The sequence below is a fragment of the Varanus komodoensis genome, unplaced genomic scaffold (assembly GCF_004798865.1).
Source record: "Varanus komodoensis strain SLA01 unplaced genomic scaffold, ASM479886v1 scaffold19, whole genome shotgun sequence".
In the NCBI taxonomy this organism is placed as follows: Eukaryota; Metazoa; Chordata; class Lepidosauria; order Squamata; family Varanidae; genus Varanus; species Varanus komodoensis.
Genome location: NW_025335550.1, coordinates 9,447,726 through 9,518,635, shown reverse-complemented (window position 1 = coordinate 9,518,635; position 70,910 = coordinate 9,447,726). Strand labels below are relative to the sequence as shown.

The following is a 70,910-nucleotide window of genomic DNA, read 5'->3' as shown; positions in this document are numbered from 1 at the left end:
GGAAGGGAAGGGAAGGGAAGGGAAGGGAAGGGAAGGGAAGGGAAGGGAAGGGAAGATCATTGTTAGGATAGCCCATGGAAGCATCTGATGTTCTGTCGTTTGTTTTATTGTGGGTTATAAGATTTCTGTGAAGAAAGCTGACTGGAAGAAAGTTTATGGGCTCAAAACATGGTGCTGAAGGGGGGTTTTGCAAATATTCTGGAGCCACAGAAAGATGAACAAGTGATTTCTGGATCTAATCAAGCCAGAGCTTTCCCTAGAAGCAAAAGAAATGACGAATTGGAGGCTGCCATGCTTCAGACACATCATGAGGCTCCTTGAGGAAGACAAACATACCGGAGAAAGTGGAAGGCAGAAGAAGACAAGGAAGACCATAAATGAGATGGATGGACGCCATCAACGAAGCCACAGCATTGACTTTAGGACAACTGTGCGGGGATGTCATTTTGGAGGGCTTTCATTCATAGGGTCACCACAAGTCACAGATGAATTGGCAGCACATCACAACAACAAGCATACAAGTCCACCCTCTGGGCCCTGTGAGCAAAGGGCAGATGGGGATTAGCTCTCTCACAACTGCCGGTGCAATGCAAGCTTCACAAAACGCCTCCGTCCCCTGGATACCAGAACATCTGTTTGTCAGGATTAATCAAATCCCGCTTTGATTATGTCCATTCCCTCACTGCCTCAGGGCTGTGTTGGTCCAGGCAAGAGGAACACTGCAAAGGCCTCCAGGTGCTACATTTAGAAAAAACAAGATTTCTGGATGATTGCAGAGTGAGCCCCTAATGCTCCCACACTGTCAGCAGCTGTGGGGTGGCACGAAGCAGCTGGAGGAAATTGTGAGCGACAGCTGTAGCAAGAAGCTCTGTGACTCAGCACCGCACAAGGAAGGGATTCATCTTGCAGAAATAATACAACTGACCTCAAGGCATATCTAAGAATTTATTTCTGCCATGTGAGACCAGATTTTGGTGACCTTGCAAAAGCCTAACTCTGCCTGAAGCGGAAACAAACCCAACTAACTCTGGCCTGTTGTAAGTATTCAGGCGAGGAGCAGTGGGCCAACAAAGTGGAAAACCTGAGTAGCTGGCTGATCTAGATAAACTAAGGCAGGTGTTTGTTTCCTGAAGTGTATTTATGCCTCAGGCTGGCACCCCACAGATGTAAACTGTAAATTGGGAAGTCCTAAACTTGAATTTAGCCCAAGGCAAGCCTTGCTGCTCTCACCTCCGTTTCCCCACCATCTCCAACATAGGGGATAATGATACTTGCTTACATCACAGGGAGGTTGCTGTCCCAGGTGGTCTCAAGTTTCCCTGGTCTGTACTGGCAGCACAAACTAGACTGACAACATCACAGACAGCAGTGCAGGGTCACGATAGTCCAGACCAAGTAAGGGCAGCTCTCAGTTGGTTGGGAGTTACACAAGAACTGTTGCTTCAGTAACATACAGAGGCCTTAAGTCGTGACACCTGATCGTAACTAAACCAGGTAGCTATAACTGAAATAATATGTTCTTCCCCTGCCTACCCACGCCTCCATTGCCTCACCTCCCAGTCATTTCTCTACTCCTATTTAAAATTGTAAGTTTCTTGGGGCAGGAACCAGTCGTTCTAGTCTCATGTAAAATGCACGTAAATAATTCTCACTGCATTAATAAACAACCTCCTCTTCATCTCACCCAACAGAAGGAAAAGTCCAATAAATATTTGTTACTGTTATGTGCCATCAAGTTGCCTCTGAGTTATGGAAATCCTTTGACTGGAAGCCCTCCAAAATGTCCCATCCAGGCGGTGGCTTTCTTTACGAAGTCCATTCATCTCTCTTTTTGGCCTTCCTTTTCTTCTGCCTTCAGCTTCAGTCTTGCAAGGTTGCCTTCTCCAGGGAGTCTTGCCTTCTCATGATGTGTCCAAGGTATGACTGCCTCCGTGTTGTTATCCTTGCTTCTAGAGAAAACCATGCCATATCTGTCACCTTATTAATTAAAAAAGATGCTTTTCAAAAACAGCAACATTGTTCCAGGGATTCTGGGAAGTTTCTTCTCGACAACATCTGAGGAGACAGTCAATCTGATATACATTGCAGTTTGGTCTTCAAACTTGCATAGCTTGGATTGGCCAATGGTTTTCCCAGGGCTCCACTCTCGAGCAAAAACATATGCTGAGGGATGGACCACAGCTATAAATTAATGCATCTGTCTTCACCCAGATGCATGATAGAGACAGCTTCAAAATGAGGCTGATGATCACTTCTTCCACGGTAGTCCAACTGTCTGACCACTGGTCTGCGCACCAGAAACAGTTTGCTGATGCGCTGTTGCCAAGCTACTGCAATCCATCTAGCATCACTACAATCTCTCTTGCCAAAAGACATGCAAAAGAAAAAGCATAAGCGGCAAAAAAATAAACTAGAGGGAAAGTTGCTACCTCTTCAGTGGAGGTAATCCATCAATGTCATGTGACTCACTGGTGCGGGAGGGGTCCTCATTAAATTGGAAAACACAACCAGAAAGGGTGATACTTGAAATATTAAAAAGAAAAAGTAACAAGAAAAATACACAAGTAAAGGACTGCCAAATTGTACGTCACCTTACAGGACATTTCATGCTTTGTCAAGTATGCAAAAATATAGAGTGGATGAATTTCTGCCGAACACCAAAAAAAGAAATAAATAAACCTACCCTCCATTTCACTTGCTAATGAAGCTTTAAAAGGGGTGGGGTGGGGAGCTGTTACCGAACTGTTGTACAGTTGAAAAGGTAGCTTATTTGGATGAAGTGGAAACAGAACTTCCATAAACTTCATCCGAAATTCATGCTGGAAGGATGCTATCATGGAAAAAGAATTAATTATTACCTGTGAACCCAGAAAAAATGATTTATGACCTCTCAAACCAGAACAAATAATTTATGATGTACCCTGTGTTTTTGTTGTGCATATATATTTGTTTGCTGGTTTTGTGAGCCATTTTGAGAAGAATTTGGAAACGGGGCTTAGAAATGTTCTCCCAGTGTGCTTACAGGAATCAATGATCCTGAAAGGCAAATAAATGGTAAAACCCCTCATTTCTCCCTGGAAGTCTTAAAATCTGTTTCTAGGATAGCTTCATACTGTGGCAAACACACAACACAAACTTCTTGAGATGTGAAAAGAAGATACATCCCCCTTGATTCTGAAAGTCTTGTTTGACTGCCAAATTGCTACATGTAAGCTGGCCCCCAAAAGCCATATGTTCATTGGTGAAATCTTTTAGAGTTCACACACTACCACGTACCCTGGTCTGCTACATTATTATACATCCAGAAAATCTGCATGAATGACCAGAACAGGTATTTTTGTTCAGCCTTCCCTGTGGTCTTTTCTAAAAAATGCAAAATCACTCAGCAGAACCAGCTGTTCCTCAGGAACAAAAGAGGAGGAGATGTCGTCTGCTGAGGCACAGATGCCTAAAACACTCCTCCATGTGCAGATGGAGGCGGATCCAAGTTTAGTTACATGTTGAGTAGGCCCATTGAAACCAACGGGACTTTACTTGATCACGACTATAACTTCTCTAAACATGAAACAGCCTGGATGACAGCAATGTACACCATGTGAAGACCTCTTTATTAGTCATCCTCTGTGCAAAGGCCCAAGCTACGCGATGCCTGGAGCCACTCTGCCAAAAATCTCCTCAGTCTTGTGTTTTGAAAGTTCTATGACTTGCAAAACGGTTTCCTCTGTGATGCATCCAAGCATCTCCTAGTCCCCCATCCTGTAAATCACATTCTCTCATCACATCGAAGGCCTCTTCCTGCTGCCAAATGGACACGATCCATTTCACCTGGCCTCCACTGGCTTGTGGGGATGATGTCAACACTGTTTCCTGATGTGGGTTCTCCCGGATGTTAGAGGACATCTGCTGGAACAAGCAGATGTCCTCCAGCAGTCTCCAAATTTGATCACACCCTGCTTTATGTCTCCGTGTATGTTGGCTTAGAGGGAGATCTGAAACCATAACAGCTTCATGGAAAACTGCAGGGACGGATGGTGGGGGAAAACAGAGAATGAAATGCAATGCTGGATTTCATGCATCAGCCCACCATGATATTTTCACCTCCTTCTGGGACTTTGGTAAAGTGAGAAGGACTAGAGTTCCAGGGCCAAGTACATTACAGTGGTTATTGATATCTTGTCATCCACTCATATTTTTGCAATCCTGGCCATTCCTCTGGGACAGAGCGAGCCAGAAGAAGTGATTGCCCATGCTTAGCTGGACAAGAATTTGCATGGCGCATCATGTATCTGGGGTTTAGAATAGTGTTCTAAAAGGAGAAATCCTTGCTCGAAAAGGCATTTTGCCTGGATATTGTTTCCAGTAATGTAAAAATTCATCTTTGTGCTGGTCTAGGGAAGTATTGAAACACACAGATCTGTCATGTTTGAGCTTACAGATTGCCTCCTGCTTCCAATCTCATATTCAGAAGTGAAACAAGTCAGTTTTTTCCTCCTTTTTCCTGGAAGACCCACATTTCCAAGATGGACCACAATTTGAACATGTTGAATGCTAAAGAAATCGGAGCAAATAGACACATGAAATCCACCTGGCTCAAATGTGGTTTGCGCAGAATCAGCAGGCTTGTGCAAATCTGAATTTGTGCAGATTATGGTTCTGCACAACTTGTACCTACAGCCATGTGATTCTGGGATGTTGATTTGCACAAACACCATAAGCAGTTAAAAAATGCAGACCATGGGGGCAGATCATGAAAATTTGTTGAATTTTCACCCCTTTATTGGATTGCTCATGCATACCTAGTTGCAACCTCTATGTCATAGATACTGATCAACTAATAAAGCAAAGAAGTTAAAACTAGACTAACGGAGAAGGAGAAGGAGAAAAGAAGCACGATTACTTATGAGATCATCTTAACCTTCAGATGTTGCAGGTCTATAACTCCTGACAGTGTCACAGGTGATGAGCCTTAACACAGACCTGAACCAAGGAGGATCCTGGCCATCTTTTGTGGTTTCTCTGTTGCCATCCTTCTAGGATGCCTGGACTAGCTCTAGGCACCTCAGGGCTGTGCGGCTGCTCTTTCACAAGGGCCGTGCAGGTCCAAGGTCTTTTCTTTTGGGAGAAGCTTGTTTTTACCTTTGGTACTCAGAAGATGTAGATTTCATTCCACCATGAAGCCTGTGCTAGCCAACTCAGAGGTGTATAATCTCCCTGTAAGTCAAGCCTATAAATGACTGAGCAGGCAAAAGTCCCATCACAGGCCAGCCGTACACCTAGCCGTGGGTATCCTCCATAATCCCCAGCAAATCACACCAGCGTGCCAAGGGCAGCAAGCGAGCATGCGGTGGAAAGCGGCTCGCATGGGTTCAAGATGCCTCTCATGAGAAGGATGCATCAGGCTGCATTCCAAGCTATTTCAAACTGGCCAAACAGGAGAGGGGCTTGTGAGGACAAAGCCACTGTTGGCAGGATTACCTGAATCATATTTCAGAGTTAGAAATCAGAAACACATATTGCAGGAGGGCAGCCAATTAGCACTGGAAAGAGGTTCTTTATAAACAAAGGATAATGCAAGCCATATTCCCTTATTGCTCTGCAGCCTGTCCGTTCACCTCAGGCCCACAGGTGACTCAAAGAGATGAACATCAAGAGGAGGATTTTAAGAACGATCCAGCAAATTAAAAAACAAAACAGAAACAAAAAACAGGAAAAGGGGAATGTAGCCCTATTCCTCGGAGGGTCCCCACACCCTAACAGCTATGCCATATTGTTTTTAAAGTCTGATCTGGCTTAGGATCAGTCTATCTGCAAGACCACAGACAAGCTTGTCCAAATCTGAAGACCTTTGGAAGAGAGCTTCCTTTTGGCACCAGCACCTCGTGACACTAGATGATGCTCTTTCAAGGATGGTGTGGCATCCAGAAGAGGCCATTCTTCCAGGACTAGGAAGGGAAAACTTCTGTCCCAGCTTTCCAGCTTAAAATAAGATCCTTCAGGTAGGCTAAATTCTAACTGATTTGTTCTGTTTTCTTGAATTCTGGAGCATAGTGTCTTCTATTAATCTGAAAGTTGACCGACTGTTGCTGGAAAGATGCGCTAGGAGAATCAGTGCAGCATCCCAAAAAGGCAGAAAAAGAGGACAACAATACCAATGTCTGTCTGTCTGTCTCTTCATCCTTCCAGCCTCCAATTTCAGTGCAATGTCCCTGGACACAGCAGCTGCCAGTGAACCTGGGCAGGTTCACACTCAGCTCCTGAGTTCTCCCCGGATATCTGGTTGACCATTCTGGGAACAAATTGCTGAGCTAGAGTGACATGTACTCTCATCCAGCCCAGCTCCTTTCAGAAGCTACTCCAGAAAATGACCATCATAGGTTGCGACATGGAGAGCACCGCCTCCTCCTTATTTCAGAACCTCTCGGCTAAAGAAAAAGAAGAATGCTTTGCCAGCCCTTTCTTATAAAACACATAATCCAAAGACAAATGGAGTTATTTTTTAATCAGCAAACATCTGCCCAACAGCTGTTCCTTCTCTGTGCGTTATCCAGCCCTGTGTAGATCTTATTTCTGGAGTTTATGCAATTTGCACAGAGCTCATGAAAACAAAGCAAAAATCAAGAAAACAATTAGGCCTATTCTTGGCGTAATTGTAGGGAGGAGAAGGGAATGAACGTGACGCTTCTTTGCTTCTCATCTTGACTTGGCCCACTGCATCTTACGGCATTCTGGCTGTAGCCGGCACACACAAGGAGACAGTTGCAAGCTCACTCGTCCAACGGAAACAGGAAAGCATCCACCTAAACTCACAGGACACAGGTCCTCTCCCTCCACACACGTGCTTGGGTTTGGCTGCTTTGGTGCAGCCTTCCAAACTTGCCTTCTGCCTCCCCAGCAGCAAGAAAAGTTTGCCAGTTTTGGGCAGTGGCAAATGGTGTCTGTTCTCCTTATGCCTCAGTGGAAACAAATTGCTCTTTGCAAGAGAAATGCCCTTCAAAGTGCATTATAGCAGCAGCTTTGCTCTCTCTTGTCCAGGGACTTGATTTAAAACCAGCCTTAGCCCTTTTCTGTCTTAAGGGGTTTTGACATCAACATCAACCTGAAATAATCAGAAGCAGGTTTTCGGACAGTCATCCTGAATTGCATGACCTGCCATTCTGAAGTGCCTTTGGGAAATGGAAGAGGGGAAAGAGCAGGTGGGTCATGACAAAAATGATGAGCTCTACCTTAGGCACAGTATCGGAAGCAGCAAAAGAGGGTCCATTCATGCAGGTCGGGAATTTGCAGTGCAGCCTAGAAACCAAGCAGTTCAGTTATCATCCAAGTCATGCCATGAACAAGGAGGTCAACACTTCCTTGTTCTAGCAAGCGCTGAGTAGGTTAATTCCAGCCTCTCACTCTGGTGACAAAAGCCTGTACTGGGACCATTCATTTATAACAATTAAGGGGGGAATGGTCTGCCTCCTCACTAGTGAGTGCCGTGGCATCAAGCCTGTGAAACCCAGACACCTGAAACTTAGCGTGCATTCTAAGGTTGCTCTAGTTGTCTATGGCCTGAGTTTTTGTTTGTTTGTCAGATGCAACGAATAACTTGAATCAAGGTGTCCATCTGGTTGAAACCTGTGGTAATGATTTCAGCCATGGGCCAGACTTGTCTAATCAGCACAAAGCGTTGGTGTCCTACAGTTTAAAAGCAGGGGAGAGGCGGATGCACCTTATTTCTCCCACTCCCCCTACAGGTACAGCAGACAGGTACCATTCTTTCCTGAAAGGGCTGTGGGGTACTTCATGGCAATGGAAGTTTTTAGGGGTGCTGAAGGGAGACAGAAGAATCATGGTGTCTCCCACTGACAGCTGATAGCTGCATATGATTGTTGACCTTGGATCTTCAAGGTCTCCTCCTCCTTGTCCTTCTTTCTCCTTCTCCTTCTCCTTCTCCTTCTCCTTCTCCTTCTCCTTCTCCTTCTCCTTTCTCTGTGCAGCATTGACTTAGTGTGCATTGCATAGAATATATGCTGTGTCACATGTAAAATCTGGTATTCCTGCTGATCAAACTACTGTCATTTGGGTGCAATGCCTGGCCAGGAAGGACCAGATTAAAGTTGCAACCTGTCTGACAGGGCTACTACTGACTGCATTCTAAGATCTGAAATTCAAGAGAGACTCTTTAAGAATGTGCATGTCCGTTTTGTTTATAAGTCCAGCCCAGGGCATGTCAAGGGTCACATATCCCTCCTCCCTCATGGATAGCAACGGGAAGCTGAAGTTCCTTCAAACACACAGGCTTCCTATTCAGGCAGGAGTGATGAACGTAACACTCTGGGTGGAAAATGTGCTGTTCGATCATCTGAAAGGGTATCGCTTAATTTGCAACATTAATGCAAAGGCACTGGTAGAAAATTGACTCATTTGCAGGACGTGTTGAGCATCTCCTGGGCTTGCAGCATGAGATTATTAAGCGTGCTGAAGACACGTGGGGGCTAAATTAAGCAAGGAGGCTCCCTGGTTGTTTCTCATTAGAGGAAGACATTCACCCTCACCCACCCAAGAAAAAGAAAGAGAGATGGGATGGCAAACACAATATCTGGAAGGAGGGGGGAGAATCACTCCTGCCTAGTGATAAAGAACAGATGCACTTTCTCGTGGCCAGGGATCCAGGCTTGGCATCCATTGCTGTCTCTCCTTTGGACCGCACAATTATGTAAGCAACCCTAAACTAATCCTGTTGTGGATTTTTGTTTTTAAAAATAAATGTTGTTGTTGTGATTACTAACTAACGATGGCGCCAAAGTTCAGAATTGGGGAAGGTTTCAACAAGCACATTATGAGCTGAGGCTAACTAAGCCCTGAAGTTTGGGCTTGGCTCATAATGGGACCGACCTGGCAAAAGCTCTCCTAGGTACAGCTGGCCCTTCCTTTCCGGTCTAGACTTGCCATGGAGCTACAGCTGGGCGGGGGCTTGCTATGAGGCCTGCATTAAAACTTCAGCACCACCTCCACAATGTGCCAGGCAGACGGGTTCATGGGGGATGGTGTTCTCGTGGATACCTAGGCCCCAGCAGGGTCACTGGGATCCATGAGAAATACATTTCTGGGCTGGTGCTTTGAGTCGTGCACAGTGTCTTAGATGCTCCAGGTGACCCGACTGGATTCATGCATCAGTCATGGATTCTTGTGCTGATGGTCAAAGCTGAGGGTCTAATGGAGTCCCCATCATGTGAGTTGGCCACTAGGACTGGGCAAAGTTGTGGGGTAGGTATGAAAGTTGGGACCAGGTGTCCTCCAAGCACAGCATCATCAGGGTCATCAGGGTCTTAACTTCAAATACAGTTGAATTTTTAAAAGCTTAATTTGGGTCTGTGTGTAACTGTGCCCAAATTAACTTGTTTGAAATAGCTCCTGTCCAAAGAGACAGAAAAAAGGTCTTACAACTCCCACCATCCTTCTGGGGAACACTGGAAGAGCTCTTTCTTTCTACACATGCATAGATTGTGCCCTAAACTATTAAAGATAGTAATTAAGCTTCAGGTGCAACATTTCAACTGTTAGGATGGTAGGTAAAGCTGAGAAATGTCCAAACAATTGGAGAATGGAGATGCAGCTAGAGAAAGCAGCATCGCTCTCCGGGGAACCCCAGGAGGTCCGATTGGTGGTCCACATGAACTGGATTTGGCACATGGACTTGATGTTGGGTGCACCTGCTGTACCCAGCGCTAGGCAAGATAGACCCCTGCTCTGCATTTTCTTGGGCTCCCTTCTTAAGTCCTCTTAAAGATGAGAGGAGTCTTTGCACGGTGCTTCGTAGAGATCGGCTGACTGTGAGAGATACAAAGTGCCCATCATCCAGTTTTCCACCCCAGACAGACTCTCAAAGCCAACTATCCTGTTGGTTACAGAGTGTTCTTTCCCTCCCGGCTGGAAAGAATCCACAGTGTAAAAAAAGAACTCTATTAATGGAAAGCTGGGTCTTGGAAGGAGAGAGGTCTTCAACTCAAAATTCCCTTCTGATTTTTAATAAAAGAGGGTGGGAGGGGTAGGGGGACTTACTTAAAATTAAAAAGAACCCTCAAAGATTCTAAACTTGCTCATTCATTCCAAACTGAGAAGCTTGTGCATCCCCCAGGCATAATCTAAATTCAGAGCTCATTTCAGTAGGACCAGGAATTATGGTCCAAAATGTTGTGTTGGACATAATGAAAGAGTGCAAGAGTTTAAAGGAGGAGAAGGAAGAGGAGGAGATATTGTGACCCCTTTCTTTCATACATTCCAGTTTTAAAGTCTGCTCTATTACTCCTGTTTAGACTCCTGATTTATGAATTGCTAATATTTGGCTTTGGGAAAGCACACCTTTTCTTAGAGATGCTATTTTGGATCCATTTTGACCGGTCCTTCCCCTGACAGCGCTGAAGAAAGCTCTTTCTGCACCATCCACCACAGGGTCTGTCTAAACTTCAGTGGCTGGATCACAGGGGCTCAGCTGCAAAGGGCGGCATCCCTTGCAGCCTTCGTGCTAATTAACTCACCGTGCTAATTTTAAAAATCTGGGCCACAGAGCAAAAAGGGAGGGGGAGGAGGCCAGTGGCTTTGCCACTTGTCCAGCCATAGCTGAATGCCACCTTCTGAAAGGTGACCACAGAAAAACTGATTTATTGAAATCACTTGTGCTGGATAGGTCTGGGGCAAGTTTGCACTGGCATAAAGAAGGTATTCTGTTAACCTGTACATTGGAGGAACTTCGGTTGGTGTACACACGGGCTACACCTTGCTATTCCTTTTTATTTATTTTATTTTATTTTATTTTATTTTATTTTATTTTATTTTATTTTGGTGAGGGGATATCTCTTTTGTTCCCTTGTGAGCAGGCAATGTTCAAATAGCATAGGACTCCTTGGTCAAGAGGAACTTAAAGTGGAATTGAAAGTAATAGCACACACTGCTACAACAACAGTGCCCAGTGGGTTATTTATTCAGTTTTCAAAAGTATTTCGCCTAGTCAAGGGTGGGCGACTTTAAGGTAAGGGGTCAGGGGGTCTGTTTCAGCCCCAGGGCCCCTCCCCCACAACCCACTCCCTTGATAAGTCCTAGTTATCCAAACTTATAGCTGCCCAATCTGGTTAATCTTAGTAGCACTGGCAGATTCTGCATGTCCTTGAGAAGAAACTCTCCTTGGAACCTGAACCACAACTCCTGATGATGTTCTAAAGCTTGAAGTGATGGCAAATGAATGTGATGCAGCCTCACATGGACTGTTCCATTCTGCTCTGGAAGGCACCAACCCTTATGTTCTCCCCTGGACTTCCACGATGGTCAGAAGATCGGTTGGCATGAGGTTATGCCATCTTACAGAGATGTGTGCCCCCACAAGCAAAGAGGAGTGTTGCTAGGAATCCTTGGGGTTCCCCAGGAATCCTTGGGGTTCTCAACCCTTTTGAGACATGGGTTCAGAAAGGGCGGTCCAAATGATTCGGGGGCCGGAGAGACTCCACTGCGAGGAAAGGCTACGACGTGAGGGATTGCTCGGCTTCAGAAATGGGTGGATGAAGGGAGATGTGTACAAAATGGAGCACATGGTGGAGAAAATGGAGAGGGAGAGATTTTTCTCGCTTTATCATCATACTCATCCATTGAGTGGGTTGGTAGGAAATTCAGAACGGGGAAAAGAAAGGCTTGCTTCACACTGTGCCTAGTCAAACTATGGAATTTGCTACCACAAGATGGAGTCCTGGACTACAGAGAGCTACTCCAGATGAATACAGGCTCTCAGGTGTCAGCGGCAATGTGCCTAGGCACACCAGCTGCAGGCGGACATGGGTCGGAGGGTACTGTCACCCTTTACCCCATTTGTGGGTTTCCCATGTGACCCGGCTGGATGCTTCTTACATTTGTATGCCTACATCAGAGAAGAAACAACAAGCAAACAAATCACATGCAGAATGCCTGATTGAATTCGCAACGATTTTATTTTCACAAATGTCATAAACCAAAATAGCAAGGAATTGGGCTATTTTGCGGAGCAGATTCTTTTGCTGAGGGAAAGCCAGAAACCCAAAGAGGTCCAAAAATCGGAAAGCGAGCCCTTTTAAAAGATTGTACAAAGCCCAAACAAAGCCATTTACAGTCACTTTTTTTACAGAGGAAATAGTAAAAAATACATCTTTTTTCATAGAAAAAAAGCAATGTACAAAAAACCGCAGGCTGTTGCTGCCTACAGATGAGATCTATGCAGACATGTATGCATCAAAAACAGATAGCATGGGACCCATCCTTGGTTCTCTATTTATTGATGTTTGATTGTACACACCAGCGCTATTTTAATAAAAATGGCCATGCCTATATATACTATTCCCTGCTTTTCTTCCTTTCCCACCATCACGGAAGAAACTAAGCAATGGGATCTCACAGCAATGAACTAGTTCCATCCCAGATGTCCAGGGCTCATGAACTCTGCCCAAGCCACAGGCACCAGTGCTTGGAGGAGTCCACCCCACTGCACGGATCCGTCCTTCCAGACGACCCGCGTTCCAGTCCGAACATTGAGCCCTGAGTGAGCCTGAAAGCTCAGCTCAGTCGGGGTGTGTTGTGAACGTAGTGGCTTGTGCCCCACTGCACAGCTGCTGAAAGCACTTTGGTGGCCAACACACACACGCCTTGATTTATTGCCGTTTCAGCAAGTTTAGTGGTGTCTGGGGAAGAGTGGCGCAGGGAGGGAGAGGACCCTGGCCAAGGGTTTGGTTGACCACTGGTGTATGGTGAAGGCATCGGCACCACGAACCAAAGCAAGAGATGTGGCCCCTTGCTGAAGGCTTCACTCTCTCCTCCCTATGCCACTACCGAAATGAAATGGGAACAAAATCCATACATGATCGGGATTGCATGCGTGCCCTGGTTTGAAAGCCTCCATGGGACCGAGCCTTCCCAGCTGAGGCCTGTGGTGATGGCATCATAGCCTCCCAGCAGGACTTAGCGCTCCGAAGACACGGAGCAGATCGATCCGTTTGGAAGGGGCCTGCCCATCCCTGAGTAGCACCAATTTAGCACCATGGCTCCCAAGCCGTCTCTGAAGTCCAGAATTCCACATGTGGGCAACAGTTCTCCGAGGAGCACTTTATCTGCCTGCTTTAGAGGACCAGGAGAGGACATTCTGGAGAGCTTTCATGGATAGGGCCAGCAAGCTGGAGACGATGTGATGGCACCGAACAGCAACAGTAGAAGACCAAGGAGGATGAACGTGAAGTTGCTGTCCACTGCAAAAGACTACTTGCAATAAATAGAACCTTCATAATAGTTCTCTGCTCATGAGACGGGTGAGATTGTGAGTCTCGTTGTCCAATCGAAGTACATCCAAAAAGCCACCAGGGACAAGCAAGCAAAACAGGGGGATCTTGGCTATGGAGAGATGCAAAGGTTGATCAATTCAACCTTAATTAATTGATGATGAATTCGTAACCTCTAACCCATGGAATACCTGGTTGAAATTTGAACACTATGCTCTATAGACACAGTTAAGATCAGCATGTGATATATATATAAATATAAATATATATATATATATATGAAAAAGACCTGCTCTAATAGTATTGCATAATGTATGTGTTGTGGATAACTCCCAACATCCCTTTGTTTCACATATAGTATGAAACAAAGCTCTGAATCTGTACAAACAAAATGAAAAGCAAACACTGCTTACGCTTCTAACAAAATAACAACCAACTCTTAGAGATCACTACTTAATGAGGATATAACCAGCTCTGCTGAATAAAATAAATTGCATTTAATTACATAAAATAACGCGGCTTAACATACTGTTGATCAGCATGTGCCTGGACAGGAGTCCTAATTCCGTGACTTCTTGCTAACGACCACCTGCTCAAGGTCCTACAATTGTTTGGCCAGCAAACCCAGCTATCTTACCTTGATCTTTGGGCTGGGGAGGAAACTCTGGTTTCCAGAGCCAGTATTCTTTGCACAAGGTGGCTTGCTTTTGGACAGCTTCATCAGCCTTTCCAATATCCACAGAAATGCCTGACCGCATTGCTTCAACACTGCACCTAACAGACCAAACTCATCCCTTGACCCAAATCGAGTGTTTCCAGAGCGACTTGGATGCATGATCCCAAGAAGCACATTGAGGTGGTTTGCCCAGGTCTAAAGAGTGACTTTGAAGAGGGCAACCATTTTAGTTTCGGGGAAGGATCGGGAAGGCTGGGAAAAGGGGCACGGCCAACTAAGGAATGCTGATGGACTGGATTTGGCCTGCTGGCTTGAGGTTCAACACCACAGGTGTGTATTTTAAAAAAACAAACATTCACCTCCATAAAATACCACCCATTTGTTGAAAATATGCTCTTTCCCACTTTGAGAGCAGTGGGTTCTACCAAGTCTGAACTCTTTGGATCTTGAGTAATCAAAGCTGTGCATGGGAACAGAGAGGGCAAGGTGGGGCATCCAACACCCTTCTCTCAAAATCAGAACCCGCAATGCTTGCTGAATGACCAAAACTTCTGCAAGTAAAAATAGTAACACAACACTGATCCAATGCTGATGAGCCGCAGATAGTTAAGTCAGAATGCAATTGTCATGGCCGTCCATTCCTTCTGTGAAAGAGTTTTGACTAAGAGGACTTCGTCATGCTGCATGCCGGGACGAAACCCCTCATGTATGAGCTTCCCGTCGCTTAGGTACAGTGCCGTCCCCACTTCCCAGTGGAAGAGCTCTGCTTTCTTGAATGTTTATTGCTTCACCGCAAAGATGCGGAAGGCTTTCCCTTCTCTTGGAGTCTTTAAGCTGGAAAGGAAGAATGGAAAATAAAGGGAAGGACTTAAAGGGTGACTTAAACCGGGAGACATTCTCACATTAAAGAACAAGACAGCTCTTGGTTTGGTTTGGTTTGGTTTGGTTTGGTTTGGTTTGGGTTGGGTTGGGTTGGGTTGGGTTGGGTTGGGTTGGGTTGGGTTGTGTTGGCCATGTGATGCTGGACATCGGTTGCCTGCACTTATAGACACTAGAATTCAACAAAACAAATCATTCCTGTTAAACCCCAGACTCTCTTTCTCCATGACACTCATAAAGGCACAAGGCATGCAAGTAATAATTACTTATTCCCACTATTGTCCCCTATTTCATATTTACTGATTGAGATTTACATTTATAAATTAAAACCAAATTTTACCATCCTGTATCCCCACACTGAGATCTGTGCTAGCAAGCCTCAGATTTTGAATTTTTGAGTATTGTTGGACTCTTTAGAGGGAATTTTAATTTTAGGGCTTTTTTGTGTGCTTGGTCAATAATATGAGCATGTGTGGTTGGTTTTTTTGCTCTGTAAAACTGCATGTGTGTTTCATTCAGCTTTTGTCGGCATTTTCTTAACGTTCTTGTCGATTCCTGGGCTTTTCTGATTTTTTCCCCCCTTTCTTCATCGTGAATAAGCACATGCTTTGTTAAGCAGCACCTTTTTCAAAAGTTTGTACATTTACTCGACATACTTAATGTTTGTTTATGGCTAACATGAAGAATAAGACTACGTAATTCTTTTATCTATCCATTCATTTATTTAAAGCTTTTCTGTCCCTTCCTATTACAAAAAGTCTCAGAACGGCCGTACCATGAAAAATATTAATAAATAAATAAGCACGACGGCACGTCCTCTATAAAACCCCAATTAAAATAGCAATTAAACCTTAAAATAATTTATGGTTTAATTTATGTTTGGTGATATTTGTGTTTTATCTTTGTAAGCTGTCCTGAGGCTTTTGCAAAGGACGGCATATAAATATCCTAAATAAATAAATAAATAAAATATTGGGAAAAGAAAAAGAAAAGAGAAAGAGCACACACACACATAATAAGCAGCTGAACAAAATTACCCTCCTGAGCAAGGCAAAAATCCTCCTGTTCTTCATGCACCAAACTAACCTCTGGCAAGCACAGGGTGCACTTATCAAATTTCTGCTCCAGGGAAGCATTTGTGGTTCCTCCTGCCAGCATTTGCTTGCTGGCAATCAAAGCTGATGCCGTTAGCCATGAAAGGCACCGAGGAGAGGCGGGTGGCAATTCTGCTGGTTTGCTTATCTGTGGGAATTTTATTCAGGATGTGGAGAGGGGAGAAAAATTCAGAGCAGGAGCATAAACCTCCCTCTTTCTTCCGTGACATGAACACCCGGATCTCCTCTTTAGGGTGACTACAGCATTTTTTTTTCTGAAGGCATCCGGCATCCTTCCAAGCCAGATAATAAACAGGCTCAGTGGTATGGAGTGAATCTTGTATCGTATTCTAAGCTCTGCCATTTTGCTAAGAGTGGTTGGCAGATTTTTAAAATCTGTAGTGGAATCGATCCACTGAGGCAGTCCCTTTGATCTTTATTTGCTCAACAATGTAATCTGAAATACCAGCAGTGTACAGCCGGGCCTGAGAGCTCATTTGGCACAGGAAACAAAACCCCTCCTCTGTGAGATGGATCCCAGCTTTCCCTCACTTAAAAGCAAATTGCAGAAGCCGTGCTCTAATGACTGCAAAGATAAGCCAATTCAATGCCCGGTAAAAATTCCGAAACCCAGAGGAAGGCCGAGAAAAGCTTCCAGCTGGGTATGAATGAGGCGCCAAGTGGAAATTGCCTTTTTAATTCTCTGCCTCCAGCATCTGGTAATCCGAAATCTACTGTGTCTAATGGTGGATGTTCCAATCTTATTTATTAGGACCAATACATGATCGCTAGACTTGTCCATGAATTTGTCTAATTCTCTGCAAAGACAACTGGAATCCTGTATTCATCTCTGCCCTCCAAAAAGAAAAGATAAGTTGGCATTGTCCTATGATGACTGTGAGGCAGCAGATAAGGTTTATTTGTTTATTTCGTTTTTATACTCTTTGGGTAGTTAACAATTAAAAAAGCCATACGCACACATGCATTGAAGATAAGATTAAATTAAAACAATAACAATACAATAGCGATCGTAATTGAATCAGCATGGAAGCATGACACGGGTACAAAGAAAAATCGAGTTAAAAGTGAAACAGTTAAAAAGCTGGGAGATTAAAAAGTCCTTTACTGGCACTGAAAAGAATACAAAGAAGATGCTAGGTACACCTCTGGGTGCCACAACCAAAGAGGCCTGATCCTGGTAGCCGCCTGCCTCACTTCCTTTGGAAGGGGCTCCTGGAGAAGACCTCAAGGTCCAGGCGGGACTAGGACGAGCTGAGCAAGAGACTGCAAGCGAGGGCATGCCTTCTTACCTTTCAGATCTGATCCCATTCCTCAACGTTCCAGTGTAGTATTTCTTCTTGTCCACCGGCATCACGTCCACGTAACCGCCAGAACTGTCCCCGATGACCCCTGCATGTACGGCCGTTTTGCAGATACTGGAACTCTGCAAGATTGGAGGGAAAGCTCCGTTAGAAAGAGACCCAGGGCTCAGCAGCATCACATGGACCGACAGAGCCACCCCTTTGGCTCCGGGAGCCGTATCTGGCCCTCCGTGGCGGCCTTCCCACGGGGCCAGGGAGTTGGCTGCAGATTCCCAGCACGTGTGCTCCATTCACACCAGAATGCACTCCTCAGAGCTTCTCCAAAATACAATCCAGTCCCTGCGCTGTCACAATTGAAACAGACCCCTTTTCTCGCTTGCTGGGGATCCAGGGAAGTGAATGCAAAGGCACTCTTCACCTGCCCATAGAGGCAAGTCATAGCACTTGCTCTTGGTGGCCGTGTGCCAGGGTTAAGGCCTGGCGGTCCAAGCCAGTGCCATGGTCGCTCAGCCCTGGTGCAAAAGAAACGTCTCTGTCAGTTTGCATCAGCAATTACCCAACTTTTTGTAATGCCGGCAACACCCTGTGTCCGAGCATATTTCTAAAAGATACGCGGATGACAAGAGCAATAAAGAGGAGGCCCGCAGGTGCTGGAAGCCCAGTTCATGCTAGACTGGCTGGAACGTCACATCTGACTTTAAAAGAACGGATGGATGACTGCATCTCCGAACTATTCAGGAAATACCATCATGGCAGGGTTCGCCAGGGCTGCGGAGAGACACCGTCTGGGAACTCTGGGTGATCGGGAGTGCAGACAAACAGACAGAAGTTACGCATTCACTCCTCTGCAGTGCCTGCAAGCCATCAAGAGGAGAGCTCTGTTTGCCCTCCTCAGCCATTAGAGCTGCCGCGGGAACGCAGGTACCCGGGAGTCACACACTGCTAGCGGGCAACCTGTGTGGATCTCACACTACGCATCACGTCTTCCTCCCTCTCCTGCCGAAGCCATAAAAGGCTCTGGCCCTCTTTGGCCCTTTTTACATCCATCACTGTCTCCGGGTTGGCAGCTTTCGCCTTTCCAGTTGCCAGATTGATTTGGAGCAGTCTATATATGGTCAAGGAGAACGACGGAATGCGGCGGAAGCAGCTTTCCTCGGAATTGACCTGAGTGTGTGATTGCAAAGCAGCTAGTGCTGGCTCGCAAAAGTCGCCCTGCCCTCCAGGATAGCAGGAGGACGGTTCCATAGCTCTCCGTCTTTCCTGCCCATTCCAGTGTTCTTTCTGGAACATGCGTTCCCAGGATGCGCTGCCTGCTGAAATCCCTTACTGGTGCGACCAACGTGTCCTGCCTCTTGGCTTGCTGCCATCTGTCAGAAGTCCCCCATCCTCCTTAGCAATTTTCAAGGCTGTTTGAAGATGATAATCCCAGGAAAAGAGTAGGGTGGAATTTCCTCTCTCCATTAAACAAAGCAACACTTCCAAGGAACCTACAGAAGGACCGCCAAGCTGCCCACCTTGTTTGTCACAACCAGGACCACCACACCGTGCCTCTCTTAATGCCGGGGATGATGGCCTTCTGGTCTCTGGGCCTTCCCTCTCCCCAGTCCCACCGCTTCTCCCCACCAGCTTTCCTTTACTGATTTCCCAGGATACAGTCTCTTCTCCATCCTAAGCCAGAAAAATGGTTCCCGGCTGGAAGAACTCTAAGCTAAAGTGGGCTGATCGTTTCGGAGTTTAGCCATGACCCTTCTGCCCTTCCTGGCACTGGAATGCAGCCTCCAAGAACTTCTCCAAAGGTGTTCTCCTTGGGCGGAAGAGTGCCTGAAATTCTTTGACTCGGGACAACCTATTGACAGTGTTGGGAAGGAGTTGCTGTGGTTTTGTGGTGAACCCATTCCAGCCCTGGCTTGGCCACAGATTGACAGTCTGTCTGTACTGAGGCCTGCGGCTTCTCTGGGCTCCGTGCTTCAGTGCAGTCCCGGAGCCACTTTTGCTTCTCCCATCGCCCCAGGACTGAGGACGACCCACTGGGCTGGTTTCTGTCACTCGTCTTTCGCTTTCCCAGCAATAGTGAGAGGAGTGACCTCCCTTGAAGTGGCACTGGAAGGAAGACAAGCCGAGAGAAGCAGGGACTCCAGCTACACCATTTCCCAGAGAGACGGCAGGAGAGAACAAATGAGATTGAGAGCCAGGGAGCGTGTAGAAACTGGAAAGGGATGCAACAGATGCTAGAAAGTAGCCCAGATCGAGAGTGGGACCGCTACTGGGTTGTGAGCCATAGCCAATGCCCAAAGATGCCAACTCTTGGCACCAGCCCTGGGGTGCCCAGTTGCGCCCTGCTTTGGAGTCCACCTTTGAAGGTCTCCGTTCGAAGGAGTGTCAGTTTGAAGAGATCAGGGTCTAACAAGAGAGAGTCAAAGATGCCTCAGCGGCAGGCGACGTTCCCTGCAGGGCTGTAAGTTGACATTTCTACTCCGGAAATCAGTTTTATGCTGTCCATCTGGCTCTGATGATAAGCTTCTGATGCTTTCAACTGTTTGCTCCCTCATTTTGCCTGGCACTTTGCAAACGCCTGAAGCGCAGCTCTGGCGTGTTTTCAGTCTCATTATTTTGCCATTGATTACAAGCACCTTGGCACTTCGGGCTCCTCAGAGTGCTTCCAAAACTAATGTGATCTCCTTCTTGCAAACATACCTTTCCCAAGGCCTCAGTTGGAGCAAGCTAAAATAGCAGTCTGATTGCTATGGGAAAAAAGCAAGCTATTTTTCATAGCAGAATTAATAGTTCTCAGTCCCTATGGACAAAAGCGCACAGATCCAGGCTGAGGGGGAAATATCTCTACTGTTTATATCTCCCCCAGGCTGAGGGGGAAATATCTCTACTGGTGGAGAGATGTCAGACGCAACAGGACCAAAGTCCTCTACAAAGACTGGCTTCTAATTCTAATTCTAATTCTAATTCAAATTCCTCTAGAGCTCCGCTTTACGCACAGTATGCCAATACGCTGTAGCCATGACGTATTCAAGAAAAGATGCCACTATGTGCAAAGACCAACAGGCTGACAATCAAACTGACCAGCTGAGCAGGAGAAAATTCACCCAAGGCCTTTGCGAGAGCAACTAAGACTTAATCCTGAACGTAGGAGCTTAGGAATCATTGTACTGGACGCAGGTCCATCTAGGCCAGCATTCCGTTCATGCGGAAGAGCAGAAATATCTCCATCAAAGGAGACATAAGCTCCTCTATGTGTGAAGCCCAGATGGGGAAAGTCAACCAGTAACTCTGCAGTCCCTTCCAGCTTCCCCTGTCTGATTTCAGAGGTTCATTGAATTAGTTTCTTCAGTTGAATAAACACTTTAATTTTTTATATATTGGAATTTAGGCTGTTTTTTGTTATTTGCATTTTAATTGTCATCGATTTGCATTCTTGTACCTGTGTTTATGAATTGTTGAGAACTGCCCAGCAAGCTTTGGCTATTGGGCAGTATAGACATAAAATTAATTATACTATAATGATAATGACCTAGCCCAGTTCTCAGGCACAGTCTGCAGAAGATGCATCCTCCCGCCATTCACAAAACTCTTAGGAAAAGCACACAGCACCTCCAATATTTGCACGGGGCCCACTTTGCCAGAAAGGAAGGGAAAGGGGGATTACTCACATCTGCGTAAACATTGGTGCCATACACCGGTGCCCAGTAGGATGGCTCATCTTTGCAGTAAGCTGGACAGTATGACCTAAAACACAACACATTGAGCAGAGATCTTATACCAGGGAGCATGTTCAAGGTTCTGTCCCCACCCTGGTCCAAAAATAGCAGAATGACCTGGCTGGATAAAACAGGACCTGGAGTCAGCCAGTGATGGGAATCGGGAGACTGTAGCTCCCGGGGCTCTGTGCAAGAACCGTGTTTGCCGACTGGCTGTCCGCCCCGCTGGCATTAACACCTCGGGAGCTGCTAGCTTACCAGCAATCCTGCATCTGCATGGTGTTGACTGACCTACTCCCTGGCTCTGTATTTGCCTCCCAGTGGAGCCAGAAAGGGCCAGTGTGCACCTCTCCAATTGGTATCCCTCCACAGGTTGCTCCCACCAGAGAATCATAGAATGGAAGGGGCCAGAGGGCCATCGGATCGGCGCAGGACTCCAAGTGAGACTGTCCTTCTCAGATGGCTCTCCAGTTGCCTCTTGAATGTCTCCTGTGTGGGAAAGCCCACCACCTCCCAGGGTCATGAATTCCACTGATCCATCAGTCCCAGGTGCTGCAACAGCCTGATCCTGCTGCTTGCCAGGCAGTCCCGTTTTCATGCACGCTTTCATCGGGGCTCCTGAAGGAGCAACTGGTTCCCACCCAGGATACGCAGTGGTGTAGTGGAACTGGGGCTCACAGGGATGAAACACCAGGATGTTCTAAAGATGTCTTCCACCACACCCACTCCAGCTTCCTCGTTCAGTTTGAGCTCAGCACCAGTGGCTGGGTGCACTTTCCCAGCAAGAATACACAGCAATGCGCTGTCCCTCTTGTAACACAAAGGAGCTGGGGCTACCTGGTCTTGTGAAGACACTTAAGGCCCGTTTGCTTAGCAACAGACCTGCTCCTGCTAGAGCGGAAAACTACTTGGACTGGGTAATTCATAGGGTTCAGCATAGGTGCCTGCAAGTTGGGACTCCTGAGGACATGGCTTTGGGGGCTCCCACAAACCGCAAGCGCACTTCAGAATTTCCCGCTGCATCATTGCATGTATGTTTGCAGGACTCCTCAGTTTACCTTGGGCAGTGAGTGGCCGGCTTCTTGAACGGACAGAGCTCTGCCACCGTGGTGTAACAATCCAGGGTCTGCACTGTAGAAATGAATGCAGGGATGAATGGTGAGTCCACAATTTGGAACAGGAGAGAGGGTACAATTCCCCTCTTCACACAACCATTGCATGCAGCAGAGTGCCGAGTTCAAGGTTGGGGAAGTTTCCTAGCAAAGCCAGGGTCCCTGGTTACACAGACAGTGCTCAGAATAACACCTGGGAGTTAGATCTTGAGACCTTTTAGACTCCCCACAGTGCTGCAAATTAAGGATAGCTTGGCCTTGCCGTGTGCATTTATCAATCTCTCATTTTTCCAGGCTTAACTCTGGCTCATTTCAAACTCGGAGGAGCATTTCTATGCTCATTTTCTCCTACCAGACACATTTTCATATAGGTCTTCTTAACTAATATCCAATTTTGCTGCAGACTGAAATTCGGTTGGGATCACAGGGGAGTTAAACCAGTGACGTGCTCTAACTCGGCCACTCACACATCATGGAAGGCCAAAGAGGCTCTCAGAGAAGACATAATCCTTGCGAGGCTGCTGGGGCCTTAACATCCGCCCAGGGTTCGGGGTGACAGCCTGCTAGCCCTACGTATTCCAAATAGCAGCAACCCCTTCTCCTCAAGCAATGTTGCCCAACAGTGATCCTTCAGATATCCTTTCAAATGTCACCTTCTTTTTTAAATCCTAGAGATTTGCCAACTGCAAAAAATTTTTTTAAAAAATCCCTTCATCTAAATGGGAGGGGAAAATTCTCCTTCCAAAAGGAGAAGTTTGCTCTTTTGCAATGTGCCTTCCTTCAGGTGTCTAGGGTTTTCTGGCAGGTTTTAAATCAAATCCTAACTTGAGAAGGCTCCTGATGGCATCACTTCTGACATGCTTTGCTTTTACTTTCTAATGTCTTTGTACAGGCAAACAGAGGTCTGGCAAAAAGCTCTGTTTTGCCTGGATCGTGACTGAAACGGAATGGAAAATGGGCCCACTCGGGTATACTGTCAGTCTTGTTTGATTTGAAGAGTTTTCTTGCTTTGCTCTTGTTGCAATTATAAAGATTGTCTCTTTCATAGGCTTATGAAAACAAACATCTTCATGGATGAAGGACAGGGGAAAACCAACAGGAAGAGATCGTTTCAGTTCAAAGGAAAATGTGGGACACATTTTGGACCAGTTTAACGAAGGGTTGTGTTTTAGGAAAGTAAATCTCTTTGGGTTTGGGTTTTGTTTTGTTTTTTGTGAGGCAATCGCCATCTGACTGGGCAACTGGAAATATTATTCATGTTATTGCTATTGTTAGTGTTACTGCTATTACCCTAGAAGGCAATTGAAAAAAACCCTTTTTTATTTTTAAACAGATTAAAGAATAATAGTTCAGATGCAGGCCAGTTCTGTTACAACATAAGGCTGCAAGTGATACCAATTTAAACCACTCAGGGAAACCTTCTTTTTCTTCAAATACTACAGGTTCTACTAACTTACCAGCAACTTTTGAAACAAGGAAGGAATTAGAAGGCCTGGATTTACTGTGAAATTAGAAAAGGGAAAAATCAATGTATAAAATGAACAGATAGACATTCACACATCAAGCTTCAAACTAGGATCATGAAGGCTTCAGTGGACAATCCTATGCAGGTTTAGAAAGACAGAAGTCCTACAATTCAGAGCATTTTGCAAATTTTCTCTTATGTAAACCTGCACAAAACTGCCCCTCAGACATGCTACTAAAGCCCAAGAACCAAATCGTTTGATCCAAAGGAAATAGCAAATACTTTTTTTAAAGTCTTGCCATGGAAAGTTTCACCAACTTATTTTGGCAAATGAAGCTGCTGTTCAAGGCAGAAGAGCAGAATGAGTTGATTCTTTTCCTGGTCAGTTGGCAATTGAGTAAAAGTTTGTTGGCATGAGTCCAAAAGTTGAACCTCCAAGTTGTTCAAATCAAGAGCCTTGATTAATTTTTCCAGAGGCAAATTACCTTAAGGACGCAACGCCGTTTCTTGTAGATTTCATGAAGAGGTCTGTTCTGCCCTTCCTGGTGATATCTACCAGACCTCCTCGGTTGTCCAACACTCCAGAATGAATGGCAGCCCGGCATATGCTGGACGACTACAAGGAACAAGTGTTTGAAAAGAACATTTACTAGGGCTATTTATAACACCATTCCCAGCTTGTGAGTAACTTGCACTTTTCTTTCCAGCGGCTTAGCTTAGCTGGAGCGTCAAGGCTGAGGAGCTTCTCGAAAATCTTGTTCTGCCTTGGCCAGAAAGATGTTCAGCAACCCCAGTTTAGAGGTATTCTGGACTACCAATCCAAAGGCAAATGATCCAGAGGCCAGCACTGATTTGCGAAATACCTAGCAAGGAGTCTAGCAAGAGCAGAACTTTGTGAAATAAATGAACGCTGCTCATTTCCGTGAGTGTTTCATGGTTCGGCCTGATTTATCCACTTTTAATCGCATGTTGATGCTTGAATGGAAGGATAAGGGATTCTTTATCCTTGCTGTGGATCAAACACTCTGTAGCCCAATGTGCTCTGCACAGGATGTAAAGAAGGAAAAAGAATAGCACGTTGCCCTGAAAGTTTATGCCGAAGGGCAGGGCATACGTTTCCTAAAGCTTGATGTTCAAAGGCAGAGCTGAGAGCTAATGAGGGGTGGAGTTAATATGGGTTGGGACTGATTCTAGCCGTCTGGAGTGTCTTCATTTCTCAAGGATCCTGGAACCAATGGCCAGAAATAGTTTAATTTTACCAGTGACTGAGATCATATTTTTGTACTTACGCTCTCATAGTTGAAGGTTCCAAACACTTTTGCTTTACTGTTCAAGCAGCCAGCGGGACACAAGTATCTAAGCAAGGAAATGGGACAGTCAAGCTCATTAAGGTCTGCGTGGGTGAGCTGCAAGCAAGGCGTTCTAAGTGTTGTTTGGAAGTGATGGATGAAATCAGAACGTAAATTTTCAAAACTGGAGCCATACACATTGGTGCAGCTGCGGGTCAGCTTCTCTCTCTCTCTCTCTCTCTTTGGCTTTTACAACCATTTTCAGAAATCCCTTTAGTTGGTGGTGCCACTAGAGAAGACTTCTGATTTCTCTGTCTCATTCACAGAATGTGGCCCATTCTGTGTTTTCTTACTATTTTGTTTGTCTTTATTCCTAGCTAGAAAAAGATGCTGTTAAGGATGAAAGATGGAACAGGTGGATAATGGCTTTTGATCGATAATGTTAGGGGTGCTCCTGGAGGCTGGAGTGGCACCTGGGCCTTAGGTTCTTTGATCCCAGTCTAGCCCAAAGAAGGCAGCATGTATGGTCTCCCACCCTAGTGGCAAACATGGTCAACACCAGTTTAGCTTCAGTGGTTGGGTTTGGACAGCACAGTAACCCACACTCAAGGGTTGAGTAGGAGTTGTCATTGACTCACGGACTGTAGTTGAAAAGTGGGTTATTAGAACCCATACTAACGAGTCATGACTTATTAAGCATGAATGACCCATGCAGAGAACCCATATTTTGCTTCTGGATTATGATCTGAGGCTGTTCACCGTGGTTTGTTACCTCAGCTGGGGTCAGACAACACAAGAACTCATTGCAAGAACAGCCCACAGTCCAGCTTCAACCCACCCTCAACCTACGTTCAATGTGGGTTATATTGATGTGGGCTATATTGTCTGAACCCAGCCATTGGCATGAGGAACACCCAAGAGAAGGGTCATGTATGCCATCTTTTTAATGGGATTTCTTCTCGCATGTCTGTTTTCTCCAGGGCATAGATTTAAGATCAAAGATATAGCAACCTTACTAAAGCAAGGCTGGTGGAAATGACAGTCCAAGAGGTCTGGACTGTGTAGTCCAGGAGGTCTGGAAAGGTCTAGGTTGGGGACAGTTGTTCTTGATAGTATACAGAAGGATTCTCAGCCAACTGGCTGATGTGGGAAATGTTCTGTGAAGGTAGAAAAAGGCTGGAGAACCATGACATTAGATTGCAAAAAAAGGAAGAAAAACAGGTGTGGGGAGGACTTGCTAACCACAGTTTGAAAGAGGGCAGGAAGCGACACAGTGATGCAAATTGAAGAAAATAAAAACACTGCCTCATCTTCACGTTTTAAAACAGCCCTCTCTTTAAGATCCTGGCCAGTATTTGCTTTGGGTTTGGCTTGTTTCTCTTTCTCCCCCAGTCCCACAGAGTGATAAACTGCACTGTGCTTCAGTGAAAAGCATCACACACGGGCTGGGTGGAGGCCACGGATGGTCCAGCTGAGACAAGTCAACAGTGCCGGGGCAGGATGCTGAGAGGGCAGTGCCAACCCTGAGCCAAGTGCCGCTGGGCCCCTGGAAAACCCTGGGTTATCACGGGCTCTCATCCGTTCCAGCACAGAGCAAATGAGCTCTTCCTTCCCGGACTGCAGAGAAACTTGGCTGCATCGTTTGCACAAAGGGGCCTGAAAGACATGCTTGGATTTGTGTCGTTCAGCCCATTTTGCCTTTGAAAATGTCTTTAAAGATGGCTGAAGTTGAGGCCTCTGTTTTGGCAGCAAGAGGTTGAAGCACTGGAGGGAGGAAAGGATGCAGGGAGGAGGAAAAATCGCTACCTGTTACATGTCGATCCTTTGCATTTGTCCCTCATTTTGGTGTCACACCTGATTGTTTGCGCTAGAAGAATGAGAAAATGAAAGGAGGAAAAGTCACTGCTTTGTAGCATATTCACAAGATCACCCAGAAGCATCAGGTCAAGCAACTTTGAAGGACTGTTCTTCCCCCTCCACATTCAAAGCTGAGATAGCCCACATTCGTGTCAGGTCCGAAATTCATGCAGTGCGCCTTCTCCGTGACTTTGACTACAAGTCCTGTTGGCCCCAGCTTGGTCTTGAATGGGCTGAGTCTAAGCCTAGAGGACTGGGGCCAAACACACCAGATTATTTTAGTTCAAAACTCAGTCCTGAAGGAAGGATTTTGACCATTTTAATAGAAGAGGGGGAAGTGCAAAGGCCAAGAAGCCAGTGAATGATTTGGGGACCTCTGCAGGGCTTGTTTGGGATCCCAGGAAGACCCGGATGATGTTTTCCACGCCTGAGCTGGGTGGGCTAACAGGGTTCTTCAGTTCCCTATGTAGGTGAAGGACCTTCTCTGCATGACCTGCTAGCAGAACTTTTCACCCAGCAAGACACCTCCTTCCAGCTCGGTCCCTGGCACTGTGCTGCAGTCATACTCCAACCCACCCATTTCTGCCCCCTCCCTGTCTAACCACCGGCAAATATTTGAGTGGAGCTTGTACCCCTGCTGCAATTAGGAGTCTAACTGCTTCTTAGAAGAGCGATCCCTCGAAACAGCCTGGATTCTTCAGTTGGGATAGTCAGGGCCTTGATGGGTCCCTTCTGCCTATCGACAATTTCGGGGCAAAGGTTACCAGCCACCTGATTTATTTATTTTTATTTATTTATTTAGAAAATTTCTATGCCGCCCCATTCGCCGAAGCCTCGGGGCGGCTCACAACATAAAGAACTTCAATTAAAATAATATAAATTAACAGTATAACATAGGTCGCCCTGGCCAAAGAATAAAATAAATAAATACTATTAACAGTTAAAATGACGTTTGAATAAAAACGTTGATTACAACTGGCCCTATCGCCTCGGTACCACCAATAACACAAGCCATCAGCTCCCGGTGTTAAAGATTCCCCGTGCACATCCAAAAGCAAAAGAAAGCCTTCTTACTCATGTAAGCGACCATGGGTGGCTTTTTCTCCTTCACGCGCTTGGTGGGCTGAGGCTGGACCTTCTCCTGCACCCACACCTGCTGGTCCTCAATCACTTGAGGAATCTCCACCTCGTTCATCTCTGGTGTCTCGGGCTTTTGCGTGTAATGGTCATCTTTTAAAAAAGAAGAATCCAAAGGTTACCAAAAAGCGCCGCCGCGTTCATATTTCAGGTCAGTGGTCCAAGGGGCAAGCGGGGGCAGGTTGATTTGTTTAAGGAGATTTGCTCACAGCACAAAAGTTCACTTCTACTCGAAAGCTGAAGATGCAAAGTAAATAGGGCGCCAAGTGGGCACTCCTCAGCTTGGGTTCTCGGAGGCAAACATGCAAAAATATAAGCAGGAGCGTGCTGAATCAGGCTGAGGTCTACCCAGTGGAGCATCTGATTTCTGACAGCTGCCAGCGAGATGCCCCTAGAAGCTGCGAAGAGGACTCTGGGCAATGCCTCCTTTGTTCTTTGCACCAGACATCCTCTGCTCGGGAATACCTGGCCGGTGAACACGGAGGTTTAATTTAGCAAGCAAGGCCAGTAGCTATAAATTGCATATGATTCAATGCTGCAGAAATGCACCCCCTACACACACACACACACACACACACACACACACACACACACACACACTGCTGTCTGCACTTTTGCCCCACTGCTCTTGAGCTACCTTGGACATCATCTCCTATCAGCCTCTGCCAGCATGGCTGAGGAGTGCTGGGAGCTGTGATCTGCAGGGCCCTGGCCTGGGGAAGGAAGCCTGACCTCCTCCCAGAGGGCAAAGTACGGAAGTGTCTTTCCTTGGTGCAGTGGGGGAACATGGCCACAGTCCCAACTGCTGTTGTGCATGCATGCAAGTGAGAGGCAGTGTGGTGTAGTGGTTAAAAGCATGGGACTGGGACTCAGGCGATCCGGGTTCTGGTCCCCGCTCAGCCATGGAGCCACCTGGGTGACTTTGGGCCAGTCACAGCCTCTCAGCCCAGCCTACCTCACAGGGTTGTTGTTGTGGGGATAAGATGGAGGGGGAGAATGATGTAAGCTGCCTTGAGCCCTTTGTAGGGAAAAGGCAGGATATAAATCGCAATATAAATAAATAAAAATCAATAAATACAGCCCCGACTTCCAAACCAGGATCCTTTGTGGCCGTTGGGTCCCATACTCCACCCCTGCTGCAATTAGGGGTCTAACAGCTTCTTGGAAGGGCGATCCCTCGAAACAGCCTGGATTCTTCCGTTGGGATAGTCGGGGGCTTTACGGGTCCCTTCTGCTCATCAACAAGGACTGGGCCAATGTTCTCAACCACCTGATTGCCTACCTTTATAACAGAGGTTATTCTGGCATCCCCCTCCGTAGCTGGGTGCGCATTCCGAGCAAGGTCTGCCATTTTTATACGGGGCTTCTCCAATCCAGTTGCCTCTGGGAAAGTGCAAAAATACTGTCCTTATTTTCTCGCTCTCAGACATTGTCCTGACACATAACACACAGACGGCTGTTTCCCTGGACTGCCCCAAGCCCTGTGACCCTTCCCAGGCCTCTGCACACTGCAGAGTGCTGAGAAACTGGACTTTCCTCTCCCGGTTCCACTTCGATGGATGACACTAAATACAGGAAGAGATCCCTGTGCCACAGACAGGTAGTTCCACAGCACTCCAGCAATCACTTGGCACAGAGAAAGAAATGAAGCCAAGGACATTCATTTCCTTTTCATATCCCTCATGTCCTGACTGATTTTTGCCTTGCCGCCTTCAAAACAAATCTGCAAAACCATTACTCAAGAACGCCCTCATTTCTGTCTGCAGAAGCCAGTCAGGTGGCCCCAGTTGCAATAGCAAGATCTTTCCCTCTCAGCAACATGTTCCATTTCCCATCCTGGAGAGTTTCCAGAGAAATTTCCAGGAGAGCAAAAATTACTAGCTGTGAAGGATAGCATCCAGAGGATTTGGGGATTTCTACATGATCAGCACTCATCCTTAATGGGCAAACCTCACTCGGCACCCACTTCATCTCCAGGACAGAGAAGAAGCCTGTGTTTGCCTTGAACCAATCAAAATCTGGCCAAAACATTCCCATGTAGGAGAAGCTGCCATTTTGAGCCAAACAGAGTTACAGTTAGAGAATTTTCGACTCTGGATTTCAGCGTCTTGAAGGCATTTTTTTTCAGAGAACCATGCAAATTTTTCAACTGGGAAGGCTACAATTAACTTCCTCTTTTCCATCCACCCTCCATCCCATAATTTGTCACAGCTTTGGAATTCCTAATCCGTTAGAGCAAGGACAGAAGTTGTAGCACCCCAAGCAACTTTCTTGGCACTTCCAAAAAGTTGCCTTCCTCCTCCAACTTTTTTTGCACGATCCCTTTTCTTAGCACCAGCTCGGTTTGCTATGAAGTAGGCAAAGCAAAAACTGTGGGTTCAAAGGAATCATTCCACTGGTTGGGGCTCAGACCCCACCTCTGCTTTGCACTCACTTGTCCTCTGCCATATCTCAGATGGCAGACATTTTGTGGCAGTGCCCGAGACAATTTCTGAAATTGCTAGATAAGCCCATGGCCCACCTCTGACCTGGAGTAAAAAGGAAAACCGCCCAAGACAAAATGATTTCCCAGCCCCGATGAAAGAAAATGGATGCTCTGACTATGTGCAGTGCTGATCCTTACTTGGGAGAATAGTTGCAGACCAAGTAGACGGCATTCTCCCAGACCTCACCCCACACGTCCATCCGTGGACACGTGTGCACAGCACAGCCAACTTTGTTCGTTGTGGCCCAGACAATCTGGAAAGGGCACAAAGGTTCATAAGTTAATGGTGACCACCCTTGCCTGTGCGCCATCTTCTCACAGCTGCCCCCATCAGACACGCCGGTTGGGAGTCTGCTCCAAGACCCACCCCAAAACTCTAGTGTGCCTTTCCCTTACCTGGGTGTAATGGGTGCACATCGGTCCTGAGCATCTGTCCGGACACCAGGGGTTGCACTCATGGGCATATGGATAGGTATAATCTTTCACTTCATCGTACCAAGACTGGACGTGGAAAGCCGGAGAACGATACCTGGTGGAAACAGAGGCATGCTCAACAGTGCGCCAGCAGCATGATGGAATCGGGACTCACGGGGTCAAGGCCCCAGGGCCTCCTGATTGGGGGGGCCATGGCATGACCCACCACTGCCCCCAGTTTCCCTGCTCCCTTTGATTCTCTATGAGCCATCCTTGTTGTTATGAGGAGTATTTTGGGATAGCTTCATCTTGTCTGGGCAAGGAAGACCTTTCCAAAAGACCTACAGAAGACATATAGATGGGAAGAAAAAGATGGCTCAATGTAGATATCTCTGTTGTGGGAAGCTCCCTGGGGGCGCTGGCTTTGGGAAGGTCATGAGGGGTCTACACCACAACAGAAGATATCAACTCTGGAACAGGTCCCAGTGAGAAGAAGGCTTCTTGGAGTGTTTGTAAAGCCAACCAAACACAACAGAAGAACAGAGGATCAGACCAAAGGTCCATATAATGTAGCTGTCTGTTCCCAGAAGAGGAACCAGAAGCCTCTGAGAAGCCTCCAAGCAGAACATGGGGGACATTGTCCTCTTCTGCCATTGTTTCCCCGCAGCTTAGCAGTCATGTGTCCCCAAAGGTGGGACACAGCTCTCATAACCAGGAACCCCTTGGGATCTGTGAGAAACAACTCCGAGTTAAAGAACGCAACATTCAGACTGGTTTGGGCCCCAGCTTTTTCTCATCAGAAGCAATGAGGAGAAGCTTTGTCAAACAGTGGTCAGACTGAACAAGGGTCCTAATCTGCAGAGGTGGGATGGCAGAGATGCATAGCACTCCGCCACTCTTGCTACAATGACCTGAACTGGAGGAACTGAGCTGAATCAACAACAAGAAATGCAAGAAGAGGACAGTCATTCAAATGCACAGAACTGGTGCAGGGCACCGAATCTGGAGAATCCAAGCGCCAAATTCCTGTATTGTCTCCTGTACAGGAGACCCAAAAGGTTAGCCTTATGTGCATGGAAAATCCAAGTTACCTTTTTATTGTTGTGAATTCACTCCAAGATTTGGGATTCCAGGTTTGGCAGAGGATGAAGCCTCAAGGGGGACCTTTCCCCAAAAGTTCTTTCTTCTCACTTTGGACTCTCACCTCACCCCTAATTACAAGTGTTTTGGAATCCCTGTACTTATTTATCCATACTTGGGACAGTGAGCTCTCTGCACAAACTCAGGGGCCCTCTTTTTTCCAGCCAGCCTACAGGTGTTGTGATGTGGGAGATATAAACCCTGGATCGAAAATGTGTACTGGAGCGGAGCCCAGATTTCGTTTAAGGAGCGACAGTAGCCAGTTCTTTCTGCAAGAAGCTGGCAAAAACACCCAGCTGGATAAACAAGTGCCATTTCTTCCCCAGCCCACAATGTTAGGATGAGGCAAAGTGCTCTCCTCCTTAATCCACATATGCACTCATCACAGGGGTCAGACATAAAGCACCTCACTTTGTGTGGTGTGTGGTAGGGAGTGGGGGAGAGCACAGAAGGAGCAGGAAATATATGGAGAGGATTAGAGAGCGCTCAAGTCTGAACATAGTGTTCAGGAGCCAAATATGAACTTCTGCAGCTTCCAGAAGAGCGTGCCCCTAGCGCCTGCCTCGCTCCGCAGAGGCGGGTGTGCCTGCAAATGTTTGCATCATCTCCTGGTAGTTGCCGCAGCGACTGCTAACCTGTGGATCTTCGGGTTTCCTTGCACAGGAAATCCAAGCAGCGGGAAGAAGCAATCTTCTTTTCATTCTAAACAGATGGGGTGGTGGGGGGGAGGCATGCCCGTGATAGCCCCTTCCAGGGCCCTGCAGTGTGGACTGGGAATTCTCCGGGCCTTTTGACCAGAACACAAGTCCATGGTGTTTAAATGCTATTCTTTGTTAGGCTGATCTGCCACAAGTTATCTGGAAGAATCTGCAAATCCTTTTCCTAGGCCATCATCGCTAGCTGGGATGCTACCAGTGTGTGTGTGTGTGAATATAGATATAGATAAAAAACAGGGATTTTTAGCCTGACATGCACTGTTGTTTTCAATGAACCCCATTTGCCAATATCCAGTCCCCCAGCTTGGAGAGACACTTTTGATGTACTTTCTTATCTTCTCAAGAGATTTGCAATGCTTTGCTTCAGAGTGAGATCTTCCCTCAACATTGGCTCTTCCAGAAAATGTACCCCGTCCCCGCAAGCGCAGCTCAGGCCATGTAGCTGCCCCACGCCTTACCTTCCCCAGTGGACCCCCAGGTTCTGTCCAATAGACATGAGAAGGGTGGCTGGTCCATGATCCCAGATGCACTGATGGGCCCAAGACTCTGCAGTTCTCTCCAACTCATCATCCCACCTCTACATGGAAAAAGAGGAGAAGGCAATAAATCAGTAAGTCTGTAATAGCAGCAGTATTGCCATAAGGAAGCTCCATCCCCAACTCAATATCAGAGCAAATCCCAGCTGTGGTCTAGAAAGAATTCTTATATGGCATCCTTGCATTCCAGTCCGAATGATGTGTTCATAATGCACTTTCCCCATTGGGCATCCTTTGACATTGGTGGGGAGAGGTTATTTCCACAAGCGATGAATCCCAGGTCCTGAGCTAAAGAAAAATTCAGGCTCTGTGAAGCAGATGCTTGCAAGGGCTGGCTTTGGAGTGCTCTGGTGCCTTTTGGCTCACAATGTGATCCCTGATTGGCTGGGATCATGTAGTGAGGATACAAAGGAGTGCTTTGTGAAAAACGAGAGGGAGAGAACGAAATACCCTCTGGAAAGACATGCACGTCCAACCTTTTATCAGTGCCTATTTGCAAACAGTCTTTTGAAAAAGAAAAGATGCCTGGGTGTTTCATCCAAGGGGCAGTTCACTCTGAGATGTGAATACATCTGAGATGTATTATAGCTAAAAATATTGGCATAGGAGCCCTCTCATCTTGTCTGATCCTGCAACAGTAAGATTGCTTTCAGTTAAGATCTCCCATCTTCTCTTGCTGGTGATGATCAAACAATCCAGACTTCTATGTTGCGAGTTGCTGAGTACAACTTTTCCTCCTGCGTTCCTAAGCAACACGGAACGTGCTTCGGTTTTGTGGCATTCCCTTGTATTGACTACTGTTGTATAATGAAAACATAGACCAGAAGTTCATGTCCCTGGGTTGCAAAGTGGTCTGGGGCTATTTTATTTTCTAGCTGGGAATATCACAAATAATGAACACCATTCACATCTGGCCTACTAAAACCCCGGCTGTGGAGTACATTGCCCATTAATCCTGGACACAGCTGTAAGCCTCCAACTCTCCATGATCCGAACCCAGGACACAGCCTAGCACTTCCTGCAGGAGTAAGTCCCCCAGAAAGGAAAGGACTGTGAGATGCACCTCAGAGGTCCACTGCCAAGTTCTGTGGGAAGCTGTTCTGTGTGGCCACCATTTTAATCCACCCACTTGGCTCACCTGGGAGTCCCATCAATTCATGGCATCAGTGAACCTCCACAGCCAAAGACAGATGTGGAGATAAACAGCATCTGGAGCAGACATGTGCCCGCAGTGGGCAAAGGTTCTCCCAGCTGGTGTCCAAATGGCACAGTTGCTGCCAGCCAAGGCACATGGGCCAGTGGGGCTCAGCGGCAACAGCCCCCATTGGGAATGGGGGAGACGGTTGCTCTTGGTGCACTTCCCAAGGGCAAGATGGCATCAGCTCATCAGGTGAGGAAAACTTGCTTTTCTCGGGGACCCTCAGGGCCTGGCAAACTAAACTCTCTGCTAGGAAATCCCAGGACCAGGGCACCACCAGGAGGTGACATGGCGTTTGCTTTAACTGTCACTCTAATGCAACAGGGGTGTTTAATCTGTGCAGAAATATGGCAATGGAGCTAGCCAGGCAGCATGTATGCCTGAGACTTTTACTTTAAGCCGGGCCTTTGCCAGAGCAAGCTAGCTGCTGGGCGTCTGGCAACCTTCCACAGAGTTCAGGTCATTTCAGTACATCCACACTCAGGCATGGTGACTTTCCATATCCAAGGCATGCCTGGAGCAAAGGGAAGTAGGGGGAGAAATGTCCCACAAAGACATGTTCTCACAACCGACTTCCTTTAGCACCAGCTTGAGTTGGACCCATTTGCAAAGGGGCATGCAGAAAATAATCTTTTTCAAAATCTTGCGAAGGTTCTGTTGCAACGGTTTAAAGAGACACCAAAGTTCCACAGAGGGGGGCATGCACCACACGTTGAAAAACAAAAGGACTTCCAAAGAGACATCTGTATACCAGAAGCCTGTGTTATGATTTCCAGGCCCTATTAGGTAAATATGACGCGATGAAAGGCAGATTATAAGTTGGTCCCAGGAGACCAGCCCTTTCCCGTTGGCGTTTTCTGCTTGCTCTGTGAGGCTCTTTTTTGTGCCCCACAGCTCTGAGAAAAAGAAGAGGGGGAAAGCACATGCATGTGCATGAGACATGAACATCGACAGAGCCAGTGGGGAAGAAGTCACCTTGCTAGACAAGTAAATAGGCATGGACTTGCAGAGTTTGATGCTGCATGGCTGAGCTGCAGCCCCCGAAGGCCAAGGAAAATACGTTTGGCTTCCTTGCTCAGGGTTCTGTTTACTTTCCAAGAAACACCACGGCCGTTCCTGCCTCGCATCTGGAAAAGCAGCTTTGTTTGCCCGATCTCCACCGAAGCTGTGATACAAAATGGATTTGCAAAGGGGGCCATGCAGACAAGACAGCTCTGTCCATTTCGGTATCTCGTTTATCCCATCTTAAAGGTGGTCCCACCTGAACATTGAACTTTTCCCTATCCGAATGCTGGGTGTGCACATGTCAGCACTGGATTTTGGAGGACTTGTGAGCAGGGGAACCACAGAGGGGCTCTCCCTGAACAGATCTACCTTCTCGCCACTGTTGCCACACTCTCCTTTTTGGCCTTCTGTGGAAACAACGTTAATTCATTATTTACTGGCCTGTGGAAAACTCTCCCTAAATCAGGCATATGTTCCACTAAAAGCCATGGGATTTCCACATAAATTTAGATCTTAAAATAAAAGGCTTATAAGTTCTTTCTCAGAAAAGGCTTGTACGTTCTTTCATGGATGTCACCAGGATGACAAATAGTGAAAGACAGGAAAGCTGCAGATTATTTATATAGATAGGCAGAGAGAGAATTTTCCTCCTCATTGCCTAATTTTTAAGGGTGTGTGTAAGTAACAATTCTGCTCTCCACTTTTCTTGGAATGGGGAAACTGCTCATAGCTCAGTCATTTTTCCTACCTGCAATTCAAGGGCAGGAGGGAAACACAAGACTCAGCCAAAAATATTTAGCTCAGGGGTGCAGAACTGCAGGCACAGAGGCCAAAATAGTTCCGCCTGAGACCCTCAACCAACCCTCCATGTTTCCCTGGGTTGCCACACCCTGCTTCCAGCCCGCCACCTTTATAGCAGTGACCCATTGTGAGGCGGCTTCCCAGATCTTGGATCCTGTTCTGTCATTCTAAAAAGCCGACATGCCTCCACCAGGCTTGGGGCAGGATCCTATGGGAAAGCCCAGAAGCTTCCCAACTTGGAGGCTTCTAGTCTTGCAATGCAGGGCAGGAAAAGTGATGGCGGTGATGTTCACCACTCCATCCTTGTACCCTGCATTTTCTGTAGGCTGGCTTTTTAGATGTCATTCCTCTCTGGAGTAGATGTTACAGCTGCTGGAGTAGCTGCAGAACAGCCCACATCCTGGCTACTCCAGGCTCCCGCTCTTCCCACCAAATACCCCCTTTTCCCCCTCCCCAGTGTTGCTTTCTGAACTTCAGAGAATTCCACACAAGTTGTCCAGGAGTGACTGGAGAGCAGAATTTTGCTTCCAGGTCCAAATGCCATCTCAACCTCAGACTGAGGAGTCCAGTTTATTGGATAGCCGCTCAGACACTGTCTAAAGGCCTGCAGACTCTCCCTGTTCAATACTGACACTAAATGCTGTAAGTTATAATCTGCTGCTATTTGGGCATCTTCTCTTGTACAGGATGGTATATTTAGACTGAAGCGGGTCCTGCTCTGTCCAAAGAGGATTATTCCAAGGGAACTGTGTACACAGAATTGCAGTTGTCTGGATTCTGCCCAGGACTGCAATGGGGGCAAAGGTTACAGTTCCAGGCCTGGCCCTACCACAAGGCAGAGTGAGACACTCGCTTCGGGCGGCAGATGGCAGGAGGCAGCAGCAAAGAGTTGGAGGGTCATGTGGTCTGCCTTTTGCTCCTGGAGCTGCCTTCAGGTGTGTTTGGAAGAGCTGCCCATGTTAAAATAAAATCTAGCTGCTTGTGCATGAGGCTGGGAGGGACAGCCTCACCTCCTTCATCTTGGACCAGCTCTGCCCAGTTCAGCCCTTCATCTGCTCAGCTGTAAATCTGATTTGCAGGCATTTTTATTGTTTTAAGTGATGCTCATCAACAACTGTGAGGATACAGAAAGGTGGTATATAAAGCATGCACAGGCATCGTTTCTCCTAATAGCCAACTTGGGTGGACAGTGCCAGCATATCCGTAGCCAAAATATTTAGCTAGGGCCACTTTCTATCTTGAGACAGAAGTAGACACAGACAGACACATGAAGCCCATAAAAGAGCCCATTAAGACTCAGATCTAGTAGCCAGGGCATGTTGGCGGCCAGTTGGGGAAAAAACTGGAAAACCAGGGTGAGGGTGTTTGTGTGTAAGACTTGCTGCAGGAAGGCATGACTGGCTGAAGCTCTGAGCAGAAGTGTTCCTGTGAGGAAATGAGAGTACTTGGCAGCATTTGGTTGCAGGATCCCACCCACCACCTCTGCAAAATCCACAAAAAGTCCTCAGTTTGCACAACCCATTTCAAGTGACCACTGAGGGATGGGTCTTAATCACCTAGTGGCAAATCCCCTGGAGAAACCAGGGTGGGGTGAAGAATCCAGTCCACACAGAGCTTTGCTACTAACATTCAAGAAAACTCTTCCCATGGCCAAGTTCCAGGCTGTATCCCTTAGGCTATGCTGGCTAAACTTACATCAGCATGTGAGTCTGTTAACTGCTTCCCAGAATTTACTGATGTGGTTTCTCTATTCCATTTCACAATGTTGGAAAAACCTTAAATTTCCCACAAGGAAAATTTAATCTCACTGTTTGGAAAGTTTTAATATTCAAACGAGGTAATGGAAGAGGCAGCAAGCAGTCAGTGAGACAATTGTCTTCCTTGGAGACAACCACAATTTGGAAGAGCTGGACTTCAAGGGAGCATGGAAATCCTCACCAGAATGAACAGGTACGTATGCAAGTTGGTTGTGACTTTTTTTTTTTTAAATACTGTTAATGCTATGGGAGTTTTTAACATACTTATACCCCTGCCTCATTCATGGAATTTTATGCAAATTCCAGCATATTCCACTCTTCCACATTATTTCTTTCCATGGGAAATCCATGAAGGAAAACAGAATTACTACATGAGACCTTCTGCTTGTTACACTTGCACCCTCTATCAGGAAGTGTGGCATATTTAAAATAGTGTTGACAATATTTCCTTACTCTTCCTGAAAGGAACACAGGACAACCAACACAGCTGTCGTCCTGAACTCTCATCTTATTCACACAACAATCCCTTGAAGATGGTTGGACTGAGAAATAAAGACAGGTCCAAGTTCATCTAGTGAACTTCATGGCACAGCAAGGTTTCAGCCAGGGACTCTCCATCTGAGACACTCCAGCATTGTGTGGGTTAATGTATTTTCCTGCTCAGGGACTGAATTCCAATTTGGGAAAAGTCTCAGGGACAAAGCAAAGTGGGCAGGAACAAAGGATGGCAGTACCATCTCGGATGTTCCTCCACCAACAAGGACAAGTCACAGTTCCTTTCTTTGCATGCTTAATCATGAGTAAGTCCCTCTGCAACATTGCTCTTGGTTGTAAAGCACAGCTTGGTTTAATGGAGAGGAAGACACTCGTGGTCCAGAAAAAACAATAGGTCAAGTTTCTGGGCCAGATGTGGAACCCTCAGGGGCAGCATCTGGTCCACCATCTGGAATCAGAGATGTTGGAGAAATCTGCAATGCATGCAGATTGGGTTCAGGCAGCTTCTGCTGCTGGCCAGCTTTTTCTGAGTCATGTGGATTTTGCAGACTTGTGCATCTTTCTTTTAAAAACCCCCAAACAAACAAATTTAGGGGGATTACTACAAGTGTTGCTCAGGTGTGCATTAGCACTAATGTGCCCTTCTACAGGTAGAACAAAACCCTTCTACATTGCTAAAGAAAATAATCTGATTCTATCAATGAGTAGATGATGAAACAAAAGTCACTTGACAATCCGCAAAACAGAAATGGAACAGATTTAAAAGATCTCCACAGCCAAAGGATGCCGATTGCAGCCACCACACTGCAGAGGGTCTTCAGACCACATAGCTTTCCTCCTTCCCACCTCGAAGAGAGTGAGAGGAATTCAGAAGCAAGATAGAGGCCCACTCCTGCCCTCTGCAGAGCCCTACCCTGGCTTCCACGCCTTGGCCACACGAGCCTGCGCTAGAACCCTGGGAATCGTTTTTTTCTGACAAGAGCTCTTTGGTGAATAATTCATCTCTGCAAGTAGGTAGCCCTGAGTTGACCTGACCTAGTAAGAACTCCTTCCCAGCTGACATGACTCAAGGAACTGCAATCCAAGCTGAATTTCTTCAGGAAACCACTTGACAGAACAACTCCTTGTGCTGGAATGTGTTTCAGGCAGCTGGCCTGAAAAGGAGGTCAGTCTCAGGGCCGTGTCTAAGGACCAAGCTGGACATCCCGATTGCCACTTGGACACCACCCAAAACTGCAGCCCCGTGCCGTCCCTCAAAAGGGAAATCAGGGCATTGGCTTCATCTACACCTTTCCTGTGAAATGGCACTTTTTGTTCCCTCACATATTTAGGGGGTCTGTACAACATCATTGGCAAATGGTTGAATTCCAGTGTTTTCTCTAGCCCGACAAAGGAGTTTAGATTGTCCGACAACTAGAAGACATGAGCAAAGATCCAGAGCCTTTGCATACTAGATCCTGCTTTAGCTTAGGGTCTTCTTCCATTTGTTTGCATAATTTCTTCAGACCCCACCATGCAGTTTGCTACAAGGGCTCAGCATCCTCTCATGAACGGGCAAGGTGTAATTGAGGGTTTCAATCAGCAACTATTTCTTGAACTACTTATGGCAGGGCTTTTTCAGTGTTGGCACCGCATCTCTGGAATACCTTGCTCAGAGATGGTCATCTGTCGTGGTCTTTCCTTAGCTCAACTAGGTGACAAACTTTTTATTTGCCCAGGCCTTTTTGTGGCTGCCACTGTGTTTGCTTGCTTTCAATTAGCTCTAATTTTAATATTTCTCTCTCTCTCCCCCTTGTTAATGTTCCACTTCACTACTGAAGCTTAGCTGTGGGCAATATTTAATTGTTCTCCACCCTGGAAACTTTTCAACTTACAAATAAATCTGTACAATTAAATTAAAAGCTTCCAGCTGGCAAGATCCACCCATTTTACTACTTCTTGCTGAATGTGGCTGAAAGATCACTGATTAACTGGCCCTGCATTAGTGAGTTTCCTTTCCCTGCCCATTTAAATTACTGATTTAAATGATAAATTATTGGTGGAGCATTCATTCCCCTACTTCTCCATTCTCATTTTGTTATAACAGAATAAAAGAATACCCCAACTGTTTTGGAATGAATTCCCCAAACACACTCAGAAGGAAAGAATTAATCAGGCTGACCCTTCAAACAGGAATTGTTAACCATTGGAAATGGAAAACACCATTGTTGAGTAGAATTTACTTTCCTGTAAACTGCCAGCACTTGAAAGATTCAACCCTCAGGGTCCTAGGACATAAATCTGCATAAACTTAATATGTTAATGTATATCCATATCCATATACGGAAACTTAGAAACTCAAGTCTCACAGAAAGCCATACAGCCAATTATTTCCCCATCATAATCACACCAAATATCCAGTTTGGTCCACGTGTTTCCAATCTCAGAACATCCCATCTTCTTCTTCCATTTTACAATTAGTTTGCAATGGTGTAAGACACAAAAACAAACCAACCCATCCCCTGGTGTGTGTTGTGATGCCTCCCCACAGTCTTGAATCACACACACAAACTCCCACACACCTGAGGATGACAACTTGCCCCACCAAACTAGAGCTTTAAGGAGCTCCAATCAAACAGCTCTGCTCTGCATTCTGGACTCACCATGTACTCCATGTTGGATGCTGAAGGGTAGACCTGGCTTCTCAGCTTATTGTGTAGCATCAGGATCTCTTCTTTGTCAGAATGGGAAATGGCTCTTCTTGACCTTGAGTGTGGTTGCTCGTCGTGATATTTGCTGAGGATGTTTTCCCATTGGGTTGCATTGGGCAAGAGAAAGCAATGGACTCCATGGACTAGGAACAGCAGTCCCAGTGGTACAAAGGCTTGCCGTAAAGGAAGACTCCTTGCCATTTGCTGCTCTGGGGAAAAGTCACTTTTTCGAAAGAGCCTCTTGGGGTCTTTTCTGCAGATCTGGAATACAGGAGAAAGAATTGGGGAAATTTAGTTTTCCTAACGCCTAGTTTGAGCACGCCCTTTGGTGCCTAAAATGGGATCCATTATTCTCTGCTAAATGAAATAGGAAACTCAGGATGACACTGCATTTTGGAAGGTTCTATTGGCAAAAATAATTGGAGAAGAATCCTATGGGCAAGGAACCAACCATATGGCACCCTCTGACATCAGAGAGGGTCTGACCCTCCTGTGTTCAGGGTGTGATTGACAGCTGAGGAGGCTGTAGAGTCTTTGAACCCATAGCTGCTCAAAGGTCCAGTAACTACAAGCACACCTTCACAACTGCACAGGAACACAAGCATTAAAAATGGTGTGGTTATTCACAGTCCTGGGGGCGCACTGAAAAACAACCTTCAAAAAGATCAAGGATGTACCACGTGCAAATCCTGCTGGAAGTTGCAGGAAAGGGGGAATGTAGTGGGGGAAAAGTGTGTGGGGAGGAACAGGCCACAACTGGTTGGCCCCTGGACTGGTGGTCCCATGCTCTGGCCCTGACGGGTGGCAGCCATGGACAGAGCTCTGCTGTGGGAGGTTCTGTGGGCTAGCAGGTGACATTTTCAGACCTTCTATCCCTGCAGTGTTGGCCTTTGTTCAGCCTGGGGGCAAATTCCCTTGAGAGAGGCCTATTCCAGCAGCAGAGGGGAATGAAGGCTGGCCGGGTCATCTGTGGAGGCCCTTCTCTGTGAGCCACCCCCTGATGAAGCTTGGGGGAAATGGCTGGGAGAAGGGCATTCTCCATCGTGGCCCCATTTATGGATCACTCCCCTAAAGGAAGTGCACTTGGCACCTTTGCAACTAAGTCTTCATTGTCCGGTTGGGACTTTTTTATCCAACACTTGTTTTCATTCGTTTCTCAGGTTTTATTCCACTATTCTTCGCTGCTTGTTTATTATGTTTTCCTGTCTTATCAATTATGTTGGGTTTATTTTTGCTCAGCTGACTTTATTGTTTTAATTCTTGCTTTATGGGTTTTATGCTGGTTGCATATGGTTCTTTTTGTAAGCCACTCAGAGAGCCCTTGGGCTATAGGATGGCATATACATATCATAAATAAATAAGCCACTTTGTGTTGACATACAAAGGGTGGGGGGGGGGAGAGACAGCCTGTACGAGCAATGCAATAATCATCATTATCCTATGTTTTCAACTGTCTTCCCACAGCTTTCTCCTCTGCTTCCCTCCCAAAAAAATTCCCTTCAAAAAGAAAAGGCAGAATAGCCGCACGGTGTCTTTGGATCGGTAAGGCTCAGAACCGTTTGTCTGGAACCACGCTGGGGCTCACCACAAAGCGAGAAGACTGATTGTTATCCTGTTCTTAAGCCCTGAAATGACCCCGACTCACAGCCCAACCTGGCTTCCAGGCAGAGCCAGACAGGAGAAGAGAGGCTGCCAAGTTCCGTCATGGAAGCAGAAAGCAAGGGCCAGCAAGGGAGGGCCAACCCGTCCTCATCAAAAGGGAGGGCCAACATTCCCAAAGAGCTGAGTCGCAGAGGTCAGTCCTGAGCTATGAGCTGCGAGCTATTTCTCCCTGGCAGAAAACAGAAGCAGAGTCTTCTGCCAGCTTCCCAAAGCCGAGGCTGTTTCCACAAAGCATCTCCAGAAATATCAGAGCAATAGAAAGATCCGTCTGCAAAAGATGCATCAGGAGTCCTCTCTCCCATGGCTATTTATACACCCAAGAAAAGAGGTACACAGGGAGGAACCTGGGACCAACTCCAGAACGAGGAGCTCCAACTTTGCAGCCTAGACAAGGCAGGAGAAGATCTCTCCTACAAAGGACTCCTTTTTAAGACATTAAAACTGGGCATGCCTTGGGGGTCCCAGCCTCTGTCCAGTCAGGGCAGTTCACCAAAGAGAAAACTGGCCAAGAAACACATAAGCCAATTCTTTCAATAGAAAGATGGTGCCCACTCGTTCCACATGTTAACAGAGAATCTCCATCTACGCTACTTTCTAAAAACTAAAACACATGATATTTGCTTGTTTACTGGATCATTCTGCTTTACCCCTTGTACAGATTGCAGCTTTCCAGGTCCAAATCTAAGGTCTAAATCGTGCCTACTCACATCAAACGATAAAGCAGATGCTGTGATTATACGGTTCTTCATTTGTTGCAGTTGGTAGGAGTCTAAGAACATTTGCAATGGAAATACAGGGATTCCAATTTTTATTCTCACAGTTTTTAAACTGGCTCACAAAGGGACGAGGATTATATGTCTAAAAGGATAAAACATTTTCTTTTCTGGGAAGCCCCTTTCTGCAGAAAGGCTAGCAGAAAGTGAGGGTGTGAGAAAAAAGGAAAGGAAAGCAGACCGATTTTCTTCCCCGGCAGAAGTCCCCTTGGAGGGCCCCCTGCTTTCTAAGCTGAACGTGGCGGACTGAAGCATCGCCTTCATTCATCCGCTCCGCAGCCGTTGGCCCAAGAGGAACACTCAGGCGGCTCTTCCTCCCCCAAAGGAGGCACCCATTTCCAGCCTGCTGGATGACTTCAGAGCTCCCAGGACAAATATTGCCTTAACCTCTTTCTCTCTGCAGCGGCAGCTGTGCCCGCCTCCGCCGCCGGCCTTGCTTTCATACCCACTCTGTTCCCCTCCCCATCGCCTGGGAACCACCCTCCGGGCAAGGGGCCGGCTTGGTGTGGCTAACCTCAAGCTGCCACTTTCGTAGACAGTCTGACCCATTTGAGCGGAACAATCCCCACTTTCAGAGGATCCTCCAAGGGGGATATAAATAGATGCTCTTCTGTAGGCCCCCACAAAGCAGCCTTTTAGCCTGAGCCATGCGCCGATGTGGCCGGCTTTACAGGGACAGTGAGCAGAAGCAGGCAGTTAATAGAAGCGTTCCCTAGTCGGCCCTACCCACTTGCTCTTGACTCCCCAACCCGTGGGCCAGGCTGCTCCAGCTGCTCCCCCCCACCCCCCGGGAAAGAGTAAAGTTACTGAGAGATCCAATGTAATGTCTGTCAGCACAGAGAGTCGGAGAGGAGCCATCAAATCGGGTGCTTTATGCCAGCAAGCTGAGGACAGAGAAGATGCAGGCAAGACACTCGGCCAATTCTCTTGGGGTCAATTCACACCTGGCGCATTCAGCTATAATGTCTGGCTGTCCGGCATGGCACGACTCCCTCTCTGGTTGTCCCACTGTGATTTATCCCTCTCTGGCCAAACTATTTGAACGACGGGTTACAGGGGGAAGGGGCTCTGTTTCCCTGCACTGGCAAGCAAGGTATACACAAGCCTACTGGCATTTTTACTCATATTGTTGGGAGCAGTTTGTAAGGCATTAGTTACAACCAGTTTTTACCACCTTTCTCCTCTGCTTTGTCCCCTCCACATCTCTCTGCCCCCCACCCCTTTCAGCGCTGAATCTGTGCCGTTTTGAAAGTTATTTATCAGTGTTAACCTATAGCTGCGAATACCAGCACCATTTATTTTATTATATTTTTATCCTGCCTCTTTTCCTTCCAAGGAACTCATGGCAGCTTACATCATTCTCGTCCCCTTTTCAATCTTATCCTCAGAACAAGAATCCTGGGAGGTAGGTTGAGCTGAGCGTCTGTGTCTGACCCCAAATCACCCAAGGCTGTGTGGGGACTGCAACCCAAATCTCTTGAGTCCCAGTCCTATACTCTTAACCCATTCACACACACATCACATCTAGCTTTCAAAAAGCCTCCATTCGTAGCACACACGCTTTTGTGGTTGCATGGCAGCATTTCTCCTACACTGCAAATGAGTCTTTCCCCCCTCGCTAAAGCTTCTATGGGTTGCAGTGGAAGTTTTTTTCAGACAAAACATTACATGCAATGTGGCAGGTGAAATCTTGCGGGGGATCACAACGTTGGGCTGAGGCTTCCAGAAGCCTGCATTGTCATCAATGGTGCTTCAAAAACACAAACAATCTGTGATCTAGTCTCAAAAAGTCACCCTGAAATGGAGGCTTTTGATTTCAAGAAAAAAGCTGATTGCAATGGAGTAAGAATGACATGGGAATATCCTGCATTTGGGTGAGTTGCCACACTTGTGTTTGTAGTGTGTGCGTCTTTCCGCTTTGGGGGTGTGACCTCACTCTCCACAGGCACAATCCTTTGACCTCCTGGCCCAAAATCTATTCAACACGGAGGCTGAAATGATTCTCCACGCTAATCTGTCCATTGCCCAAGGGCAGAGGGCACCATGTTAATTACCCACAATGCCCCAGAATGCCACCAGGTCAGTGTCATTGTGGGAAATGTAAATAGCAGCTCCCCGGATGGAGCTGCCCTCCCTCCAAAACCACTTCTGAGAGGCTGCACTCCACAGGAGGACAGCCCCCAGGTGGACTGATTTTGAGTAGACACCAGATGGCAAAGAGAAGGTGTCAAACCGGCTTCTTGAATAAAGCTTGCGGGACCCTTCCCGCTCCACTTGTGAGCCATTCATGTGCCACCATTCCCTGTGTCAGTAATTTGCAAGATGCACGAAGGAAGTCGTTGCAACCAGACTGATTAAAGTCAGTGGAAGAAAGATGTAAACACGTGCACCGGCCAGAAAGTCCACAAGGTTCGTTTCCCTGCTGTCGTCCAGGATCCTGTCACTGGCCATGGCCAAAAGCAGATGTTTTCAGCCACAGCATGGTCTAGATGAAAGGAGGTGCTTGCCGGCCAAGCAAGTGCCGATTTGACAGCCAATCTCGCATTCTTTGGCAGACTCTGAAGTCCAAAGGGTTGGAGGATCAAACTAAGGTTGCTGGGTGGCCCTTGACAGCATCGCAAAGATCACCTCGGGTCCAGAATCTGGGGGACCCAGTCTCCACACTGACTCCTGACGTGGGGCACTGAAGCTCTTGGTCCAACCAGAGAATGGCCAAATCGCTAAGCATTCACATCCATCCCCATGCTCAGCAGCCAAGGCCAAAGTGAGGGACACAGCCCCTCCTGGATGGCATCTAATCCAGAACCCCTTCCACCGGGTCCTGATTGGACTAACACCTGCCCAAATGTGCTAGGAGCCAGGCTTGTTATCACATCCCTCAGCAGGACAACCCTTCCAACCGATCCCCACCATGTACAACTAATCTGGGACTTCGCAATCTAGGAGTGTTTACACTTGCTGGAAAATGGTCTAAACAGCCTGTTCTCATTCCTCAAACCTTTCAGTCCTGCATCAACACTCAAGTTCCTTCCATGCACTGTCTTTCTCATCTGGACATGAGCTCACATGAACAAATGCTTTAGTACCTTCTTATTCCATCCCTGCATGAAGAATCCAACCGCCTGCTCTTTATGTTGCTTAAACTAACCCCACTGTCTGGCATTTACTTCCTGCTGAGGACTTGGCCGCTGCCCTCTGTCTTGCGAAAAAAGAACAGACGCTGAGTTCTCTCCGCGAACATTTTTTCCATTCTTCAGAAAACGTCCAGGATGCCTTGAGACACGGGATGATTAGGACACAGCAGGAGCCTGGGTCTGTCCACTTCACCACACAAAGCAGTCACCCCTGCCCTCTCCACAACCCTGCGCCCGAAACGCTGGCTTCCGCTGCAGCATTGTGCTCCAGGTGTCTGGCTGTGAGTGGGCAACAGATCTTATTATCCTTTCTCCCTCCGCTGGAACTGGGCAGGACAATCCCTCAACCAGAGGACATCTTGGATCAGAGAATGGTCTCCTGGCTGCCCTTCCAGGAGAGGACTGCTCTCTGTAAAACAGGACACAGGATTCTGCCAGAAGACAGACTTCAGCAGGGTCCACAGAAGGCTTTTGAACAACCCTCTGATGCCACGTCTCACTCATCCCTTCCCCTGGCTGAGCAGCTGAGGAAAAGCCACCTGGCAGAAGCGATGTCCAGGAGTGACCAGCCAGGGCTGGAGGCCTGGATTGTTCTCCATATCTCTGGGAGTCCCTCTGCCCCACATCCTCCTGCCCAGGGGCACTTGCTGAAATCCTGCTAAGGGACAGGAACCTGCATTTGCCCCCTAGGTAAGCTGGATTTTGTCTTCAATAGGCTTCACTTCCTGTTCCCTCTCCACTGCAAACCTTTCAGTCTCAGTTTTTCCTCTCCTGAAATCTAATCCCTTCCTCTCCTTTGACCATGTGCCACTTTTTACAAATAGGGTTGTACTTAGGAGAGAGAGCATTTTAAAGACACACAGAGAGAGAGAGATTTAGAGAGAGACTGTAGTATATGTAAATTACTGTGTGCAAATTGGTGGGGCAGTTTGTCTGTCGGTCTGTCTGTCCAGTGAGTCTGTGCCACAGGTCCTTTCTATGCTCGAAGTACACGGCACCGTCTGTGCAGTCTGGGTGAGCAGAACAAGCTCCTTTTCTGCACTGTCTATGCTGCCCTTTGGAACTGCCGTGAGAGTCGGTGCAGAGCAAGAGGGCAAGGAAATGACCCTCGGCCAAGGAGCTGAAGCAAAAGTGGGCCCACTCCCTGGAAGGAGCGTCTTCTCCAAGCCTTTTCCCACCCAGCCATGCTTGAAACTCCAGACAGCCTGGATGCTCAAGCCAGGCAGGCCCTGTTGGGAGCTAAGAGGGGGAGGAAGCTGAGCAGAGTGACCTCTTTTCGAGTCCGCCGGGCTTGTGCCACACATGCTGAATCACCATCTGGGATGAATCAGAAATCCATGAGTCGGCAGAAACGTCGTGTGGAAAAGTCATCAGGGAGGCGTGGAACGCAAGGGGAACCCTTTCTGTGCTCGGAAGCCGACGCTCGCTCACTCGGATTTGGGAAAGAAGGCACCAAGGGGAAGACGGGGCAATGGGACACCACCAAGGAGTCCCTCCCCTGCTTTTCCCACCATGTCACTCTGGCACCAGTTCGCAAGACCCAGTTGGTGCTGATTACAAGAAGAAGCAGCACCCGGTCTGAAGCAACAGCACGATTGCGTAACGACGAAGCCGGGTGTGGAGGTTGCTGGCATCAAGCCCTCCGGAGGCTGGCTCTTCTCCCTCAGCACCGGCAATTCCTTGCTCAGCAGCAGTGGAGATGATGGCAACATGCCCATTACATATGGAGAAGAGCTTGGGAGCATCGCAATTCCATGCTCCTCTGGCCTCCAGGGAAATAAAGACTGGGAATGGCTGCAGCTCCGTGCATTTACAACCGGGAGCTAAGCTCGGAGCAGTGTTTCGGTATTTATCAGGGCAAGGAAAAGTTATTTCTCTTTGGGCATCTAGATTTCCAGCAAGGTTTGGCTCCTGGATAGATTCAGCCACACAAAGAGGGTTGCAAGAACTTGTCTTATGGCTACCTGTTTAGGCCAGGTGTGTGTCCCTCTAAATGCCTCTAAGGTCTCTAAGATTCCCATTCAGGTCAGGCATTCAAGGTGCAGCTTCTAGATAAGGTTGATGGCGCACCTCACACCTGAATTCTCGCCTCAACACACCGATTTGTTCCACGCTCATCAGTCTGCAGGATCTAATAATCCGTTCAAACAATAGTGCATTGTTCACTAAAGGCTCACAGTAGACGCTTATTCATCCCTTCATCTTCTCTCTCTCATGCACACTCCCCCTTCTGATTCTTAAACATCCACCATGATGATTCTCCGAAGAGCTAACGTAAGCGTATTATTTTCACTTTTGCATTTAGCCTTTGCACTGTTGAAAGACTTGAACAACATGTTCCCACACTGCCTTGTGGCATTAGACACATTCTGACTGCCAAGGATATTTGAACCCCCTGTAATGAAACCTGCAGTGCTGTGCCCATTTACTTAGGAGTAAATCCCCTTGAACAGAGCACGAGGCCAATCCTACAGGTCAGAAGGATGCTCCATAGAAGCCCAACTGAATTCAGCTCAGTCTTCAGGACTGCAGACTCAGCCTTGCAAATTAAGGCATCTTTCTCAATGGAAAGAAGGCATGTGGATTAATAAAATGGGGTAAGTGACAGAGGGACTGAAATTGAGCGTAGGACGCACTCAGTTGAACTGGGATCCTCCAGATGTTGTGAACTACAACTCCCAGCAGCCTCAGCCTTCATGACCAATGGGTGATGGAGGAGCCAAGCCTGGGGAACACTGAAAGAACAACACAGCTGTCCTTTCTTGCTTTTACACAGACTTTTTATGTCACTCAAGCACCAATCTTTTAAAATTTCATTCAGTATTTAGGCAAGTAAATACAATGTTATCAAAGACAAAGAGCTTTTCTGTATGAAATGGTTTATCTGTTGTATCTATTTTCAAGTTTGCTGCAGAACTGAGAGGCGAGAGCAATTCTTTTCCTGCTTTTTCACTGCATGACCCATTGATGGCACTGTGGCAAAGCAGCATAATACAAATACAAGAAGTGGGAATAAGTGCTTTCGTCCTTTAAATAATACCATGCTTTCTTTGCTCTCAAAAAACCCAAACCCAGAACAAAACACCTTGCCCAACATGCTGTTTAAAAACAGAAGCAAAGTTGCAAAGCAAAGTCCTGATGTAATCCAAAAACTCCATCTACAACTGTGAACAGAAAATAGAAAGTGTAGCAAAGCTACCAGAGTTTATTTGCAACCGAGCATTCCTTGCACATTTCATATCAGTTTGCTTCCCTTTTAATTTGCACAAATAATCTTTACAGCCTCCCCTCAACAAGCCCTCATTATCAGTGTTATTTCTCTCTTTCCCTTAAAACAGGAATACTGAGTATGTTGAACTGCAAGTTGAGCCTTTGTTCATGTTCACGGGAGGGACACTGTGGATGAGCCAAGGTCAAACAGGTCAAAAGCAACCTCCTTCTTCTGCCCATCACACGCATCCACCTTCTCCAACCTTGCTTCCCTCAAATATTTTGGACTTCAGCTCCCATCAGCCCCAGTCAGTATGTTCAATGCTCAGGAAAGTTGGAAGTTATCCTACAAAACTTCTGGTGGGCATCAGGTTGGGTGAAAATAGCCTGCACAACCGATATTTCCAGAAGGAATTGAATGGATACAAGCTGCCTGGAAAAAGGTGGAATGGATGGCTGGCGACTCTCCAGGAATGGAGGAGGAATCAGACCCATGGGTGAATACATGGAGGGGCAGGTTTTGGAGGGTAAAGTGGTGCAGTGGCAGGAAACAAAGGCAGCAGGCTGCTACTTTCTCAAATCAAGCACAGTGTAAAGCCAGTGGGAAATTAGAACGACATCCAGTGCAAATTTGGACAAGAACAATCCCATTTGCATGGTCCTTTTCCTGTCTAAACATGCATAGGATTGCCGCCTGATTGGATATGATCATGTAGTGATCAGAAAAGGTCAGTGCATGGGATGTGGGGAAGAATGGATTCCACTTCCACCCGGATCGATCTTTTATCCTGTCCCACCGAGCAAAGCAGAAGGTTTGCCTTTGACCTTCGTTCAAATTCTCGTTCTAGTGTTTGCCTAATCCATCCCACATTTTCAGTCTATATAGGACTGACACCCTCGAGGTGGACGAGTGTCCCCATTGAAAGCACACACCTAAACAGGCAGGTTTTCTTATTTAGAAAACAAGTGTAGCAAATAGCCAGCTATACACACACTAAAAAGAAGAGAAAACTCAGTGTGCACTTTAAAACCCTGAGAATTCTACCTTTCCTGGTGCTATTGCTGGTTCACCCAGAAAGAAAAAGAACCAAAGGGGGAAAAGACCCTAAAAGAAGTCAACTGATCTCTGAGGATTCAGAGTGGCACTCTCGTTTCAGGGGGAAATGCGAATCCCTCTTGATTCTCCAGAGATAAAACAGAAAACCACTGTTTTCGCAGAGCATGTGGGAACCCATCCAAGTACCACCCAGCAGAAGAAAGAAAGTCGTATTTACCTTTGGCAAGGATGAAAGAGCCCTCTTCCTTCTTTAGTTCTTTGAGTCCTGCTGCTAGTGAAGAGAAAAGGCTGTATTAAATATCAAAAGTTGGGGAAAGAGCAGCGGAAGCAGCGAGGTTCCTCTGTTTTCTCTCCCTTTCTCCCAGGGGTTCAGAGCAACTACTGCCGAACAGCTTCGCCTGTTCCATTTATAGCATCCTCTCTCCTCCCCTCTCCACCCCACCTCTGCCTTCCCACCCCTTTGGAGCAGATATAAGTAGATGCAAGGATCCTCTTCCCCCATTTGTAAAGGGCTTTTTACATTTTTTTTGGAAAAAGCATTTCCTGAGCCATTTATTACATTCTGCAGAATGTCTGCAGGAGAAGGATCGTTGATCCGAACCAGTATCTTAGTGGCGTTGAGTAAAAAGTCCCAGCATCCCCTGATGCTCTAACAGAACGTGGTTCAAAAGGGGGGGAGCCCTCAGACTCCCCCCATGGAGTCCAATCGACCCCCAACACCCCAATATTTCCCGTTGCCCAGCAAACCGACTGCGAGAGCGAGTTAGCGCCGGATGGAAAGATGCGCGGGGAACCAGGGGAACTGGCTCGCCTGTAGGAGCCTGGCTGGGCGAGGGGGCCAGTCTCCCTCGGGGGAAACCGAGGGCCGGGGGGATGGAGCATCCGCCCTTTGCGCTGGGGGGCTTCCCGGGGGGCTGCCGGAGGGGGAGACGCGCCTTCTCTCCAGGGCGCGCGTCTCTGGCCCGCGTTTCCCTTCCCTTCCCTTCGCTGCGCGGCGCGGCACGGCCCGCCTTTCCCACCGTCCCCGCTCGAGTGCGGGCCAGCCTCCCCTCGGCCGCCCCGGGCGAGGAGGGACCGGGTCCTGGGGGTGCTGCGCGGCTGGGGCAGCGATGCCCGGGCCTCGCAGGCGCGCCGAGCCGGGCGCAGGGGATGGGGCGCGCTGGCGCTCGCTTGCGCGCCGTGGCGCCCCGCTCCTCGTCCCCGCTCGGCGGCGAAGCTCACCCTCCGACTGACCTGTCTTACAGGGCTGTTGTTGGGGTTCTTGCAAGAGGGACACAAGCAGGCTGCAAAGGTGCATGCGTGGCTCATGGTTGCATTTTGTTTCTCTATATTCTATTTATACCCCACCTCTGTTCTTTCCGAGGAGCTCAAGGCAGCTTACGTCGTTCTCCTCCATCTCCTCTGGGTCTTAGCCCCACAACAACCCTGTGAGGTAGGCTGGGCTGAGAGTGTGCGGCTGGCCTGGAGTCACCTAGTTGGCTCCATGGCTGAGGGGAGATTCGAACCCACATCTCCTGAGTCCCAGACCCTCACTCTTCACCATTACACCACACTGGTCCCTTATGGTACACAACCGTGTTTGCAGAACGGGGGAAGGTTTGCAAAGCGTCCCGGGGGACCAGGGAGCAAGATTTGAATTTCTTCTTAAGTCTGATCCACCTAAATTAGAATTGCATATCGTAAGCCCAATAGGTCAGAGATCCACCCTGTTGGACCCTGCAAAGGACTCCCTGCTACCAGCTGCTTCCCATTCGCCCAACCCTTGACCACTGATTCTTGAGTAGATTCCTGGCTTTTGCACAGTTCCTTCCCCGTTCATAAAAATCAAAATCCCTTTCTTAAGGCACAGCTATTAGGAACATCAAGCTAAAATAAGCTGGTAGGTGACTTTGGCTGTACCCCTTTGACTTTTGGCCCCATGAGTCTTGAAATGTGGTCTTTGGAGAGCATCTCTGAAATGGAATGTGGCCCTCAAACTAAGAGGTTCCAATGCGCCGGGAGCCATGATAAATTCTGAAACACGGATCTCATCTCTCATCCCCCATAGCCACCCCCTGGGGAGAGTCCTACCAGGGCCATGGAGCTGAGCTGTCAAATGCACACATATTCTCAAGAGCAGCAGTGCTTGGCATAATACTAAATTATCAGGATTAGCTGACAGCCACGGGAAAAGGTGGCCAGTTCAGTGGCTAGCATCAGATCTTCCCTGCTTGCCCGTGAGCTTTCCTGGGTGAGACCAGTGAAGCCTGCAGAGATTTTAGGCAGATGCCGTGACATAATATGCCCCCATGTTCTGAATGAGGACATACGTGTAAGCCTTGAGCAAGTGCTTTCTTAATAGAAAGTTAGGGACATTAGCACTGGTGGAAGGAAAACCACTACATGGCTGGATCCCTCATGTCCTGGAGTAGCCCATCTGCTGAGACCATTGCTCAAGCTGCCACAAACCTGTCAGAAATGGGGAAGAAACAGCATGATTAACTAAGCGGACAACAGAGTTTAGAAACATAGAAACATAGAAACCGAGTGAGTCAGAAGGGGCTTCCCGGGCCATCTAGTCTGACCTCCAGCACCAGCCGGCTCCACTCACAACATGCCCACCATGTGGATGTCCAGCCTATCCTTGAACACCCTCACTGAGGGGGCCTCAACCACCTCTCATTCGAAGCTCACTGACTGCGCAAGAAGCAACTCTGATCAAAGGGCAGGCATGATTCTCAACAGAGGCAGCCAATGTACCAAGAAGAACATTAGGGGGAGCTCTGGTGATACCGTTTCCACCATCAGACTTTGAAAACAAATTTCAACATACTATTTATCACTTGCAGCCTTGGCCAAGAATGCAGTTTCCTCATCACTCATGTGCCAAGACTGTGTTTCAAGAAGAGGCTGGGTTTGAGATTATACCTGGCAAGGTGTGATCGGATGGACAAGACTAGTGAGATCTCTGCCGTTTGTGTCCCACAAGACTTTTGAGAAGCTTCCTCCAGGGACAGGAGGAAGAAACCTCCCCGGACCATTTGCTGTTGTTCCCCAGGAACATTTACAGATAAATTGCCTCTCCATATGGCAGCTCTGGCAAGGATCACAACCGAGACGTCTCCGTTCCTTGATCTTAACCCCTTTGGAAGTATCTAAGCCAATGGCCAAGAATGACACCTTCTGGAATGTATTGTTGAATAGCATCTCTCTCAAGGAATCCGAGGCAGTTTACACATCCTCTGCCTCTCTTACCTGTGAGGTGGTCTAGGTGGGCCCAAGTCACCTGGCGAGCTTCAACAAGCATGTGGGAACTAGAACCCCACTCTCCTGAGTCTCAGTCCAACACTTCACCAGCCCGGCTGTCCGTAAAGGATGAGCAACCTAATGGTGCAATGGACACTTTCGTGGACTGTCTTCTCCAAGCTGGTGCTGAAAATGGTCTATTCTTTTAAAAACATTGTAGACCTGTCTGGAGTTTTAGTGCAATGGTAGTACATCATTTCAAACGCAAAAGCAAAAAAGAAGTTAATCTATCAGTCGGTGGCCTCTTGTCGCAGGCTGCAACTTCTGGCCACTGCTTCCCTCTGTTCTTGAGGCTTAATTTCAGCAACTGTTCCAGGTACAGTCTGGGAAAGCAAACACACTGGATGGATTGATCTTGGCAAGAGCTTCCAAACCCAAATCCCTCAGTACAGGAAGGGTGTTGGCACCCCAGTGGACGTTTTCTTCTGCACTGGCCTTTCTCGCCTTACCACCCCCCACATGTGATGGACAGGACCCCAACTTCCATCTTTCCCAGCAACAGCGGCCACGCTAGCTGGGGATGATGGGGGTTGCAATCCAACCCGCCAGAGTGTATCGGTCGGGAAAGGCTGTTGTCATCAGAAAAAATGTGCAGCATTGATTTATGCCATCAGTGGAATAAAGTTTAACTATTATTTGCATCTACAGAACTGTCCTCCATTTAGTCTACCGTCCTATTGCCTAAGCGGGTGGCCATCCAGGTGTTTTTGGGAGACCTGAAGGCAGGGCACTGAAGAGGGAGACGGCCCAAGGTATTTTTCTGCCTGAAATGCAAAGCAAGGTGGTGTTCCCTCCCATACCATACGCAAAAAAGTGCATTGGAAAAGCAGAGGGACTTTATTTTACACCACTAAGTGGGCCACACCTTCCCTTTCACCTGGAGGCAGAGGACTACCTTAGAGGCAGGACACCCTTCCATCACCTCTCCCTATCTGCCACCTGAGGCGATCATCTCGTTCCGTCTAATGGCAGGGCCAGACCTCTCTCCCAAGCAGTATTCAGAGCCATTCTGCCGCTGCACCTACGGGGTTGCATATTGCCATCATGACTCATAGCCCTGAAAAGAACCATCTTCCAGGAACTCAAAGCCAAGCCTCTTGGATATAATCCTCTGCACCGCAGCAAAATTTGATGGGTTGCAAAGAAGAATTCACTGCATTTCTTTTCCAAGGGAGCTGAGTCAGAAGATGGTTGGACCCAAAAAGAAACGTCTGAATGTCTTTATTATTATTATTATATTTTTGCATGGAAAAATAGATCAGGTATGAGCAAACACCATAATTAATAAGCCATAAATTTTGCTCCATAATTCGCTTTTTGGACAGAGCTCCGAAGCCACACAGCAACCTTTGATGGGTGGCCTGAGCAAAGAGACCTGGAGGATTCTGGGGCTGCAGAATGCATATACATGTCAACAGAGAGACAAGTCCAAGAAACAAAACTACCTTAAAATGAAACCCAACCACCATCTAAGACTTCCTCGTGGGGAAAGTAAGCCCTATGAAACACAGGAAACATTTGCACTGTAAGGAATATTTGGAGTGTGACCCAAGCACTGTGCACTGTTTGGGATGAGCTGTTGCCGAAATGTAGGTTATGGCTAAAAATAACAGGTGGTTGCAGCTTGTGACACCCCTGGGGCAGGAGGTCAGAAGCATCCTCTGGTGAAGGTGAATAAAACGCTGCTCGTGGCATTACACTGCAGGCTACGAGTATGGTGAATTTCAATGTCAATGGAGTCTGAGAACTTGGTGATTTGGTCGTCTTTCCTGGTCAAGAGACAAGGTCTGGCTATGTTCCTTTAGGCGCTGTGAACCTCAGGGTTGGTGAGGCTACCTGGAAAGGCATGTTGGTTGAAGATAATGGGGCTTGGGAATGTTGTATAGACATGCTGGACCAGAAAGCGGAAGAGTTTCTCTGGTAGAAAATGCCTTCCAGTGCCTTTTGGTTGGGGTCATTTGTGGTCCCTGAAGGCATAAACCCCATTTGGTCTTCACTCACTGTGTTCTCTGATACCTGGTGAAGTCTCCACCCTTTTCAAAGTCCTTTGGGTGGCACTAAACAATTCATCGATGACCGGCAGGGCTTAATGGTGAGGATGCTGAACTGGAACTCGAGTGATCTGCATTCACATTCATGTCAGGAGTGGAGACTTTTTAATATCGTGCTTACAGCATGGGATGGACGAAGGGAAACGAGGATTTTTGATCATTCAAAACTGTTTCTGAATCTGTCTCTCACTCTGTGCTGCATGTTTATGCGTCTTTATTTATGTGGTTTGAACAGTGTGGTTTTTAAAGGTTTTGTTCCTTGCAAACCACCCAGAGAGCTTCAGCTGATGGGTGGTATAGAAATATAATAAGTGAAATAAATTCAGTTGAGATGAAGTCACCAAAAAAGCCTTCCTGGCTATTGGCCGTCGGCAGACTTCACCTCTCCCATGAATGACAAATCTCCCTACGAAAACCATCTAAGCTAGCAGCTATCCTCTCTCGTCGTACAACAGCAAATTCAATTAAGCCTTTTATTTTTTTCGATTTATATCCTGCCTTTTTCTACAAAGGGCTCAAGGCAGCTTACATCTCCACCTCCATCTTATCCCCACAACAACAACCCTGTGAGGTAGGCTGGGCTGAGAGTCTGTGACTGGCCCAAAGTCACCCAGTTGGCTCCATGGCCGAGCGGGGACTAGAACCCAGATCGCCTGAGTCCTAGTCCCACGCTCTTAACCACTACACCACACTTTGCTGTCCACAACTAATATTACCCTTTAAATTCTAAGTTACAGTTCTCTCCATCCAACTTGTCTTTCTACCATAGTCTGAAGCACAAACATGGAAGATCATGCCTAGCTTTTACCAGGCTTTCAAAGAAATGCAGCCCAGCTGGGTCTCGCCATGAACAGAATACAACAAAATGAACTTTTGGGTATGGCTGAAGCTCGTTAACCTCAGCACAGAACCCAAGTAGCAGTATGAGGCCAATGCATGGACAATCAGATATGTTCTTCAAAGACAACAGACAGTTCGTTCTCCGCTGAGGAATGCAGTGCTGTGAAGACCACGTACAAACCAGAACTGTGGTTTCATGATAACATGATGCGTTACCCAACTGAGTTGGCTCATTCCTGTGCCCACAATAAAAGTTGATGCTGAGCAATCCACTCGCGTATTGCATGAGGCTTCAGGCAAAAGCAATTTTCAAAACTGAATTAAGCCACTGTGCTCTGACGGAAGAATTTCAACACTTTTTCATGACTGGGGATTAAATGACTGCTGCATTTTTTAAAAAAGAAAGGGTATCATTTATCTTTGCTTGAAGCCAGTGATATTTTTTTACAGTACTCAGTGTAGGTGGGATAGAACACTTTCCAATTAGTTAACGCTCATCAGTGCACAGAAATATGTTGGGTTTTCAGTATCGGCAGGATGTTTCATCCGTAAATATGAAACTCCTTTTCCTCTTTCACAACTTCCTTCCAGTTAAACACATCATAAAGGGCCCTGATCAAATGTCTCCTTTACATCCTGTGCTGTTAAGATTCCTTGTAAAAATCAGCACAGCAATTAATCCGACAGAGTAATGAAAAACATACTAGCCATTTGAAGGGCAGATACTGTGACAAAGGGAAAGCAGAGTTGTCATTCCATCGCAAAGGTGTACTACCCTTACAGGAAAAGAAGCCAGAGTGCATCATCAGCAAATATTTCGGAAAGCTTTTTCCTTGGAAGCAAGAGGTTCATGAAAATAGAACTCCAAAGACATGGGCAAATTAACCCAGAGAGCGATCCCAAGGTCCTGGAGGAGAGAGAAGGCCTCAGTGAAAATGTCAACCAAGTGTGTTGCAAACGTGAAAAAGGAACCTTCCACGCTGGGCGTTGCCAGGAAAGGGATAAAGGGACCAAAACTGAAATGGCCAGTGTTGCCAATTCCTTCAGGGTGCTGGACCTGAGCGAGATGCGCTCTTCCACAGAATTGCAGCTGGACCAATAGTTGCAAGTATCCTGAAGCTGGGAGTTCTGCAGGTGTTCTAGAAATGCCTTCCCCAAAGCTTAGTTACTAGGATCAAGGTAAATGAGGCTGGCATTTTGGCCTCACCTTTGGCTATTTCACCACTGGTTATGTCACCACGGAAGAACATCTCTGGAGCTCCATTGGGTCCTTGAGTTGAAGACAGTTCAGCGTGCGGATCCAAACCAAGCAGCCCCCTTCCTCATGCTTGCTCTGTCTCCAGGCACAATCCAGTCTTGGTTTTGACCCTTTAAGCACATTGGTCCCTGAAGCTCTACCCAGGCTCCTGCCAAGTAGTGATGTGAAGAGCCAACCGCAGGGGGTGGCAGGGTCTTTTTAACCGGTGGCACCCAATCTCCCATCTCTGGAATTCTCTCCTGCCAATTTTTTCTTTACTGCATCAGGTGAGGAATCCCGCGTTCCCCTGGCCTTTGCAGTGTGAGGGTTAAACTAGTATTTTCTTATCTTATTGCTCTACTGTCTTGTTTCATTGCAAGTTTTATCACCTCTGTGTTTTAGAATGGCAATTTTGTTATTTTGTTGTAAGCCATTCTAGAAAAGGGCTGAAGAGGAGCCTCTACGTATTCAAAACAGAATAGTTTCATGAGAATACAAGGTGAACATGGGATTAAAGGAGAACAAAGGCATTTTCTGTGGCTACCTTTGTAAGCTGAAAAGTGACCACTTTTCTAGCTACTGTGTAATATATCCGAACTCCGGCTCATTCAAAACAGGGGTTTTAAAATGCCAATACCAAGGTTTTAAAATGACAAAATGCACTTCACCAGAGAGGTTTGGTGAAGCATTGTTCCAAGGGGCAGGAAAATTCCCACAATAGGACAGGTGTAAGGCAGGCTGGCAAGAGAGCCATTCCAGATAAACAATGCCAGGAACTCCAGCCCTCTGGCCAAACGAACACTACCCATGAAGAACGGAGACCAGAACCAGAAATTGTAAAGCAGGAACTAGGGAGAACAGTTCTCATTTTGATCCAGCTAAGATACACATGAACAGTGAGGTTATGAGACATGTGAACTAAGGCGCTGGCACTTCTTTGCTGTCTAAAGGGAGACTGTCACGCTCAAAGTGAGATTCTTACACATCAGAGCTTGACTCTGCAGATTTTGGACAAGGGCTGAGACCAACTGGTGAGACCCAAAATCTATCCAGTCTACCTCTTTCCCAATGGTCACCCTGATACTTCTGGGAACCCCTCCCCTTCCCTGGTTTCTCCCTGGGAAAAAATAATTCTCTTTAATTATTTGGGCTTATTAACCACTTGATAGACCTATCCGCCACAGATTTGTCTAACTGTCCTTTTAAGGACACCCAAGGAAGGCTGAATCAACACAATTCAAACGTGTTTCTACCCAGAAGCTCAGTCTGCCTGATTGTCAACTGCTGATTGTCAACTTCCCTCCTCTGCTGCCTATTTTATTGGGTAACTGTATGTGAGCATCCGTAGGTATATGTTCCCTCTAGTGACCAAAGTGTGAAAACGCAAATTTCCCCCAAATCAGTCTTTTTAAAGGGCAGATACTTCTGGAGTGTACATTTTGAGAATGAGCCTTTTGAGTTTGGGATGTGTGTGCTTTCCCAGAAAAATGTACTCATGTTTGGGAATACAAATGGGGGATTTCCGGCTGTAGGCAAACATAAAATTCATGTGCATCCCTAAACAGAAGTGGGAAAAATCAGGAAGGAGTAATTGGCAAATCTTAGCCTTCAAATTTGCTGTTGTTTCCTGGCGAACCCCCTCATCAAAGAACACTCTCAGAGCTTTAAACCAACTTTGTGACTTCTTTTTTTATTGATGGGCGACGACTTTATACTCCTAGATATCACTAGACTGTGTACACTTAGGAACTCAACATTATAGGAGAGCAGACAGCAAAATTAAACAAAGCAGACTGAAAGAAATATCAACCTTCATTATTTTGCCCATTTTTGTTTTAAAATCCCATGTACACAGAAGCATAAATGCAGTTTTGAAATCTCTTAATAGCAATAAAGTTACAATCACCCATCTATATAGACTAACATTTTAACTCCAAGTATCTTGAGCTGCAATGTGTACTTAAAGCAGTTTCTCATCACACAATTAGTAAAATGTGTATTTTTCCCTATCAGGAACCAGCAATTCTGTATATTATACTTTTCTGTAGGGTAATTCTTTTAAATGAGGACCACTTTTTCCTTGATAGACACTGGCTCATTTTTTTTTTTTACCATTTATCAAAAAAAACAAAACAAAAAACAAAAAACCTAGTAGGGGAGGACATAGAGAGGACCTTTTTTTTAGTTTTTTTAATTTAAGTAAAGATAAAACATTTTCACAGAAATCTACAAGTTCTGTTGCTGGTGCAGAGCTGTTTCTACTATGCAATTAGAAAGTGGGAATCAGTTGCAAATCCCCCGTTTTAATCTCTTAGGATTCAGCATTAGCACAAAAAATACTCTGTGTGTGATTTGTGAGACTGAGTCTTTCAAACCTAAAAGACTTCATTCGGCAAAGTCAGAAAGCCAACACCAAATAGGCGGTTCACAAAACCCAGAAAGGAAGTCTTCCCTTTCGCTCTACCCCACAGTTGTGGAAGGAGAGGGAGAGAGGGGGAAAGGAGTCACTCGGAAGAGCGCTGAAAGGCGGGGAGGGGGGAGTTAGAGAGAGTTGGCGTTCTAGAAAGCAGGTAATCTGGCAAACACAGCAGAAAGACAGGGCGTTTCAAAGCAGGTCAACTCGGCGGTAGTACAGGAGGTAGGCTGTGCGCTCGGCAGACGGCTTCAACACCTGGTACTGGGCAATCACTTTGACGGCCTGGTCATCTATGCGCAACCAGCCGTTGAGACCGATCTGGAAGACGTCTGTGGTGTAGTGCCCACCAGTCGCACTGTTTCCATGATGATAGACAACTATCGAGAGACCAAAAGAAAACAGGATGGACAGGCGGACGGGGCAGCCCCAGAGTGCATTCCAGCGGATGCCGGCTGGCCCCGACGGGCGTCCGTTCGTGCATCATGGTTAGCGCGCAAGGCTCCCGCCAACGCCTGGCGGCCTCCCTTGCCTGACTGCGCATGCGCCTCCAAGGCCTTGGGCTGCCGGGAAAGGCCGGGGCACGCTCTCCTTTGCGCTGGAGCACAGGAGGAAGAACTAGCCCAGCCGACTCCTGTTGCTTCCCCCTTCCTCCAAAGGGAGAGAAATTTCCTTCCCTTGCACTCTGCATGCTCACGCAGTCAACTTTTAGAAAACTGCGGAAACGTGAAGAGATACTGACACCTGGCTATTTTCTCAAGCCAGTTACGCTGCATGCGAGGGAAAATGTCTCTCTCAGCCCTGTATTCATTTAAAGAGAACTTCTGCAACACTCGTGTCACAACCAAATCTGTGTAAGAAAAAATTGGCAGCCAACTGTACACTTGGCAGCGGGCCCCCTTGTCTCCCACACACCCATTTCCCAAGTTACTGCCATTTCCTTCAGAAAGGCTCTAAATTGTGCACAAGTTGCTGCTATCAGTGATGTGTGCCGAGCAATGTCAGAGAAATGCTGAAAAGTTTGACTCTTGACAGAAAATCAAGACATCTTTGTTGAACGCCCATGATCAAAATCCTAATTCCGGAGCTTAGCCCATCGGGAACGATTTTAATTTTAGCTGCCGGCGCTGATCTTGCCCGCAGCAGGGCTCTGTTGTGTCAAAACGCATTTCTTATGATTAATAAGCACATACCTGCAAAGAGCCGGTAGGTTCTTTGGCCTTTAAAAATCTTACTTTTGACACCTGGAGACAGCAGCTCTGAAAGACACACACAGCAAGCTAGTGAGTTCCTGCTTTTGGTACTGCCAGCTGCCTGACCTCTTTCTTTCTCTGTAGGCAACCAAACAAGGGGGGAGCGCAAAAGAAATACGGCAATCCTAGTCTGCGGATGGTAGTTCTACTGTGATGACTCAGGGGGCACAGCCATCTTCCGTAAGGAGCCAGATGCTTCTCCCCAACCTTAGCCCATTTGAGGGCTGCACCAGATTTCCATGTATCACACAAATACAGCAGAGGTGCTGCGGTGCCACACCCTGGGACTGGACAAAACAGAGGTAAACTAACAGCAGCAAACGTTTGAGAGTAAGGATGTGAGAAACATTTCCGAGATGATGACAAGGAGTCAAGTCACAGCTCTTGGCTTCGTGTAATTTCCCCTGGGATCAAAACAATACATAAATGCCAAGCTAACTGAAATGGCACTGGTTTGACACAAAGGATTTCCAGATGACATTCGGATGAAGCATTTGTCACATGCTAATTTAAGATGACTGTGGAACTACTCCACAGAATCACTTTCCTGAAAATGATGGCGGTGGAGAGTAATTCATAGCCACCGATCTGCCGTGTCAAGCACAACTCACTGGGGGTGGCCTGGCCCTCCCTAAGGGCAGGCATGTGTTCCAACAAGGGCGTCTTCTTTCACAGCCCTGGGGACATGAAGCAGCAGGATTTTCTCCCCCGCACCCACAGTCAATTCACCTTTACTTATTTCCAGGTCAACGGGATACTCGATATTTTTAATTAGCTTCTGACACCCTCCTGTTTTTTCGTAGACAAAACGTTTGAGGTGCAGAACAAGGACCGGAGGGAGCTCCTCGAGAGTCACTCTTCGGCTGATTTCCACCTAGCAAAGAAAAAGCAGGCTGTTCTGCTGAAGATGCCGACTGCAGACATCAGTTCGAAGGCAGGTGCACCCCCCACACTTTTTTTGGTAGCTTCACAAGGTGGCATACCCTGCATACTTCAAGGGGCAACATGGCCACCTGCGTCCATTCAGTTCCAGGTTGCAATGCAAGGAAAGTCAAAGGGAGACGGATATTTCTGTAGGCCCGGTATCTCTCTCAATCCCTACCTCTCCACCCACTTCCATATTCGTGAAGGCTTTCAATAAAGAAAACGCTTAGTGGGCACTTTCTGATCCAAAACTGGCCTTCCATCCAGCTGTACACCTCCAGTTCTGAACCATGCCAGGGACACTGTGGACATGACTGAAGAATATTTAACTGGCGGTGCGCGCAGTTGGTGTGAGGTGTGACAGATAGAGGACTATGGGCATAATCAGTGCAGAGAGAACTTTTTAAGGCACTTTGAGAAGCTTGTGCTCTTCCCAGACTAGACACTAAAATATAAACCAGACCAGACTCGCACCTCAAGAGAACACCCATTTTTTCTAGAAGCCATAATTGAGCGTTTGGGCTGTCAAGTAAAGAGGAGACTAAAACCATGTATGTACCAAAAGCCAGGGTGAGTGGCTGGCCAAAGAAAATCTATGTGGTGACCCCTGACAAGGTGGCACTGCAGCTTCTCCTCCCGTACAAGGATGCCTCTCAGACGACCAAGGGGATATGCTCCCACCTTACTCCCACGCGCATCAGATTTAAGAATCCAGACAGGCCAAGTTTGCCTACACCTAATTTTTCAGGGCAACACACTTCCCACCCTTCACTCCAGGTGGTTGCTTCTCCCCACCCCCAGACGCCTTTCTATCATGTGGCACTCCACTCTGTTTACAGAGATTTCCTGTGCTTCCTGTGCTTAAAAAACCCATCTCTGGCTATATCCAACCACTTTCTGATGAAGAGCAGCAGTGGAAAAATACTGGGCATATTCATAATTCTATCAATTATGAAAAAATTATGGCAGAAGCCTTGTGCTTTTAATTATCTGTATGGCTTTTTTATTACAGGACAGTGAAGAGCCCATGACCAAGTAGTTAAGTGCTAGAGCCATTCACAAGGTTATTTTCATGTTAATTCTGCAGAGGACTCGGCTGAATCAGCAGCATTCAGAATGAGGCGGCACAGGCCAGTGCTTCTTACACAATGGGTAGACACACAAAACTTGGCACCTTTCAACTCCCAATATGAAGAGCAGAAACACAAAGAGGAAAAGAAGTGACCTGGTCTCCGAATCTCTATGGAGCACTGCCCCATTTACATGGTGTCACTTGCCCTGACGATGTCCATACTAAGCTTGGGATCAGTCTAGAATTCCAAAGCCACAAGACTGCAGGCTCTCGGGATGATTCACGGGTGCTGGGTTTGCATTACAGACACTTTCTGGGAACCAAACTTCAGTGGCAGAGTACATGATTCGCATAAAGAGGACCCTAGGTTCAGTCCCTGGCACATCCCGTTCCGGTACCAAGGCCAAGCATCACCTCCTGAGTACCCGGAGAGCTGCTTCCATGCCATTCAAAACAGACAATATAGGCTAGACAGAGAAATGGTATAACCCAGTGCAATGCAGCTTCATGTAGCTAAAAGGGTGAACTGACACCTTAATTAAATATGGTCCCTGGTGGCAAAAGCTTAAGACGGTCAGGAAAATGCCTACCTCCTGCTTCGTTTTTGTGGTATAACCCTGGACAGACTCTCTTGCCACCAAGCTTTCCAGCGCATCCTGAACCGTGCGTATCTTATCAGACTGGATGTCCAGTTGCAGAGTGAAAAACGGCTGCAGAGTTGCCGACTCCTTTGAACTCTGTTGGTAAACCACAGATCTGGAGAAAGGAGGGCAAATGAACAAGTGTGTTGATGAAAACTTTTCAAAATCTGCCCCCGGCAAGGAAAATTGTGATGAAGACACACATTCACATCTGTCTTTCTGCAAGTGCGTGTAAAACGTCTTATGGACACGGTCCTCAGCAGAACCTCAAGGGAGACCCATGTGTGCTGCACACACACCACATTTGAACCACTTGAAGAGTTCATAAGAATAATAATTAAGTCCAAAATCGGGAAACTGAAAATTTTAGGCTTTGTGAAAAATTGAAATATGACTTAATAATATGCCCAGTGGAAGAGATGGGGTGGAAAGAACAGCTTAATAAACACAGTCCTTCTCTGCCTTCTACTCCCCTTTTAAGTCATAATTAGCCGGGAACTACACCCAGACTCCATTTCTCACATCAAATTGCCCTTTCTGATTTATAGTCCACTGGAAGACTTCAACGTGCTCAGATCCTTAAAATGGAGTCCAACTTGCTTAGGTTTGTCCATTACATGCTGAACATGAAATCCTGAATAAAATCTAGGTTCTTCAGTTGAGGCCTAACCTCAAAGCTCAGCTCCTCTTTCATACTGACACACCTCCACCTCTTCACACAGTAGCATCTTTCTTCTGAGGTAAGAATACACTCTTTCTTGGGCTGCCACAAGGGGGTGCCCCGCCCCCTGCACCGCATTAGCATCGGGCCTGTGGCACCATCCCATCAAGAACTGGCAGGGTATTTATTCAGATCAAGGACAGCTTATTGTGCCTGAACATTAGGCAGGCGGGGAGCACTTGAGGCCGGCTGTGACTAAGCACGGCGAATGCTTCAGAGCAGCGTTTTGCAGAGGGTCCCTTCCCAACGCGTGAGCAGCAAGATCCCTTGTGGTGCTTGTGGATGACTGTAGGAGAGAAGTATCCGTTACTTCCATAAAAACTTGCACACCAGCAGCAGAGCTTAGCCACTGCAGAAGTGGAACTATCACTGGTCTTGATCTAAGAGGGAGATCAAGGGGACCAGGGGGGAGCTGCACTGGTCCCTCTGGAATCCACTGGAGGGCCACGCGGCTTCCTTGTCACCAGAAGCAGCGGTCATTGGCAAGATCACGTAATTCTGCTAGCGGCGAGGTCCAAGACAGGGAAAAAGGGAAAGGGGGGGGATTTAGAGGAGCGTGGAGGTGCTACTCCAGCTCTTTGCTGGGGAAAATGGGAAACGCAGCCATTTCAACGGCATGGTAGACTGCTACTAGGTCATTCACATATCCGTCACTGGCCTCCCAAGAGAAAGCTTTCCAACACGGGATCCTGTTTCTGCGGTGACCTACTTTGTAGAGTGAGTAGGACGGGTGTGGCAGAAAGCAGACAACACATGTGGGATTAGAGCCTTGTGGTTCTCCCATTCGGCAAGACATTCCTTCTTTTAAAAAGAAAACAGGAATCCTCAGTTTCATCTTGCTTCCTCTGGATGCCAACAGAGGACGCTATGCTCCGTGCTAACAATTGTTGCCAACTTAAACATATACAATAGGACTCCAAAGTATGCAGAACTTGTTTTTTTGTGTCCCATCAATTACAAAACATTCTGTCATGCTTGAATGGCAAGTAAGGCAGCTTCAAAGATGTGCTAACAGATATTTTACTTACAGGAATATTTTTCGATTCTTGGATGCGTGTTTCTGCGCAACAGTATTCTATTTGTGAACATGCAGTTCATTCAAAATGGGTTCATAATTTATTAGTCACAGCATCTTCTCTTACTTTGGGAGAGAGGAATGTCTATGAAAACTGAAATCAATTCTTTTTCCACCTGGCATGTGACCCAGATTAGAAAGAACAGCGGTTCATTTTAGCTACTTGATGAAATTTCATGCATTCTTTACGTGTTATTTTCTGTATTGATTTTCTTGGATTGTACACAAGCTGACAGTTGCTTAATACATTTTATAAATAAAAAGAATAAATAAAACTAGAGCCAGGTGGTCATGTCCCACCTTAGAAGCCCAAGGGCCTAAGAACTTCAAAAAAGGTCATTCCTAAAATGTATTCTTACCACCTGTGTAACACACGCTGTGATTTGGGAACATGTACAAATTTACCTAGTAATGTAAACTGATGTTCACATCAGCTGCAAAAAAAGCACTGAATTTAACATGATTTCTTTAAAGGGCGGAAAGGGGAGAAAAGGTACACTTGGAGAACAGGTAGGCTGACAGTGGAGGCCTGTACCAATGAACAAACAGGCAACTGACCATCCCAGTGGAATCGGTATCCTCTTTCGAGGACATTTCTAAAGATTATGCTAATCTTAGCATGAGATTCTAAAGATTACTCCGTTACCTGAGATTATGATCCTCAGGTAACAGATTAATCTCAGATTCTCTGGAAAGTATTTTGGGTGCGCATGCACAGGACCTGCATGCAAAAGTATCCATACAGAACACAACAGACTCCTGTTTTCTGCTTACTGGCAAATATATACAGGGCACTTTGCACATCAGCCTCTTCGGAGGAATGCTGTGGGGAGTCTTCCATACAGCCCTCCCCACACCCTCTGCTGGCTTGGCCAAGGAGCTCCCCGAGTGATGCTTCCATGCAGAACAGCTCTGAGTGAGAACTAACATTTTGAGTTTGGAATTGATTCAAAAGCTGGTTGTTTTTAGGAGCAGGAACTGCCTGATGGATAAGTTGAATCAAGAATGTAAAACAGGGAGGAGAGCGGAGAGTTGGGAGGCGTCGGCACCGCTGCCAATTCCCCCTCGTAAACCTGCTCCTTAGATTCAACCAAATGTAATTAAAGTGCATAATACCTTATGTGGCCACCGAAAATATCTGTGATTGGCGTCTGGACAAAATCTGTCTGTCGAGTGACAGAGGATTTGTTGCGTGGTCCAACTTGTTCCCACTCATCTTCACTGCCTTCCGCTGGTTCTTCCTGTTCCTCCTCTTCATTCACAGGCTGAGCCTCTGGACCATTGGGAACCACGAGTTCTTTAGGGAGAGAAAGGACATCGCAGCATTTGATCCGGATCGTCTCTGGACGACAGCGATTCTGAGGGCGGACATCTTTGTTCTGCACTGAAATGCAGCCTGATGCGTCATGAAGCTTTTCGTGCAAAAAGATGCAGCGGCTACCAATAAAAGCAGCTGCTGATTCTTCCACAACTTCAGATGGTGGTCATTTCAACACTCCTAACTGTTCTTTCACTAAAATGCAAGATTATGGCCCAGCAACGACAGAACATGTAAAATGGAAGTGTCAAGACTGAAGTCCTACTAGGGACAGTGGAACTATGGTTCAGCTCAGTAGCACCGGGTCCAAGTTTTGGAGGGCGCTTGGGCAACACACTCTCAAAGGGACGTGGCCCTCAGTGAATCTACCTTCTCACCAACTTTAACACTGGATGCTGTTCTGAATCCTCCTCCTCCTCCTCCTCCTCCTCCTCCTCCTCCTCCTCAGTGCGACCACTTGCTTGGCAGGCCTGTGAGCCACCAGGTAATACATGCATAGTTGCTCCTTCTCAATGCCATCTTTGTCAGGACCAGAGCAGGGGCAAGTAAACAAGCAGGCCGCACCAATGGACACAGGAAGCAACTCCAGAGCTCTTGCTGGGGCCCTTGAGAGAGGCCTGGACATGCCTGCCCTTGACAGCCCTGAGCTTAAGACCCACCTCACCACGGAGAAGAATTGGGAGCGGGGAGATGCCGGTGAGAGCATCTTGCCAGCTCCTCGAACAGAGGCGCTCAAGAAGTGGGAACACTGCCTTTATTATACAGTTTGCAGCACAGACGCAGCGCTTCAGCACACACAGCAGTTTGCAAACCCACTTCAAACAACTTTTTCAGTGTGGCTCTATGCCAAATCATTAGCTATGATTTATGTATTAAAGATATAATAAACCACTACGGTTACAGAAAAGAAAACCTGAAATAATTGTGTCGGCACAAAGTCTGCGTGGAGATTAACGCCCATTCATCTTCGTTTGGAAAACTCACTTTCGCTATGCGGAGATAGTAATTTCTTCAGAATCAGCATTTCCTCATGCAGCCCATTCAGAATAAATCCCAGATACTCTTCAGCATCTTCTTGTCTGCCCTGAATAAACAGATAGGCCTTTTTAGAGTACAGACACTTCGTATCCAAACTTGAAAGCTTGCCAGCTTTACTCAAGATCTGAGGAGGGACCCAGTGTATGAGCAGATAATGCTGTGAAGTTAAATTAAGTTTCCAAATCAGCACTAGACTTGAATGGACTCCCAAACGGAGTTTTTAAAAGCAGGCTGAGAACCCGGCCCAAGGCCAGTCCTAGTTAGGGATTTTCCGAAGTGTGTGGAGGAAGACAGCACGGACGCAAGCACCATCTTTGCACCCGCCTGCTCTGTCTTCTATGCACAACTGAATCGTTCCTTTAACACTGTCTAGCTCGCACTATTTGGGCATTTTAGATTAGATGGAAGTACATACAATCTTCTACAGCCAGGACTGTATTAGTTCCCGCAGTAGAACAGCACTGCAAACTTGGATCTTCATAGGGCTACTTATATAACATGCAGAATAAGGAAGAAACGTCTTAAAAAATATGATCCTCACCTTTTCTGACAGACTTGACTTGATAACCGTCAGCAATCTATAAATGTACGTGGGTTCAAAGGCAGCCCCAGGCCTGATGTCTCTTGCAATTTTATCACCTAGAGCTGCAAGGCAGCGTGGGGGGGGGGTAGGGAGGAGAGAAACTGTGTTATCAAGATGAGCTGATGCGTTCCAAGGCCAGATTTCGGAACACACAACCGTTACAGCAATGGTACAGTCCCAAAAAAATCCAAGCCACCAGGATCCAGATTCCCATACCAATACCATACCGGCTTGTCTAAACCCGGAACCATAATGTGGTGGGACCAAGCACGCAACAGAGGGCAAGGCGAGTACAGAACTCCCCTGGCGACTGCAGCTGAGTTACTGAGGTTGAACACAGGTAGAAACCTAGGGTGGCTCATCCTGAATTCAGAGGGCATTACAAAAGAAACAGAGGCAATGGCTCAGCACAGAGCTGCAGTTGATTTTTTCTTTTTTAAGTTCATCTGCGGCAACAGATCAAATTTAAGACATGTGGCTGAATATGAGCAAGTCTCCCCGTGCCCCTGGACGTGGGCACAACAGGGTTCTTGCCAGCTTGGAAGCAGCTGTAACTGCTTCAAGTGCAGGAGGAGGAGTGCCTCAAGCTGCTTTCCTCCTCAGGCGAGGTTGAGTAACTCCTAATAGCTCGGAAAGAAAACGTCTCAGAGGCTGTATGCCTTCTATTCGAAATATGCACTTTATCTTACGAAACACCCACCTCACAGGGCAGACCGGTTTGTGCTGCGGGAGCACTGGGATCTTGGCTATTCTATCCAGAGACTACATTAAGGTCCACTGCCTTACCAATGTATCAACAGACAATAAACAGTTGATATTTTCTACCCACCTTGTTTTGCTTTAGGAGGGACAGGCATATTTGTGAACTCATTCATTAGGCGGACACTGAAGTAGGACAAAAATAAGAAGACTGGTGTCAGTTGAAAAGAGACTCCCCATGTAATCAAGAGCAGCTGCTCAGAGAAGCCCCTGACCAAGGTCAGAGCAAGGCTTAAAAGAGCAAGGTTCAGGTAAGATGGATTTCATTAACTCGTTACAGGTCAAAACTGCTAATTTACGGTCTTCACTGCATTACAGTCTTCCTTAAAACTGCTACTGCTACTTGTTTTATAAGTCATGCTCCTCAGCTGATGCAACTAAATGCAACCCTAGAAACATTTGCTTCTCAGCAGAGAAGATGAGCAATGACTTAGGCTTCCAAGTCTTCCCTCCATGTGGTAGGTATGAGATGGACGGGACATACCTGTCTGGCACAGCTGAAGGAGGCAGGGAGCCAAATCACACTGGCTAAATCGAACCGTTTCTTTATGCCACATACTTCATTCCTGAAAACAGGAACGAGCAAAGGGACAAAGCGCTCCTTTCTCACTCTCCTGTACTCATTGCCTTCAGAATATTCTTGGCTTACACAGCCAAGTCACAGTTCCCTGTTATGTACGAACTGGGGAAACTCAGGCTTAGTACTGGGTAATAAACCAAGATATCAAGCCGGGATCTGGTTTATGAAACCAGGCAAGCTAGCCCATAGAATGAAAGACTGCAGTTTCTTCAGAGCTGAGGGAAAGCAAGTATTT

The 70,910-nt window shown here is 46.9% G+C and overlaps 2 protein-coding genes across 3 annotated transcripts in view; both read right to left on the bottom strand.

Moving 5' to 3' along the window:
* Positions 1-11,938: 11,938 nt before the first annotated feature.
* Positions 11,939-51,260, bottom strand: CRISPLD2 (cysteine rich secretory protein LCCL domain containing 2). Its single transcript, XM_044427958.1, has 15 exons — positions 51,103-51,260; positions 41,002-41,310; positions 33,026-33,144; positions 30,694-30,826; positions 30,436-30,551; positions 29,095-29,195; positions 27,750-27,905; positions 26,625-26,685; positions 24,819-24,885; positions 24,015-24,145; positions 23,522-23,565; positions 22,011-22,083; positions 20,905-20,980; positions 17,231-17,364; positions 11,939-14,781 (listed from the first exon to the last, which is right to left on the bottom strand). The coding sequence occupies exons 2-15, from the start codon at positions 41,248-41,250 to the stop codon at positions 14,727-14,729; spliced, it is 1,515 nt and encodes a 504-aa protein (XP_044283893.1). The 5' UTR covers positions 41,251-41,310; positions 51,103-51,260; the 3' UTR covers positions 11,939-14,726.
* An 8,712-nt stretch (positions 51,261-59,972) lies between these two features.
* The window catches only part of USP10 (ubiquitin specific peptidase 10), a 28,426-nt gene continuing 17,488 nt past the window's right edge, over positions 59,973-70,910 (bottom strand). For both annotated transcript variants that reach the window (XM_044427661.1, XM_044427660.1), the window contains exons 7-14: positions 70,166-70,221; positions 69,295-69,398; positions 68,700-68,799; positions 67,514-67,694; positions 64,551-64,716; positions 62,694-62,838; positions 61,905-61,970; positions 59,973-61,091 (exon numbers count right to left, since the gene is read on the bottom strand). In XM_044427661.1, coding sequence (XP_044283596.1) covers positions 60,904-61,091; positions 61,905-61,970; positions 62,694-62,838; positions 64,551-64,716; positions 67,514-67,694; positions 68,700-68,799; positions 69,295-69,398; positions 70,166-70,221 — 1,006 coding nt within the window. In that variant the 3' untranslated portion in view covers positions 59,973-60,903. The remainder of the gene's footprint in view (positions 61,092-61,904; positions 61,971-62,693; positions 62,839-64,550; positions 64,717-67,513; positions 67,695-68,699; positions 68,800-69,294; positions 69,399-70,165; positions 70,222-70,910) is intronic.

What these genes read in the sequence shown, in the direction of transcription:
- CRISPLD2 (XM_044427958.1), bottom strand. Translation starts at nt 41,250, where the DNA reads ATGGCAAGGAGTCTTCCTTTACGGCAAGCCTTTGTACCACTGGGACTG. An exon ending in CCTTGTTTCAAAAGTTGCTG is followed by an intron (nt 22,084 to 23,521) that starts GTAAGTTAGTAG and finishes TCATTTCTACAG; the next exon opens with TGCAGACCCTGGATTGTTAC. An exon ending in GCACCAATGTTTACGCAGAT is followed by an intron (nt 17,365 to 20,904) that starts GTGAGTAATCCC and finishes CCAATCTTGCAG; the next exon opens with AGTTCCAGTATCTGCAAAAC.